Genomic DNA, 60,948 nt, shown 5'->3' with positions numbered 1-60,948 from the left:
ACACAACGCCTTGTGTTGGTGCTTAAAAATCAGCTGGAACAACTCTGTGTAGTAAAGCCATGCTTAGAAACGAATTAATTTTCCCTTTATGTACACCAGGACTGCAGTACCGCTAAGCGCATACCGTATTGATGTCCCTGCTCGGCAGGAGGCTCGGCGCTCCTCTGCATTTGCTAATGCTGCTCCTCAGCATCTTTTACCTGGATTTTTAAGGAGACGCCTTCAACTTTACAGAGCAGCCTGCTCGGCGCTGGGCGATGAGGAATGGCACACGGTACGGGGGGGGTTGCGGATGTGCCGAGCGCCGCCCGCGGCCGCGGGGCGGGCACGGGGGAGGCGCGGCCGCCCCGCCGGGAAGCGCCCACGGCCCCGGGGCCGGCGGGAGCCGCTGGGCCGGAGCGTGCGCGCGCCCCCGGGAGGCGGAGCCGCGGCGCGGGCGGGGCTCTGCGGCGGCGGCGGGCGGGACGGGGCGTGCTGCCGGCGGGCGGGCAGGGACGGACGGAGGGAAGCGGGGGAGGCGCTGGCTCGCCCGCCTGCTCCTCGGTCCGCCGGTTTCGCGGCGCTGCCCGGGCAGCAGAGCTGCCGCCGAAGCGAATGGGGAGGCGGCGCTGAGCGGGCTGCCCTCCGCGGGAGTCGGCAGCCGAGGGCAGCGGCGCGGAGGGCGAGCAATGCCCCTCACTTCTCTGCTTGCGCTGCCTTTCCTCCTTCTCCTCCCGCTCCCGGCTCTGAAGCTTTTGTTTTCTCCGGCCGCTGTGATGGCAGGAAACTTCCCGGAGGGATGGGCTCAGGCCGGGCTTGTGCTGCGCCGGGCTCCGCAGGGCTCCGGCCACACCGTGAGGTGAGGCGAGGCGAGCGGCGGCGTCGCGCCGCGGCCGCGGCAGTTCCGCGGGACCGGCTGCTGCTCCGCCCGGCCGAGGGCGGCGGGACGGGCGGCGGGAGCGCGGAGAGAGTTGCGCCGGGGACCGCGGGGAGCGCCCGCGGCTGAGCCGCTTCCCCTGGCCGCGGTCCCACCACCGGGACGGCGTCCTAGCCCCGGGGGTCCATGCCCGTGGGCCAGGACTGCTCGGGGGTCCGCGCCCCGAGGAGGCTGCGTGGGCACCGGGCGTCTCTTCTTCCGCCGGAGCCGTCGGCGGGCAGCGGGAGCAGGAGCGCTGCCGGAGCCGGGTGGGCGCGCTCGGCCGCGTCCGGGGCCCGTGGTGCCGCCTGTGGGGGGCTGCTCCTCCCCCGGCGGCGGCGGGGGCCGCGCTTCCGGCCGGGCTCCGTCCCGGGAGGTGGCCGGGCTCCCTCCGCTCCCGGGACACTGCCCAGAGGCACGGAGAGCTGGCTGCTGCCTGTCACCTGCTCGTCTGGCTGCTGCTTCTGCCCAACTCCTGAGCCCGCCGCTGTCGGTACGGTGTGTGTGCGTGTCGCTCCTGCAGAAAAGAAATAGAAACGCCTCGCTTGGTTTTGATTGTTTTTCATCTACTTAAAAGTATATGTAGTTTTTCTTTGGGTGTGCCACATGATGTTCCAAACTTGTTTTGTAAAAGTCAAATGATACAGTACAGCCTAGTATAGATATGTATAGATATGTATATATTCATATATATGTATATAACAAAGCGTACAATAAACTTGTTCTTGTAAATTAACAAAAACACTTTTTGAAGGATACAGTTCATTTACAGGAAGATACAGATAACATAGGAATTTTCAATGGTCAGAGTTAGGCATGCCTGGAAAGTTAGATCCATGCCCAAGAAGCTTGCTAAACAAAATTGTCCTTACTGAAATGGATAATGAATGCTTAAGCAGTGGCAAATGGGTTTTACATAATGCATTTTCTGTGGGACATATTGCACATTCTAACATTAGAGCAAAGGTGTCAGAGGCATCAGATTATGAGAAGGGCAGTTTTAAATAGACCATCTCAAGTTAACTGAAAATGTAAAGAAATGTCAAAGAGATCTGTTTCAAGATTGGTAACATAGAATACGTGCGTATTGTCAGGTGTCAAAAATGGTTTTTTTTGTTATCTGTTATGAAAATGTATTTACCAATGTTGCTGTAGCTCCAGCATAACAGTATAGACCCACAAGTAATTACATTCTTAGTCTACAGAAGCAAATTTAGTAATGACTAGTAATTAGAACTAGAGTAATTTCTAAATAATTTCCCTTTGAAATATCTACTTACAAATGATTAGCACTCTAAAGTACATTCTCTTGGCTGTTCTACTTTACTCCTTTATTAGAAGCAGCCTTACTGTAAGAACATATTCTAAATGTACAAAACTTTTTTTTTTTAAGTGAGAAAATAAATGAGACTGGAAATTAGTAGTTCACGTGCAGTGTGTGCCTACTCAGAGGAAACAGGAAGAAGCCAAGATGAGCTCTCCAAGTTTCTAATTTTCTTCTTGTGCGCTACAATGCGTAGGTGACTTTTGTCAGGTACTGCTGATCAGGCATTGCTTGTGTGCTTCATCATTGCATCTGCCACTTCTAAAATATTCCTCTAGGAACAGTAGCACATAAAGCTTGGAGAGGCTGTGATTGCTTCTCTGCAGTTAATGAAATGCACCCAAGACCATTTTCTGGTTCTGAAGCTAAGTGCTGTGGGTTAGCCCTTGTCAATGCTGTTTAACTCTCTTGCCTTCCAGAACAGGAAATTTGCATGAGAGACCTGTAGCAGCCCTGTGTTAGAAGGATGCTGTGCTGGTGTGTGGCAGCTCAGCAGTCAGTGTGACAGTGAATTCCATTTCCAGGGAGTGATTCCTGGCATTGCTTGGTTTACTGGTGTGGCCATAGTCCATCTATAACGTTGTCTATCTGCAGGTAGCCTCCCTTAGCTCTGTACTCAATGGTGGAGATTTCATTTCCCTGCGTTGAGGATCTCTGGCACTATAAAATGCTGCTTTTCATAGTCAGCTGCTGAGAAGTGCCAGGACTGCTTTCTTCCTGTTTTCTCTGCTTGTGCATGTGGTTGAAGACGGAGTAGGTGAAGGCTTGGTGGTTTTCTCACTTGTTCATAAGAGGCTTTTGTGACTTGTTCTGGTTGTCTGGGAATGTTCTCCTAGGGCAATGCATGTCCATAACAGTCCTGATGGTGGATGTGAAGCTCCCTGGCCTGCAGTCACATGGAACTTCCATAATTATTTTGCTACAAGTAGCAAGTTGGGCAGAGCAAGTTGGGTTTGTTCTTTTTTGTTTTTTTTTTTTTTAATGCTTCAGAGAATGTCAGACTTAGTTGTTAAAGATGAGGTGAGGCAAGAGAAAGTGTATCATCTAAGAAATCCTACTTGTAGTATCCAGAATTCAGGTCAAAAATTGTCAGATCATTCCACCTCTCATAGAATACTTTAATAGAATGGTGAACTTTTTATCTCTGTAATGTGTTGTTAATCTTTATTTTGCTAACCTAGACAGTAGCACAGTTTGAACTTGAGTAGTGAAATTGTTTAACCATCTCATTTCCAGCTGAGGGTAATACTTAGATACTTATGTAAGCCTGAAGTATGTGATGGGACTGGGTTAATGCTCTAAAGTACTTTCCCAAACAGGCAGCTTGGCACAGTCAAATTCCTGTTGATTTCATTAGAATGAAACCTCATAAAATACAATTCTTAATATTGAGCTATTTCTGTGTGTAGTTTAGGAGAAAGGTGAGCTATCTTTTTTTTTTTCTCCTTGCCTGTGTAAAAACACTGTTTCAGTAAGGTGTATTACACTTAGATAATGTTGGAGGTATCTGAGGAGTCCCACTGGCTTGAATGGCACTTTGAGAAATCTCTTGCATAACTGTAACCTAATTTACCTCAATCTAGATGTTTATTATACACAAGCTGTGTTTACAAGAATATTACCAAGACCACATAAGCACAGAAGAGTTTGGAAATTTAAAGCTTTGAAGTAGTGAAGATGTGGCCTGTGGGAACTGTGCCTTATACTATCTAGGACCCAGCTTTTTTCGGAATGCTTTGCATCTCGAATAAGGCAACCGAAATTAGTGAGTGGTTATCACTTTTGCATCTCTCCTGGATTTTCTCCTCCTTGTAGTTACTAAAGCAAGGCTTGAATCATGTTGATTAAATGTAATATGGTGACATACAATAATTGTGGAGAAAGCAAGGGTTTGAACTCTTGTTTGTCTTGGTGACCTTCCAAAAGAAGATGGATTCTGTGTGGATAAGCAGAATTTAGTCACATAGTTAAAGCCTATGTCACAGGGTTTAATTGAAGTCACAGGGTTTGACTGCTACTTCTCAAGTCTTCAGAGCTTGACTTTTGAAGACTAATTTTTTAACATAATTTTTGGATGTAGTTTTGGGTGTAATTTTCTCAGTGCCTTTTTTTTTTTTAATCCCTAAAAGAAATAGAAGCAAAAGATGTATTTTTTCCTGGGGTATCTTTGATAATTTCTGATATCATTAGCAAAGTGAGAACCTCTAAATGCCAGCTCAGGCTGTAACTGTGTAAAATGTAGTAGTAGGTCATGATCCATAGGTGGATTGACAATTAAGAGAGATAGAAGCCTTTATACATTTGTTATGAAATAACCCTCCTACTCTTTATGTGATATAATATAACTGACTGGAAGCTTTGATGCCCAGTTCCAATTCTGTTGGCCATCCATTCTGTGGGCAGGTCTGTCTGGTGACTTTACTGCTGTTTTCCCTGCAATATTCTACTTACCTTTTTCTTCCTGGGTTATCTTATTGCCCTGCTGCTTTCTACATTTTTCTGCCACATCCTTTTCTTTGTTGGTTTAATAAACTGTAGTTGCTAGTCACTTCATTTGTGCAGTGTTTTGTCCTAATCTAGCTTGCAGCCCTCTAGTTGCATGGGTCAGGTCAGCTGGCCAAGCAGATCAGGTCTAGAAAGCAAAGAGGAAACTGGCTTTCAGACCCAGTGCTTGGCTTTTGCAGGCTGTAGTGAGGAAATAATCACTTTATAACCTAGGTGAACTGAGGCTGGGGCACAGAACTACAGAATAACTGAGATTGGAAGAGACCTCTGGAGGTCGTGTAGGCCACCTCTCTGCTGAGAGATGAGTCTGGTTGAAAGTTAGATGAGGTTGCTCAGGGTCTTGTCCACTTGAGTGTTGAAAATCACAAAGGATGGGAATTGTACAGCCTGTGTGAGTAACCTGTTCCAGTGTTTGACCACTGTCACTGTGAAGTTTTTTCCCTAAGGCCTAATTGAAGTTACCCTACTGTAGCTTGTGTCAGTTGTCCTGGTCCTTTGCTATGAGCCTCCAAGAATAATGAGGTTCTTGTGCTCTTAAAGGCAACAGATACTTTTCTAATGCTTAATAGCTCACTTTCTGTTTGGAATATAGATAACTTTTGCCAAGTACATAAAAAACAATTCTGTTCCAGCCATGATTGCACACCTTATTCAGTAACAGGGTGATCAAATCAGTTGGATTACTTTTTTGTTAATGGGGGCAAAATAAAAGTCTTTTGCCAGCCTTGCTCTTTGAATCAGATGAGATGTTTGAAATTTCTCCTTTCTCACACGTGACCATGCATTGTATTTTCCATCAGGTGACTACATCATTGTGTGTAGTGAATAGATGCCAGTGGTTTAGGAGGTAAATTTAAGTCTTCAAGCTGGGCTTCTGAAAGACATCTTTGTCATCCTGTGATTTTTTTTTTTCACCTTATTGGGTGTATGGACCCCCTGCATAGCAAATTTAAACCCACTGACTACTTTTGGGGGCTCTGTTAGAAATGATCTACAGAGTGCTACATTGATACTGAAGTAGTCTCAACTAGCCTTTCAGGCACAATCAGTGGGGAGAAAATGAGCCTGTTCAGAAAGTAGTTTATTCTCCCTATTTGCTCAGTGTCTCTCTGCTTTGTATCATTAGAGTCTCAATGGCTCTTAGCCTTTCTATCCAGCTACGTTAAGGCAAGGTTAATCCTTAGTGAGCACCTTTCCAGTCCTTTATTTTCTTGTCATTGCTCAGTATATGATCACATGTCTTACTTGCAGCCAATTCTGAATGCTTAATAATTACATTCAATGTGTATTTCTTTTGTGGTGATGTTCATCTCTGTATCTCAGTTCTTCAGGAAAAGTTAAATTATCTTCATTACCCTACTGTCTTGTTCAAGTTATCCTGCCTCTTAAAAAGGCGAGAAGGGATGGGACGAGGGCAGAAAGTTTCACAAACAAGAGGTTTTGATTGCTTTGAGCACAAGGGGAAAACTGTACAACAAAGCAGAAGAAAAAGCATGTGTTTTTAATGCAAATTGTGAAATAATAATCCTGTCTTTCTAAAGCTGTCTTAGAACTTCAAAACCCACTACTACTTAGAAGTGGGTATTGCTACTCGTTTTCCATATCAGTAGTGTAGTTCATAAAATTATCCCTTTCAAAGGATTATTCAAGGTTCATTTTGTATAATGATAGAAAGAGACTGATACCTTGTGAAAAATAGAGCTTACTTTCTTTTTGTCAAAGACTTGAAATGTAATTTGGAAACACATTATATATCTTGATTAAGTTCTTATTTTCAGTAGATGTTCCAACAAGCCTTTTATTACGTGATCATTTTGATTTTGACTCTTTTGTCAGTTGTCACTTCTAAATTTTCTCTAGACCATTTTCTTGAGTCTTATGTGACACTTGTGGGTGTGTTTAAAAGCACTGTACATCATATACACATGATATTTTGATATTGCTAACTATATGTTCATATGCTTTTGCATATATAAACTTCAAATAATGATTTAAAATTCATACCCAGATTTCCCGCGCTTCATCCTATTACCAAAATGACTTTAAGAACCAAAGAAAATCTCCAAACAAAAATCCAAACTTCCCACATCTAGCCCAAGACATGTTATGAAATGTAGAAGAAATGAGCGTGCTGTATTTGTGGTTCCATTCTCTCAACAGTGCACACATGCCCACTAGTACCCCAGACCTTCATATGCTTGAGTACTCTGGGAAAATCATGTGGCCTGCAAAGGAACTACCTCTTTATTTTTGAAGCAAAATCAACTGAATTGCAGTAGGGCCTCCCACCACATGCCTTATTTCTGGTTTGAAGGGTTTGTGAGTTGGTAGAGCTGAGAAAAGCTAATTCTGTCCTTTACACAACTGAATTCATTCAGCATGTCTGCTCAACCTCCAAGTGTGTCAGTTGTGATAAGGAGGTGACATTTAAAAGAAATTTGGCAATATTTAATAATGACTCATAAGGCATGTTGAGAGTATTTATAACAGGGAGAAGTTGTACTATGCATTACTGATATTGGGACATCTGCATCTGCTGTCAGAAATTTCTATTGCATTTATTATGGCAATAGGGATGGGGTGAGTGCATTTGCTGACTGAAGTTAGAAGTGTTTTCCCTCTCCATTCCATTCATTTTGATAAGAAGGCAATTTCCGACTGCATTCATCTTTTCTGGAGATATCAAATCAAAGCATGAAATCTCAGGTAATAGCACTTATGCTGTTAAACTGTTAGATCCAAATGAACTGAATTAAATGTGTTTTCAAGGCTGCCACAAATGATAGACTTGAAAAAGCATCTTCATGGTACACTGCCAATATGGTGATACGCTTCAAGCTATTTTCAGCAAGGCTGAAAATAAAATAGCCCTGGAATATTCTCTCTGTTTTTTCTGCACTGTTTGCAAAGTCTATCTCTGTTCTTGGATATGTAGCTATTTGAATAAACAATCAGATTCTTTGTTTATTGATGCCAGTATAAATGAGTGTGAATTAGGCATTGGTCCAGAGACTTACCTGTCTCTTTGGTGGTCTTCCAAGACTTCACACATGTGAAATGATGGGAAAGATGGGTTATCTTGATTCAGTTACAGTGTTTGTGGGATTCTGGCAAGCTCCAGAGCACACTGAGGATCTCAGCATCTTAACTCCAGGGAGCAGGGCCTGGTGAATCACTCCTTGGGGAGGCTGGTGTCAGCTGTTGACAGGGCAATTTCTGCAGTTTGCTGAAACTACAGAATTGCAGAATGTACCTATTAAGTATTATGTTACTCTTATATGGAATCCTGAGTCAGATTTTCAGGCAGATGTGTGCAGACCATTATAGGCACCAGAGGTGTTCATATACAGTACTGTTACAAAACAAGAGAAGTAAAGTAGGTATGTGAAATTATTTAGGTGAATTCACTTTCCAGAAATACATGTTCTGTCTGACTGCTGAGTAAGCTTATGTGGTTACCTGAAAGCTGTGTTGAATTAGGTGGGATCAGTCTCAGCCCTAGTAGGAAGAAAAGGAGGAGGGAGATGGTGTGTATAAAACCAGATGCTGGTAAGGAGCTGGAATTTCCTAAGGTCTGAGGTTGGGGATTCATATTGATAAACACTTTCCAATTTTGTCACACATTCCCTAAAGGGCTCCCCAGTTCAATCCTCAGCCTGCTCTAATCTCTCTTCATTGCTGTCAGCAGGTCCGGCAGTGAGGACCTGTGTGCCACCACTGTACAGCTGAGTCACACAAAGTTGTGCAGAACTGAAATGGCTCACTGCATGCCAGAGGTATTCTGTGGATTAAAGACTGGCTTGCTGTTAATGAGTCTTTGAGATAGGGGCAGTGGTGGTTCTATTCTACGTAACTTTGCAAGGTTGAAGTTGCCAAATTCAGGCAAAACAGTGTATGTTTAAGATGCATTCTGTGATTTTAAGTTGTATCCATTCATCTGTGATAGAAGGTCTGATGTTATCCAGTTTCACTGGGAAATTGCTAGTTACCGTCCAGTTCTTCGCCTGGATATCCTGAATAGTTTGACCCTGTTATTTTTACCCCATTACTGTTGTGGACTGGATTTTTAGTTTAGTTTGTATAGATGATGCTTATAGTTTTAGATGCAAAAAGTTAAAGAGTAAGTACTTCTAAGACAAGCGGCTCTACTTTGTAATGTGATCAGTTTTCATCAGGGTTTTTCTGGCTGTCTTTCATGGCATTGCATTCTAGGTCTTGCAAATTACTTCTCTTTGAAAAGTCTTAAGAGAACTGATTGACCAAGTGCAGTTCTAAAGGCCTCTTCAGCTGGACATGGTGAAACAAAGAGGAAGTATTTCATTTCTGAAACTCTTGGTGGAAGATATTCTCTATATAGGAACCAGCTTTTCAAACTAGAGCAGTGAGAATTTGTGTGTGTGTTTTAAGGACATTACTGCCTTTTCAGATTCATTTACATGCTCAGTAATCACGATGACTGTTTAAAATATAAATGGTTTTGAGCCTATTTCCGGTGTACGGGAGGATATGGTTTGAGAATTTAGCTTTCTGCAGCCAGATGGATTATAGTGTTGCTAAGGAAACAGACTATAAATGAAGTGGCAACTGGGTGTCCCTAGAATATCAGACTGCTTGAAGCTGGTATTTTAAACTCATTTGGGTGGGTAGCTAGATGATGTGATGAGAAGTTAATTTCCTGTATTTTATGGTTCATTTATTTTCATTGCTTTATTAGTACTTAGAAAAGGTACCTTAACTTCCCACTGCCACTACCTGGCATGTGGGTCACTGAACCAAAAATTGCTATGGGAATTAGGAAATGGACAGAAGCTGTACAGGGACGCAGGTTCTAAAATAATCATTCAAACTACTGTGTAGTGGATAGGTAACAGTGTATAAAGACCTGGCAGCAGTATGGTCTGACTGAAAAACTGATATAAGGAAGTGAGCTGAGTTGCTTCAGAGTACTTGGAAAGAACAGAGCTTCTACAGACCTGGTGAAGTTACAGGTTTTGAACTTCATGTATAAACGTATATATTATAGTTGTTTGATACACATACATGAAGTTGCTCAGAGTAAGGGAATTGGGTTGTGGTTTTGATACTTGCTGTTCCCAAGAAAATACCTGGCTCTTTTTTTCCTAGTGCTTTTAATGAAAATGTATCAGATTTCCAGACCAGGGTTAATGACTGATACATCACAGGTGGTGTTTTTGGTTTTTCTTTCCTTACCAGTGAAAAGGGCAAGCATACCTGAGCCATTCTAGCTAAGCATGCAGCTAATAGATCAAGACTTAAGTAAGCTGAGCCTGCAGGACAGACAGCAACCTCTCCTGTTGATAAGATGGACTGGGAGGAGGACAGGCAATGGTTCAGTCTGTGGAGCTTCAGAAACTTGCCTTTTCTACTTCTGTAACAAAAAGGTCTGGAGAGCTCTTGGTAAGAGTGAAAGTGGTAAGAACTTGCCAAGCAAAGATAGTTTGTAAGCTAAATATGAAGTGGAAGGCTAAGGAAGGTTTTCAAGTATGTACAGGTGGTTGGTAAAATTTCCATTCTAGGTGTTGTGAATTGAAATTCAACTGTTTCCAATGAAACACATTCTTGAAAATGTGTCTTTGTTCCAGCACTGTTAAACCTTCTGAACATGCAGCATTTGAACTTTTATTTAGAGTACATTTGAGAGAACTGTTTCTGGTCTTTTCTGCCAGGTAGGCAGCAGAAACCTTTGTGGAGATGGCATTAAAGCACTATAACTTTTCCCTCTGTCATTGTCAAATGACTGGATTTATTGGATTTATATGAGTGCTGTCAGTTTGCACACAGATCAGGATCTGCCACTGTCTTTTCACTGAAACAGTAGCTAGGCACAGGCTAGAGCTTCATTGCATGTAAAAGATGACCTTTCCTCTAAAATCACTCCTTTGCTGAGGGGCTTTGGAACTGAGCAGGTTCAATTGTCCTGGTGGCTGGTTGCTCCTGATGCCTTGAATCTTCCTGTGTCACTCTCTGTGCTCATTGTGTGGTGGAAGGAGCAGTAAGACCCCTGAGGAAGGTGTCAATAAAGAGGTCTTTTTCTTTTTTTCTCCTGAGCTGGAAATACAAGAGACTCATCACTTCTGATTTTATGTGAGTTGGTTTTTGATGTCTTAGGCTGAATGATGTTAATTTCAGCAGTATCATTATGGTCTGTAAAGAGGTTTACAGAAAGCAGAGAGACAAGGGTTTAGTTTTCTGGTCTCATGGCAGATGTCATTGCACTTGTTTTCCTATAAATCATGCCTGTAACTTTGAGTTATTTCTAACTTTTGTGTGTTTTAAAAGGTTGGTACAACTCCCTTGGTCTGAATTTTTCAGCTGTTACTGAATAACTGTAATTGAATTAGAAATTATATGTTATAATTATATGTTACATTTAGTCTATTCAGAGTCATTCTGGTTGCAGGATGATAAATTCCATACAGTATTTTCTCAGGTTCAATTTCATGTCTAAAGACAGACTGAATAAACTTCTCTATAACAGAAGAAACATTGTTATTATTTGCAAAATTCATTAGTTGAGCATATTTAAACAGCCTTTGGTTGAGTAGGGAAATAGGACCTTTAGCTACCAAAGTGGAAGACAACAGGAATTAATGGATTACACCTTTCTGGTAAGGTAATACTTTGTAGGTTGGAGGGATTTGGGATGTTTTAATTTTTCAGTGTTTTTTTGTTGGGTTATTTTTTGTTGTTGTTGTTGGGGTTTTTTTGGTTTTTTTGTTTTGTTGGTTTGTTGTTCTTTTTGGAGGTATGTGTTTTTTCAGATTTTTGGTTTTTTATTTCTCTACGTTTTAAAAGTAGTGTGAAAATCCCTAATTTACTGCTGAAGGAGCTTTTCCATGGAAAGAAACCTTTCTTAAATATGAAGTTTGTGAACTCAGAACTGCTGTAACTATCTATGGAAGGCATTTGATTTGGTCTTCTGTTTGCTTAAAAGGTCCCAGGTAGCACAGAACTAATTAGTAGTACAGAGTCCATTCAATTAACTGTTAATTTATTTGTAACAAGGAATTATAAGGTACTTTAAAAAATCATTCCTAGAAAGGATTTGAATTATTCAGTTGATATTTGTTTATATTGCATATTTATGATTAAAAAAACTGGAAAAAATTGAAGTACTGATCTATTGTATTGCTTGAAAAAAAATGTGCTTTAAAAATCATTAGACTAGCTCATTTAAATGTTTTTGGCTCGCAAATGTAATCAATTTTTTTATGTCTTTGGGATGTATGTTACAAGCCCTGCTTGTTGGGTCTGAACAGAAATTGTTAGTGTCTGTATTGCATAGGGTCTGAATGTCTGCAATATGTCATCTCACCCTGAGAGTGTCCAGATGGGAACTCTTAATTTAACTGTCTTTTAATTCCTAGTGTGAATAGAATTCTGACTAGGATTGAATCTCCAAAATAGCTGCTGTCTTAAAGTTTTATTCCAGTTGGCTGACATGACCCAAAAAAAATTCTGAAGCTATCATATGAGATGACACAGATAACTATCAAAAATTTGATTGTTTATTTATTCTCCATTTCTGTATTAGGAAAAATAAGTTAATATTGTAACATGCAGCTGATTTTTAATAGACTAATTTAGACTAAAAGCAAAGTATAGGGAAAATCTGGGGAAAGAATCAAAGGAACCTTATGACTTAGATGATTTTTTTGTATGAAACATTTTATGTTTGTCTTTGGTTGAATAGAGGTGATAATAACTATTGGAAATATATGCACATATGTCTGTATGTATGAGAAGAAAGGTTATAATATAAATAGGCATATAAAGTAAATCTTTGCTTAGTTCTCAGCTGAATCTTGCCATTGCAGCCTTTGAGCACTCTCAGAGCAGAATGCTGGGAGTGGGAGTCGCCTCATTTAACTCGCTACCAGCATCTCTTCCATGGGAGCCAAGAAGTGAGGTCCACAACACCTGTATTGCAGCAGCAGCACTCCTGGGCGGGCACAGAGCTTGGCTCCAGCACGGCCTGAATCCCTGAGGGAAAAGCAGGAGCAGGGCTGATGGCATTGCTCTGGGAGCTAAATCAAATCCCAGGAATCTGTGAGCTGCACACTGTGTGAAGAGTGTACACATCTGGCCATTCTAATCGCTTTCTCATTAGCATCCCTGCATCTTTTCATAAAGAGATGAATTTTTGTTAAAATAAATTTCGTTTCAAGAAGCAGATATGTTTCTGTGGGAGATACAGCTTAAATTCCACCAGTGTAGAGTGCTGCTGCTGGCATTACCATTTTTATAGGCTGAGTTTTGTAAGCCCTTGCTTACAAGAGAAGACAGTGTGCTAACAGCTGTTGTCCAAACTATGAACAGAAAAATTCATCTTCCCCTGATTTTAGCAGAAGGCAATGCAATAGTGTATGTTGGGTATGCTGGGGCACTACAGAGGAAGTAAGAATGATGTAATGCAAGGAGCCTTAAGGTCTTTACCTTAAGGTATGTGAAGGTGGAACATTTTCACAGAGCTCAGAGAATATAGTTTCCGTAGTTGAAAAGCCAAAATAGCCTTAGGACAACTCTCTGAAGGCTTTCTGACTTGAAGCAGGCTTTTTTTCCTTGCTTATTGTCTTCTGATGGACTGACTCTTTTGTGAAGGAAGTAAGCTTTCAGTATTTCATTTCATTGTTGCCTGTGGTTTGACTTAGTATCCTAAGAAAATGTTAGAAAAACTTGATAAAATATGGCTATAGACTAGGCATGAAGAGACATAGAGAATTGTCAGTAAAGTGTGTAACAAAATTACAACTCACTTGAAAAGCAATTTCATAATATTTCTGATCTTCTGTAGGCTCTTGCTAAGTCTTTAATGTAATCTGGGTATTTGTGGGTAACACCTTAAAGTTTAATTATGTGTAAGATCTTTGTGATTTTAGTTCGACTATTTCAGTTTTTTGTAAATGACAGCTCCTGATTTGGGGAATCAAAGGTGCAGATTTTTCTGTGATCATCTGTAAGTACAGGTTTTGCACCGTTCTTGCTTGTGGCACAGGACTGACTGTTAAATTAAAATATCTCTTAGTATGTAGAATCTAAATCTACATCTTAAGCCTTGATCTGTGTTCCCCAGCATCTCACAGCTTCAGGCCAGAAATGTGAAACTTCTAAATTTGCTTGCCAGGGTCAGTTTTAGTTCAGTTTATTCCTTCTGCTTTGGGACTGGGGAGCTGGGTTCAGGAATGAGTGAATGAAGAAGGAAAAGGTCAGGACTACCCTTTCAGAAGCTCTGCCAGGTCTCAATGCTGATATCATCAAGGTTGTAATTCCACAGGTAGAGCTCCTTGCAGGGTCAGGAATCCTTGCACTCAAATTTCACGAAGGGTTACGAAGCTTTTCCCCTCTGTTCTTAGAAAAAAAGCCTGACTAATAATTTATAATGGAGTGGGGGAAAAAGGAATTTCATTATGAAACACTTTTAACCCCTAACTGTCAACAGAAAACTACCCAAAGCAATCTTGCCTAGCAAGCTCTTCAATGTACTCCAATTTATTAAAATTTTCCAGATTTACTTTGCAAAAGTACTTGTGTTTTTTTTCTTCTTGGAGGTTAGAAGTTAAAGAATTTCCAAGTTCATAACGGTGTTTCAGATGCTTGTCTAAATTGATTTTAAAGATACTTTTATTTTAGTGAGAGTTAGGAATATTTTTAATGATCATGTAAGTAGAGATTGGAAATGGCTCTTGTGTCAGAGGATGTGCTTGTCTGGTGGGAAGGTCTTACAGGTTATTGAGGTATTTAATCTTGTAGTTAAGATGTATGTAATCAGTAGTTTTCTGCCTCCTTGCAGACCTATTCACTTCTTTGACACTTCAAAAAGCAGGAGAGGGAAGATTACCAGTTTATATCCCTTATCTCACTAAAGAGGGAACAAACCAAATGGAGAAAGTCTATAATAATCCAATGGCTACATTTTATTTTTTTTATACAGAGGTATATCTGAGAATTCTTTTCCTTCCCCCTTTGTTTTTTGGAATAAATGCAAAGACCAAATTTTGTGCTCATGGAAAACAACTTGTATTAATAGATTATCAGAAAAATCTTTCAGACACCAGCTTCTCTTGTGACTAGATAATGTGTTCTGCAGAAGGCAGATGTCTCAGCAGACTCCAGTCTGGCAAATCAACCCTTATGTTTTGGGTCTTTGAAGTCCATGTTGGGTTGGCTGCAGATACAGAAACTCAGCACTGAGTGATTGCAGGGGTCAGTACATTATGGGAGGTCTTAGACTGCAGCTTGTTCCTGCTTCCCTTGCTGAAGGCCATGGAAACTCATTGGCTGGCTTGTCCTTCAGCCCCTGTGTGCATCATTTATTTAGAAACCTGTTCCTGAAGGATCCTGATATCTTTTGTTCCAGTGTGGAGGTGACTTGGAGATGTTCCTAAAGCTTATTCTTGCAGAAATTAAAAGTTGGATAGCCTTTTAAAAGCAAGCCTACAAAGTGTCTCATATATTTGTCCTTTTTGTATATAAAAAGATGTAGATAGATATAGATTTCAATATATAGATATATAGATATTTATAAATTAATTAGGTCACTTAAAGCTATTAGTGTGACATAAACTCAGTTTTCAAGGCTCACTGAATTTTTATGGCTTCCTTCTAAGAGTATAAGGAAAAGCTACCTCGAAAATTGACATTCTGAGATAAGAACTGATGATATCTGATAATAACCGATTCTGTCATGAACTCGTGATAGAATATGCAGCTTTTTAGCTATGTTAGGTCCAGTTTGCAGAAATAATTTAGCTATCTGAGGTATATTAGCAGTGTGATGATGATTGATTGGTACAATCATGCATAAAGGAAGTGCTGAGATCCTGCATTGAAACTTTAATGATTTATTCTTCTCTCTAGACCTGTTTTCTTGTCTTTTGTCCAATGCTGTTATCTTTACTGTTTGGGGAAAATTTATTTGTCTTCTTTATGATGCTCAGTAGTAGATTTAAATGTTGCTGTTTTGAGCTCCTTTAGGGATTTAAGGATCAGCATCCTGATGCTTAAGGGTAAGAATTTATTTTGATAGCTGCAGTAAGACTTAGAACAGCTGGCGGCTGTGTGCTTGGCTACAAGTGAAATAAACATAGCTGAATGAGGCCTGAAACAATGTGTTACTCCAGCCCTGACAGATCCTAGTATGAAATGGTGAGGTTGTTACCATCCATAGATGACATAGCTGAGGATTTCTTTGGTTTGATGAAACTTTGATGCCTTAGTCCTTTCTATACCTTCTGCCAGAAAGCAGGCATGCAGTCTGCCTTCTGTCAAGAGACACAGAATATTCTACTTCTCCCAATAAAAATAAAGTTTTGTTAAAGGAAAAATTTTGCTATTTTTCTCTTGTCCTGCCTTGAATGTGAATGTCACTTTTTTTTCTTTTTCTTTTTCTTTTTTTTCCTAGGTTATTTGGGAAGAGAATAGTTAGCTGAACAGAACAGCACGAGATGACTTATGATTCCTGTTCTTCATGGGAGCCTGTCTGGATTGGTATGCTTTGAGTTTTTTGTGTGGAGTTGTTTTGGGGTTGTGGTTTTTTTTGCTACACTGACATACAGTTACATGTATAATTCAAAGATTCACTTAAAATTTAGGAATTTAGGAAGCTTTCAACTTGTTAGTTGCATGTTAATAACTAGATGGAGACTATGAATGTTTTCAAAAATGTTCAATGTTTACTGAAGGTACTACAGTACTTGCTCAGCTCTTCATCATGATGATGGTTAATGTGACCATTGAACTGGTGGAAAAGTTAAGAGTCAGGGGAAATATGACAGAACTAGAAATGAACCTAGAACTGCCCAAGTCCTTTCACGTGATCTGCAGATTGAGAACATGATTTTTCCCAAGAGCTAAGAAAATAGAATTATTTTTTATGCTTTGAATATTTGTGGTTTACAGTAGTGATAATGATTAGCATGATTAACATTTCTTGACAGTTAATGGCTCTCTGAATGAAGGTCATAAGGAAATATCATCGAGAGACCAATTAGTTGTACTAAATGACCCAAGGCAGAGGTGACTGTTTCCCACAGTACTTTCCTATGAAAATTGCCACAGCAGTGTTTATAGAGTGGAAAAAAGAACAATTTCCTAAATTAAAGTAATGCCTCTTCTGAATAGTTTTATGGGTCATCTGCTCATGCAGTGTAGTTGATTAGTTTCAATTTAGGTTATATGTAAATAGGTATTAGAACTGAAAACTGCTGCTTTCTTTTAGGTGAGTAAGAACATTGTCCCTGCTGCTTTGTGCTCTGACTCATTCTTTTCACTGGTGTTAGCAGAAAGGATTCCATTGTGACATGTTCCTGCCTCTGCTTAATTGCAAGGGAAGCAATGCTTGATTCGTATTTAGAGGGGTGTGTCCTGGGTATATTTGTACAATAATGTGGTGTCAGAGAGCACATACTTGAGTATTTTCTCATGACACATAAATTCTTTTGAAAATAAAATAAGCCCATGTCCTTCATGCTTCTTTTTATTGTTTTCCCCCTAAGAATATTTTGCTTTTTAAATGTTTTTTATGTTGTGAAAAATATTTTTTTGCCGAAGTTTGCCTGTAAAATAAAACCATTGATAGTAGCTATAAAGCATGCAAAAACTTCTGGGACCACTTAAAATATCCCAAAGAAATGAGATCACTGTACCAGGCAGTGCTGCCTTCAGGTTTCTGAATTATCTTTGTGTGCTGGATGAAATCGTGGTGATGGTCAGTATTGCCAAAATATGCTTGATTTTAGCAGACAAATTTATGAAGTCATTGAACATTTTGGCAGCTATTCATAGTGTGTTCTGATGTGTGTTAAACTTAACTGTTATTGTGACACTGTTATGTTCCCTCTTTTGTCTTTTTTTGGAGTTCCTGGCTTTGACTGATGTCAGTTTTGCATATAACATATAATCTTTTATTTCCAGTTGAGTATGCTATCCAGATTTTGAACAGGAACCTTTTAGCTTCTGAAGCTATTATAAATAGACGCCATAGTTCTAGCAATAATTATATTTGATGAATGGAATTTGTGTGTTATTTAGCTTTAAGTATGTACTTCATTGAAATAATTGTGTCTATTATGTTCCATAAAAAGAAAGTAGTATATGAGTGAGAACCTTGCTTGAGAGAAAATGTGCATACACAGTAAATTTCAGCACTGAAATTGAAAAAAGTGATTGTATGAAGCTTTTTTGCATCTGAAAAGAATCTGTGAGAGTACATGTTCCAAAAGTGAGAATGCTGGGACAGAAAGGTACCTATCTGCCTCTTGCTTGAGTACCTGACCATCAGTAGACTTGCCATTTAAACTATCAAAGCATGGTTGTCTTTTGCAAGCTGTGTGATTACCATTCAGCAAGGACTGGGCCTTGAAATTACAGGATCTGCCTTTCTCAAAGAGTGAGTGAGGACTGAAATGCTGTTGCTTGAAATTGTCTTATTGGTTTCTTTCATCTTATATTTCTATCTTTACATCATTTTGGAAAATTTGGAAGGGTAGGAAGAAGGGTGGAGGCACATGTTTAATAATCATGTACATGCTCATGGAAGAAGGCCTTTAAGTAGGAAGAAAAAAAAAAGGAGAAAAATTTATGTGTGCTGGCAATAGAAGGGAACCTCTTGAGTTTATTGGCTGAATTGGTCAGTCACTTCCATGAAGGATAATAGCCAAGAAAGAGCATTGCCTGCAGGTTAAATAAGTGTAAATCCAAACCAAAATCTGAGCATGCTGATTCTGTGTGCACTGCACAGAGATATTTCACACTCAGAGTGATAAACAGAGCCTGGAGAATGGTGCTGCTGGAAACCATCAGGAAGTAAGGAACACAGGAGCAACACAGGATCCAAGGCCTGCAGTTTTCTTACTAGGTTAGTGTCTTCTTTGCAACAGCTGATCACTGCTCACTCTCTCATCCTTCTTGAAAAGATAGGGCTGATGACTTATGCAGCAGCCAAATGGCTTGTGCTCTTTCCACTGTGAGCACTAGGCTGGGTCCAGGCAGCAGCTTGGCTGAGGTCATTCTCCTCCTCTTCTCTTAATGCTGCATGGAGAAACATGCAGACATCACACAGAGGGGACAAAGCACAAAAGGGAATGTGGCTATTTGCATAGAGAGCTGGGATGGTGAGAGAACATATGTGGGATTATTTTTCTTTATTTTTCTGTGTTTGTTAGGAATAAACTATAGACACTTGCGGGTCCTTTGTCCTTTGCTTTATGTTGTGTGCTACTGACTTGAGAAATGCAGGGTAGCACAATCTTTTCAGCTGAATTAAGGATGCAGAACACTTTTACTCCTTCTCCCCTTGTCTGGTTCCTTCTGTTAAGAAGGAAAATTTAGGATGTAGCAGTATTTTCTGAAGATTGATTGTTTACTATAAAACATTATCAGTTGTTTCTCTAGTTTTTGTTTGATTTGTTTTCCTCTTTAAAGCTTTTATGATACAGGTTATCATCTAAGCCTCTGCTGAACTTCTTACTTCAGAGTGTGGGGTTGTGTGGCATAATGATGTAAACTTAACCTGAGTGAGCAAATTCTGTTATGGGTATTTAAAGCTAGTCAAGTAACTCCATGTATGTGCTCAGATGTCTGTATTCAAATCAGTCAGCAGAGAGAGATGGGTGATTCACCTCTTTCTACATGGATATCTGTATAATGATATGAAATATGTCCCAAATGCTGTCTGAATTCACAGAACCTGTATGATATCCACAATATCCTGAAACAAGTGTTTTCATAATTACTTGTGAAATAATAATTTCCAAATGTGGGCTTCTCAGTTTGAGAGAGACATGGATATACTGAAGAGAGTAAAGGGTTACAAAGATGAGGAAGAGGCTGGAGCATCCCTTCTGTGAGGAAGGACTGAGAGAAGTGGGGCTATTCAGCCTGAAGTAGAGAAGGCTCAAGGGGATCTTATCAATGTTTATAAATACTTGAAGAGAGGGTACAAAGAGGACAGAGCCAGGCTCTTTTCAGTGGTGCTGGGTGATAGAGGCAGTGGGCAGAAACTGAAACAGGAAATTCCCCTGAACATCAGGAGACAATTTTTCTCTACTGTGGCCCTTTAGTAGGTGGCCCTGCTTGAGCAGAGAGGTTGGAGAAGATGATCTCCAGAGGTGTTTTGTGATTTCTTTGACTTTTCCTGTTCTTATGCTTTGAGAGACAGCAATCATTCACTTTCCCTAAAGTGTCACTAAAAACTTGGTAGACCTCTATGATAGCTTTTTTCAGTTGCTTTTTAATAGAGATCAAGTGGTACAGAACTGAACATAGTACTGAAGAGATGCCATAGATGTGTATGGCAGGTGGTATATCTAAATATACAGTGTATATAGCTAGCTCATGGTTTTCTTCTCAGTTCCTTTGCTAACAATTCTGAGCACACAGCTGATGTTTTCATGAGCAGACTATGAAAATTTGAAGATCTGTTTTTCTTCTGGATGGTAATTATTGGTTTAGCATCTGTTATTGTGTAGATAAGTGTTTTCAGTACAGGCATAGCTTTATCTCTAGCAATGAATTTTGTGGGGTAGACTGTTGGCTTGCCACTAGCTCTTGAGAGATCCCTCTGTACCTTTTTATAGTTGACCTTTTTTTTTTATTAAATTGACCTAAAAAACAGTTCATGTTCATCATCAGCAAATGTCATGGTTTTGCATTTCCCTCTTCTCCTCCATAGATTAAAGAGCTTGAACCCCAGTAAAGGTTTTATTTTTTAGCATCATTCTGGTGACCAAACTAAACACTCCTTTTTTTTGTTTCCTATTTGAAACTTATTATTGTCTGTAGAAGGGTTTTACATTTATCTCAGGGCAGATTAGTTTCTTTTAGAGCCTTGGTAGAAAGACCTATACAAAGCCAATCAGAAATACAGAAGTTACTTTTGCTGACTTATTGCTTACACAGCTCTAAAAGATACTACCCTGGGGATCTAATTTTCTTGCTCCAAGATTTTAAATCCAGAATTATGTGTTGAATTTATGTTCTTTTGCAGTTCCTGCAGAATGCTACAGCTTCCTTTCCTTCATAGTGTTCTCAGCTTGTGGAGTCATAAACCTCAGTGGATCTTTGGGTGAGATTTTCTTGTTCATTGCTAAACTATTTCTTGCTTATTCTGGAAAGTTCTGTTAACCTTTTTCCTGTTGGTTACATACTTTATTCTAAAAAGTTAAAGAAGACTAGTAGAGGAAAAATTTATATAGATCAAAGAAAGAAGAGCTTTGGCTAGTATATATGCTTTAGCCTGTAATTAACATTGAGGTTTTGTCTAAAGGAGTTAGTGTAAAAATAAAATATAAAGAGAGAGAATGGAGGGAAAGAAAAAGGATTAAGTTAATGGAATTGGTAATTTTTGCAAAATGTCAATGTACATAGCTTTATATACCTCTGATGAGTTATACAATCTTTGAAATTTAATAGGACAGAATAGAAAATTATAACTTTCATTCAAGCAGTAAGACCTCTAGAAAGTGGAACTTGTGTGACCCTATTGGGTTTATGTAACGAGGTTTTGGTAGCAGGGGTGGCCTCTGTGAGAAGCTGCCAGAAGCTTCTCTATGACCCATAGAGCCAATGTCAGTGGAAGGGACCCAAATGTGAGTGTTCAAGAAAAACTGCAGCCTGTGGGAAGGAGTGTATTGGAGAAGTTCATGGGGGGCTGTCCCCCATGGGAGGAATCCACACTGGAGGAGAGCAAGAGTTTGAGTCTTGCCCCGGTGAGCAAAGGGCAGCAGAGACAACGTGTGATGAACTGGCTGCAGTCCCTGTTCCCTGTCCCACTGCGTTGCTGGTGGGGAGGAGATAATTAGGCAGAAGCTTAAACTCAGGAAGAAGGGAAGGGAGGGATGAGGTGAAGGTGTTTTTATGATTTAGCTCTATTTTCTCATTACCCTACTGTGATTTAATTGGTAATAATTTAATCTAATTTCCCCAAGTTGAGGTTTTGCCTGTCATAGTAACAGGTGAGTGATCTCTCCCTGTTCTTACTTCAACGTACAAGCCTTTTGCAATACTTCTTCTCCCCTGGCCAGCTGAAGAGGGAGTGAAAGAGCAGCTCTTTCATGTGGTGTCCAGCCAGGATCAGCCCACTACAAGAGTAAATTAAATTAGGATGTTTATAACAACATCTTTTGTGATACCGTTGAAAGTTAAAGGACACAGAGAGGTTAATCATTTATCTGAAATAAAAATGCTGATGGTAGTCTGGTCCTGGAAATCATCTAGTGATAGGGCTTGCATAGTCAGGGGATGAAAGGAACAGGTCATACTGCTGATTTTATTTGATAAATTCCTGACAGCAGCCTGAGCAGGCTTGCTTTCAGACTGCTAGAAGTCCAAACTGGGGGTGTAGACCAGATTTTGTTGTCTTACAGTTAATTTGTTTGCTGGTGAAGAATTATCCAGCAAAAGGTAAACTTTTTATCCTACACAAAATATGTGGTTCTTGTGTAAATTCATAAAAAATATTCCTTTCTCCCTTTATTTTTACTGATATTGATACTAAACAGAACCTGCATAAATACTGTGGGCAGAGTTTGTGTTACCCTAAGCTGCTTGTGTTAGTAGAACAAGCTTGTCATCATGTGCAGAAATGGAGGAGAGAGATTGCCCTCTGAAGATGCCTTTATCCCTTTTCTAATGATAAACACGAAAACAGCCAGAAGGGACTATTGCAGTCATCCAGAATGAATGAGGTGAAGCCCACTTTGTTTCTGTGTGTAGTGATTGTTTTTGAAAAGGGCATTGAATCCTCCTGGTTTCCAGCTTGATCAAATGTCAGTGTGCTCTGAGAGTGTTTAATTTAGTAGTCCAAGACAAAGGGGAGAAGCTAGCACTGAAAAGGTGAGTGAGCTCTCAACTCCTTTGCATTTTATTTGTTAAGAATATGTACATACAAATACATGTAACAATACAATACTAGTAGTAATAGTGCAACAAGACAGTGCTTGGAGCTAAGGAAATGTTGGATTGTGTCAGTACCTATAGGGGCCTGCAGGAGGGCTGGAGAGGGGCTTTCCACCAGGTCATGGCCATGGTCTTAAGCTGAAGGATGAGATTCACACTAGATATTAGGAAGAAATTCTCTACTGTGAGACTGGTGAGGCACTGGTACAGGTTGCCTATGGATGTTGGGGGTGTCCTATCCCTGGAAGTGTTCAAGGCCAGGTTGGATGGGGCTCTGAGCAACATGGTCTGGTGGAAAGTGTTGCTGCTAGAGCAGAGGGTCAAAACTAGAAAATCTTTACAGACCCTTCCAGTCCAAACCATTCTATGGCTATAATCACAAGGGAGGGAATTCAGCAGGATGTGTGTGCATTAGATTTACAAGGAAAAAGAGAGTGCACATGGTTAACTTATATGGGATACCAAGATGAATTAACAAAAACATGCCCAGAGCAGTGGAAGCAAGAAAGTTTACTGCTAGTGGAAGAGTTGTGGTAACCAAAGAAGTGATGGTTTCTTGTACATGAATGTGAGTCAGTCCCTAAGTGAAACAAATTGAAAAATTCTTTTATCCTGTGGACAAGTTATTTCATAATTACAGGTTAGGATATTTTGCATGTTTTTCCTGAGGTGTCTGATGTGGATGACTGACATGGAACTAAGAATTCTGTATTATGTGCAATAACTTGGATAAATAGGGTTTGAGCGCTTACCAAGCAGGTAAATAGGCAATATACTGATACCATTTAAGCTATTTAGAAATGTTATTAAAGTTTCTATCTGTAGGCAATTTCAAAACAAAATAAAGTTAGTTCAAAAATTACAAGATTCAAATAAAAATACTTTTTTGATTTATTAATTCTTAATCAGTAAAGTTTCAAGCACAAAAGTTCTTAAGCCTTGGTTATGGTAGAAAAAAGCATGATGAGTTGAGAGTATTGTGCAGTATCAGCAGGACTGCAGGAGTAGGACCTATGAGAGAAAGGCCAACTATTACAAGACTCCTATATTTGGTGCTTAAGTAAACTGTGTCTGCCTGAATTGTAAACATATATTAAGGATACTATTCTTATTAAGGAAAGCTGAGCAATCATTAGGTTACCACTGGTTTCAGAGAGTTTTATATTGTGTATTTACATTTATTTCTTCTTTTTCAGATGGAAATACTGACATGAACTTAAGAACTTTGATGCTTTCAAACCTTGAATTTTGATTGTTAAATGTCCAGTTCAAAATACTGCCTGAACAAGATGAAATGCCTTGAAGACTTTTGGTTCTGCTTTCATTTTTCTTGAAGCAATGGTTTTCTCAGCAATGTTGACGCTGGCCCACTCTGGGACCTCAAATGCTACTTTCATTGTTTATGAAAATGCCTATACGAATTTTACCACTCCCCAGTTCTTGCTTCGTAGTGGCACAACGCAGCCATTGAGATATGGTTCAGGTGCTGTGCTCACCACTGACAGAAGTACTTTCCTAGTAAACACCACAGCTACCCTGCCGTCACAAGAAGTTTTCAGGAGCTTGAGTTTGCCACTCCAGATCATTCTTTCTGCTGCTATGATATTTATCCTATTGGTTTCTTTCCTTGGAAACTTTGTTGTCTGCCTGATGGTCTACCAGAAGGCAGCTATGAGATCTGCAATTAATATCCTCTTAGCAAGCCTGGCTTTTGCAGACCTGCTGCTGGCAGTGCTGAACATGCCATTTGCTCTGATAACAATCATTACCACTCAGTGGATTTTTGGGGATATATTTTGCAGAGTTTCTGCCATGTTCTTCTGGCTTTTTGTCGTAGAGGGGGTAGCCATTCTTCTTATTATTAGTATTGACCGATTTCTTATCATAGTTCAGAGGCAAGATAAACTGAACCCCTACCGGGCAAAGATTCTTATTGTGATTTCCTGGGCAGCATCCTTTGTTGTTGCTTTTCCGTTATCAGTAGGGAATCCTAATCTGCAGATACCCTCGAGAGCACCTCAGTGTGTTTTTGGCTACTCTACAAGCCCAGGTTACCGAGCCTATGTGATAGTTATCTTGCTAATTGCATTTTTTATTCCATTCCTGGTAATGCTGTATTCTTTTATGGGCATACTCAACACTGTCCGCCACAACGCAGTTCGTATCCATAGCCACCCTGATAGCATATGTCTCAGCCAGGCCAGCAAACTTGGTCTCATGAGCTTACAGAGACCTTTCCAGATGAATATTGATATGAGCTTTAAAACTCGTGCCTTCACGACCATCCTGATTTTGTTCCTTGTCTTCATAGTCTGTTGGGCACCATTCACCACTTACAGCCTTATTGCCACGTTCAACAGCCACTTCTACTACAAGCACAACTTTTTTGAGATAAGCACTTGGCTCCTTTGGCTCTGCTACCTCAAGTCTGCACTGAACCCACTGATTTACTACTGGAGGATTAAGAAGTTTCATGATGCATGCTTAGACTTGATGCCCAGGTTCTTCAAGTTCTTGCCACAGCTCCCTGGCCACACGCGGCGGCGCATCCGGCCCAGCGCCATCTACGTGTGTGGGGAGCATCGCTCAGTGGTTTGAAACTGCGGTTGTTTGACAATGATTGTTGTTTGCTGGGGTAATTTGCTTTTAGGCTTTGGGTTGAGTTTTGTTTTGTTTCATATGGCTTTTTCAGTGTGGCCATATCTTATAACTTGATTAAATTTTCAGTACTTTGTGCAATTTTGGGAAGATAGAGGGAGGGAATGTGATTGGTTATAGTTGGGTTTACTACCAGAATACAATGTAAGCAGAATAACAAATGTTACCTCTAGGATTCCATGGAAATCCATTCTTCTAATGAAAACTATATTTGGAACATCTTGTCAGGTTTATGCTTACTAGGCCTGCAATTTTACCTAATTGTAGGAACTTTTTTTATGCTGCTAAGATACGGTGTATTTAGTTGGTGTAAATTTCTGGAAAACTGTTGCTGCTGTCTGCCAGTATATTAGAGCCAAAAAGTCTCATTAGATTATTTCTATCTAATTTAATGATATTTCAGAAGTTTTCACGGTAACATTAAAAACCTGGTTTTTTAATATTTCCATTAATATTTTTGTGCACTTTACAAAATTTACTATGTAGTTTGTTCATTTGAATATTTTTTTCTGTATTGAAGATGTATTATTATTGGTTATTATTATTTGTTAAGTTGGTGAATTTCAATGAATGACCCATGTAAGCTCTAGGATGGTGATTTATGTTGGTACAGCTATGTGTACAGTCGTAGATTTTCTCGTTTTCTAGCAATTGATCAAAATTACCTGCTCAGTTATCAGGAGACTTAGAAGGAGAAAACAGAGGAATGAAAGAGAAAGAAAGAAAAATACTATAACCTGAGATTTAGGCTCACACATGGTTTAGAAGAATAGTGTTCATGTTAAAATGATTACAGGGTAAAGGGTGACTGCAGCTGTTACTTGAGGCTATTACAAGTCATCCAAACCTCGTGATGTGCCTGAAAACCTATCTGAAATAGTGATTTTTGGGCCTGCAATTTATACTATGTTGGTGTAATGTTGTTTCTGCTTGGAGCTCATATAAGGCTAGGTGTGCTCTACACAGCTGAAATCATGCTGTTAGGCATTTGTTGGGATAGGAGTAGAAATAGTAGGGTAAACCAGCACACAGATAGCAAATGAACCATAGTTGAGGTTAGCATTTAGTCTACATAGTAATTGCAGGGAGAAAAAGAGTTCTTGATGTGTTTTGCAATTTAAGTATTGGATCAAAACCATAAACAGTCACAGAATCATAAAATGGCTTGGTTTGGAAGGAACCATAAATATCATCCTGCTCCAATACCCCTGCCATGGGCAGGGACACCTTTCACTAGACCAGGCTACTCAGAGCCCCATTCAATTTGCCCTTGAACTCTTCCAGGGATGGAACATCCACAGCTTCTTTGGGAAACCTGTTCCAGTGCTTCACCACCCTCACATGGAAGAATTTCTTCCTATATCTTTTCTAAATCTACACTCTTTCAGCCATTACCCTTTATAACAGTTAGCCAGCAGAGTTTGCTGGGGATGTAAGTTAAATTCCCCTTTTCCCTCTGATACTACTTCACATTGATTTTTTTATTACCTCTTTGTCTCTGTAGTGGCTGCTGCCTCAAGGATTTACTCACTGTTCTCATCTATTAGGCATCAGCTTCTCTCCCTAAAATGCCAAACTGCCTTTCTGATTAATATCAGACTGTGTTGGTATCCTCCTGGAAAGCAGAAAAACAAGGATTTTCCTTGATGATAGCAAACCAAACTCAGATACTTTTTTTTTTCAATCAGCTGAATAAATATTTATTGTGAGACAAGTAGAGTTAAGACGTTAAGACTTAGGTTTGGGCTTTGGAGCCAGATCCCCAGTTGCTCTGGGGCTGGGAAGAATACCTGCAGAATCAGCTTTCTGGGGCTGTGACTGAGAGCAGAGGGATTGATGTAGAACCAGAGCTAGGGTTTGGGCTTCTTTTGCTTCCATCTGTCTTTCAGTGCCCCAAAGCATGGGGAGCTCTCTGTTGTTCTTGTGCCAGAGGAGCAAAAATAATAGCAGTTTTATCTGCTTCTGTGTGTCTGCACAGTACATGTGTGTATGAAGGAAATGTCCTATGTGGGTGTCCAGGGACTCCTTGCTTCCTGACAGCAGCAAAGTGTTCAATCCCAGATTTTTTTTTAAAGGTCTTCAATAAAGAACTAATTTAAGCTAAGTTAGCTCTGTTCTTCTCATTGACAGCTATTGGTAAAGCTGTTGTTGTTAAATTTTAGGAGTATAAAAGGAACAATTTTGAATTCTGTAATTTCATTTTAAAAAAACTAACAAACTGCCAGCTGAGACTGTGAATTGCGTGTAAAGGCATCTGGAAGTGGTGGTGTTATTGATGGCCATGCTTTCCCTTTCTTGTCAGTTTTACTGATGATGGTATAGATTTTTCTGATCTAAAGGAGTTCCACTATAAAGCAGAATGCTTTAGTATGTCTTTGCAGTAAAGCTTTTATTTTTCAATTACATTTACATTGATAGCACAAGTTTATGACCTGGTTAGTATGAATTTTCTGTTTCAAAGCTGTCATACCTGTTTATCTCTGAAAGCAGCAAAATTCTGCTTAACGTAACAGAGTGAGAGTGTACATTTTCTAAATGGCAGGAACAGGTATTTTTGCTGTCTTCCAGCTCTATGAGGCAAGAGATTTGAATGTTGTAAAACACAGTAATTCAAGAAGGAAAGAAGATGAGCAATACAGGAAAATTAATGAAATTACATTCCTGAAGGAAGAGGGGAAAACATTTTTTGGATTTTTGTGATCTCTGATATGTACTGGCTGTGAAGTATAAATTGCAAACATCAGACAGTTAATTTGTCTTGGTAATGAAGCACTTGTTTACACTGACTGTAACAAGGTTTCTGATCAAAGCTGCATCTACTTATCCTTGGAGAAAAGAAACCCAAATTGTGTGGCCCAAATTGAGAAATGATTTCCATAGTGATACAGTATTCACACTTGCCAGGTTTTTTGAGGCGATCAAAGCATATAGTGAACAAAAGTGTGTTCAAAAAAAGAAACAAGGTGTGGTTTGGAAGTATCCCCAGGGTAATTATGTGTTTACAGAATCATTTGAGCTATTGTGTCTATGTACTGTCTCGAGAGCAGTGCCTTGATAATTACAGCTGAAGTCCTAGGACCAAGTTGAAGACCTCTGAACTGCTCAGTCTTGCTGTCTGTGATCCTGCCAAGAATCCTGCATAACCTCACTGAGATTTGTAATGTTAAAACACATCCATATTGGCAGAAGTGGGTCTCCTGAGGCAATTTAATGGTCTTGACCAAGACCAAGCAGTTTAAAAACTCAGACTGATCCTTCTTGACTTTAAAGGGAAATTATAATTTTCTTCTTCTCCAGAGATGATAGTCATTACTAATCTGTATTCCCTCATGTTCTATTTTCAGACATCTTTAGTATGGAGGATTTAAATGAATGTATTTTGAAGTATGTTGCAGTTTATTTCATTCAGTCTAAGCATGCTGCTTACACAGGTCTCAATTGTACAAATCTATTGCTGAAATGATTCTTTTGTACTCAAAATTGTGTATTTTTGACAATTCTTGTTACTTATGTAAAAATATTTCTGTATATAGAGAAGAAAACTGTTTTGCCTCTTACTGCTTTCTGCCCCTATTTTTTTCACCTGTATGCTTAATGCTTTTATATTTTATTTTGGGCATATGCATAAATAACTGTGAGATTTCAGTGATCTTTCTGAACCCATTTGAGATTTTTAATTCCTAAATCATTCAACAATGCCTTCCTTGAAAGAGATTTTAATTTATTTTAGTGTGAAAACAAAAAATTCAGAGCACAAGTTTGTTGTGGTTGGAATGGTGAAAAATATCTTAAGTCTGGTTTTCCAGGAGCCACTGCTTTGCCACTACTTTGGTTTCATTTATTTATTTTTTTTTTGGCTAGTCATTTTCTGATGTGGAGAAACCTTGAATTATTGTTTTAAAAAAGTTGTTAAGTAGAATTGCATTGTCTTTTCTGTATATAATACACCCATGAAAATACCTGAGAAACAACAGAAAAGAGAAAATAAACATAAACATTCTCAAAAATGTGGCAAAAGACTTTAGAATTGACTGTCTTGTTAGTACATCATCTTGTTTCTTGTATTTTATGCCTACCTGCATAATTTCAAACACTTCTTTTGTCTGCCTTTGAAATAACCAGGATTGCCTGACACACGGGGTTTTGTTTAAGTCAAAATGTTTCTTGTATTAAGCATTTGCAAAATGCTCTTTTGTGAGACACTGTCAAGGTATCTGGAACAATTGGAATAGTGTCCAGCCAGCAGAGAGGGAGCCTAATAAGGAAATAACTTTCCTAAAATACTACCTGAACTGGGTGTCCCACCTTTTAGCTTGCACTAAGTAATTAAGATCATCTTACTGTGCAATAAATAAAGCAGACAGTAGTACTGCAGGGCATGATTCATATCAACACAAGGCAGTGACCTTTATGATTCAAGTGCTGCATGTCTGTATGTGATGGATTATTCCTCACATTAATAGAGCAAAAAAAGCTCTCAGCTGTTTTGGGGAAAACTTTCAGCTTGACGATGACTTTGCAGAAATGCTGCTGGAGTAATTTCTCTAAATGAAAAAAGACATGTCCCCAAAGAGTGCCTGAGAGGGGATAGATACTTCTGGTTGTTTGAAAATGGCTGTGCTCAGCTGCTGAAGTGCCTCATTCTGAGACTCCATACCTCTGCAACAGCCATTTTTTCCTCCCTCATCCTCTCCTGGTGTCCCCCTATCCCCCCAAGGTCTGCACCACTCTGTTGCAGCAGGTGAGTACAGTGGTGGCAGGAGGAAGGGGAGGTCCCTGGGCAAGCTGTGGAGGCAGCAAAACTCTCACCCTGTGCCACTCTTTCCTATCTCTGAGTTCAGGTTGGACCATCAATGACAGGCTGAGGATGAGTTTTACCCCCTCTGGTTTTAACATCATGCCAGGATAGGAGAGGTGTTACAGGAGCACATAGGCTTGCCTGTAGTGCTAGTGCAGGATCCTTGTTTTATCCCCAGTAGTGTTAGAAATTTTATTCTACCTCATCTTTCAGCAACTGAGCTTCATCCATCTTCAGCCAGTTCACGACTGAGTAAGAATCCCTGAGCTGACGTGTGTCTCTGTGAGTGTTCTGGGCACAGGATCTGCCAGTGAGCTTCCAGCTTAACAAAAGTTCCTGCAGCTTGCTCCCAAAACAAAATGGCATACATGGAGACAGCCTCAACTCTGCTCAGATGTAAGTGGTAAAACAGTCCTAAGTCACTGGCTGCACTGTATGGTGGAGGAAAATGTGAGTTGTGATGGGACTTCTTAAGTGCCCCTTACAGAGATGGTGTTTGTTTTTAAAGTTGATGCATGGATATTTATGCACAGACTCTTGGGTTGTGTTGTTCTGCCTCATTGTGTGACAGTGAATGCAGCTTGATACCAAATCATTATAGTACTGCTGGTAGGTAACATAGTGTTCATAAATACCAAAGTAGAACTTGTTCCTGGCTTGTATTATTATCCTGACTGTATGACCAGCTTTGGCAATGTGCAGGCACAGAACACAGCAGTAATGAGATATTCTCCTCATTTAATCGGTGCTCTGCCTTCAATAGGTTACTGCACTCCAAACCTCTGTGGTTGACCTGAAATAAAATTAAGCCTTTTTGCCATCATGAGTAGAAATTTCACTAACATTTCCCTGTCTTTTGAAAGAGAATGTCTTGTGAAATAAATGACAGTTCCTCCAGGAGTCAGTCTGAACTCCAGAGGGGATGTAATCACAGCTGTAATAAATTTAACAATATCTTCCTTTGATTTATTTGGCTTAGGCTCTGTGTCAAAGACAGAGGGAAGTTTTTGGTGGCTGAGGGTATTGCCTGAACATCCAGGATAGCAAGAGGGAGCCACTGCAGCCTATGTTAAAATCTCACTGTTACAGTTTGAGCCCTGCTGTTCTTTTGGGTGTCAGTGCTGCTTTTTTTCTGTAAAAGTAATTCCTTTCAAAGGAAGAGAAATGAAATGGCATCTCACATAATTTCTTGCTTCTTTATTGACACTTTAACTGTGAGAATAGTAATTTTGAATTTGGTTTCCTGGACATGGGCTTCTTTCCCTTCCTCACTGAAGGGGAATTAAAGCTGTCATTTATCAGGCTGTGTTCTGCATCTCATCTATGGTACCATCAGCCCCTCCTGTGAACTCCTTCACACTTAACACTCCTTGGGCTGGAGAGAAAGGGTGAGTGTGGGAGGAAAGTGGGAAGATGTGCTACAGCCACTCTTTGGTACCAGATGATGCAGAGTTTCACAGTTTGGCTGTTGGGAGAGCAGCAGTGGAAGCCAGGCTCTCTCCATCAGTGCAGGAACTACCCCAGCCCAGGTGTCTCCCTTCTGCTGAATGTTTAAGCAATCTTTAAAACTGAAACAGCTTTTACAGAGGTGAGGGAGGGTGCCCATTCTGTTCCTAACTGAGATTAGGTAATAGGATTATCACTGATTCGAGAGGTGAGGAGAGACTGTTGAAAGTCCCCTGTGATCCTGAGAACAACTGAAACCACATCCTCTTCCTAATATTTTCACTGCTGAATTATTAGGTTAAGGGAGTGGTCTACCAAGACTTATTGTTTAATTTATGGGCTTTTTTTTGCAGCCTAAGCTGTTGGTTGAGCTCTGAAAATGCCTATGGCTGGATCTTCTCTGTGGCATAGATAATGTAAAGCCTGTTTTGTAAATTCCAGTTTGGGATGGGCATGGCTTACTGCCGTCAGTGCTGCAGCACTTCAGGACATAGGCAGAAGCAGGTGTACATGATAAGATACATCTCTGATATTTCAGCTATCTATAGCATAGATAGCTCCACCAATCACTTGAGGCTCTTTTGCAGCCAGTGGAGATGAGTGGATGCTGTGAAGTTTTAAGCAGCTCCTCTTTAAGGCTGCCTTCCAAAAGGAGTGAGAGAAAGAGCATGAAAAAGCCCTAAACAATTTTTTTATTTCTGGTGATAACTCCACTGGAAAAAAAATTGGGCACTTCCTCTACTGCTTCTTTGTAGATGAGATGCAAATTCCTTTACTTCTAACCACGATGAGGTTTTTCATCTCAAAAATTAAATTTGGCTCTCTTTGGTCCAATTTTTCAGAAGGAATTAGAGCCTTTTTATGTGAGAACCCCTACAAAGAGAGTTAGTATTGTTAAACTAGGAATTCATTGCCCCTGTACCTTTAATTACTTGGTCTTTGATTTCTTGTGTTTCAGTGTAGACAAGATTTTATAAAATCACTTCTAAAATTACCCAGCCTTCTAGCATGAGTTTTAAAATTATACCATTTCTGTTATGTCAAATTTAGAAATCCAGAAGACATCACTGCATAGGCTGAGTTGCTCTCATAACTATTTTCTTAGACTAGATAGAGGGAGCAATGGAAGATTTGTAAAACTAAATTTAAGTAAGAATGAAGCCAAGGGACTCTCTTGAGGGGACTTGACTTTGCAGCCTACTAATTTGGGCAAGTCAGAATCCTTGAAGACAGTCTTAACAGCCCGTTTGATGTCAGATTTTGTTTGGGTATTACCTGATGTGAACTGCAGGAGCAATCCTGTAAATGTCAGTGGGAGCTGAAGCTTTCCGTGTCCTGATCTCCAGGCACCAGCATCTCATTTATTCCTGCTCCCCTCATTCTATCCCCATGAAGTTTTGTGGCCTCCTGCACTGTGCTGTGCCTCCCAGGTAAGTGGTGGGAGAGGCGCTTGGATCTCTCTTTGCCTCCTCAGCAGCACGTGCTGAACCACCCTGCTGAGAGATGAGTCCTTTTCCATGTGTCTGTTTTTTGAAGGAGATGAGGTTTTTATCATTGGATCCCTGCTTCCTCCACATGAGCTGGAAATGTATTGTTTCAGGTAGGTGCTGTGGGTGATGGAAACCAGGACTTCAGCAGGAAGGTGTCAGTCCTGCCAAGTATTTCTGCTGGACAGCTGCTGTTCTGTCTCCTGGAGGACCTGAGAGAGCCTGCAGGGGTGGCTGACTTCCCTCACAGGGCGGCAGGTGAGGGTCCCTACCTCTGACCCTCTCAACAGGAGACTGCAGCAATTCTGGTGCCCTTCTGCTCCTTAAGGCCTCATCTTTATCACACAACAAGAGACTTTTTAAATACTAAAGCAGGTCGTCAAGAAAAAAGAAAATTTCTAAAAGTGTTTTATATTGAGATAATTTGAGAGGTGCTATCGTTAGCACAATAATTAATTCATGTGATTCATATTACACAGGAGGCCAGACTACATGGCTGTAGTAACTTTTTCTTGCTGTATTCTATATGAGAGCCTGATTCCACTTACAGGAAACTTCGTTTTATTAGAGCCATTGTCAAGGTAAGCCTGACTATTGATAGAAAGAATTTCAAACATAATTTAAAGAGGACAAAGAAATTGCACTTTTGAGAGGCTAATTCAGCCTAGGTCAACATTGGTGGCACTTGATTCTGGAAAGTTTGCTTTTCTAATCAACTTTCTCAGAGGAATTCATTAACTGAAAACCTGTGACTAATGAAAGATGTTTTGTTCTTTTGAAGTTCAAGTTAATTTCCATGAAGGTTACTATTACTAAGCAACAGATTCTGCAGAATGTCTCCTGGGGGGCTGAAACTGTAATATGTACAAAGAGTAAAGCAAAACACAGCGCAAAAAATGATGAAATACTATCCCCAGACACAGAGGCCACATACAGCACCATAGCCAGAGCCTGTTTTGGAGTATCCTTCCTTGAAAGCTGTTTTTTGACCAATAGGAAAGCTCCTGCAATAGCAAAAGATCAGCATAAACCATATCACCATCTGAGGTGAATGTAATGCAAGGTTCAGCCTGTACTCAAATGTAGAGGTACACCAGAGCATGACCTAGGGGAAAAAAGAACGTGTCTCAAATATATTTCAGCACCCATTATTCTTTGGAGAAAAGCAATCACCTGTAATATGCTTTAGTGATATTAAAAGAAGAATGATTATTCCAGCTGTGAGAGCAGAGGGAAATGAAATACAGGAGTGATTTCTTGAGTCACAAAAGATGGTGTCATCTGCTATGCAGCTTTGTGTCAGAGTAGAAATATGTATTTGCACCTTGCTTAAGTAAAAAACTCACCTGGATATTAAGCTTTTTGAGGATAGAAATTTCATTCTGTCCTTTTAATTTGCCTTTATCCACCAGCTTAGCTAAATACAAGGTACAAATCATAAAGAGGGGAAAACCCCAAACCCCTCGATTACTTCCAATAACCTTTTAAATATTTGAGTGAACTCATTTGGTCTTGTTCTTTTCTTTCTTGTGTTCAGTTTGGGTGACTCTGTAAGTGGTGTAGTTTTCTGGCATAGAATTTGCATGAGGTGAATTTCAATATTTGATCAATAGAGTTAATGAACTTAACAATATCATGCAACTTGAGCCACTAATCATGGTACATGTACAATTTGAAAATAAGTAAAATATTCTAAATATTTGAGTTAAAAATGTCTCCCCAAAGGTAGGAACAGAATATACAAAGCAGTTGTTAGCAGAGAAATCCAAATATTTTCTAACTGCTCTGATTATTACATTCACAGTTTTTTTTCAAAATATGTCTTCTGACACCATGAAAGAAAGGTTTATTATTATCCAAAGTTTTATGAAGTGAGCAGTGCAGCACAAGAGACACTAATTTTTAGAGAAATGAACTGAACATAACCTCTAGCTAGATGCTTCCTTATCCCTGGAGGTACTGAGGGTCAGCAGGTGTCTACACTTCCAAGCTGTGTGAAGCAGGTTCTTTGGACATTTCTAGGAGCAGCTGTGTCCTCATCTGGCTGTGATGGAGGTGCTTAAGTCACACCAAAGCCCTGCCAGTGTCCAGGCCTTTAATACATCTCCTGCCTACAGAGGCAGTACAGTTATCTCATGCCCACTCTTTTCCTCAAGAACCCAGGACTTTAATAAAACACGTGTATTCATTACACAAGGACTTAAATCCAGGTCTCTCTCCTTCCACAGAAAGACCCTGCAGCCATCACACCTTGTGGCAATAACTGGTTTTGGGCTTAATGAGCATCTCAGCACAGTTTGGTGCTGTCCCAGGAATTCTCTGCAGCTCATGTTTGGCTGGCTGTTCTGGGAGATGCCCTGTTACATGAGAATGGCAGTACCACCATGAAGCACTATCTCAGTACACCAACAGGCAAATAAATTGAAAATAGAATGGGACTGAACTGAAGCTGCAGATAAGGGCTGTGCTCAACGTCAGGTCTGTTCTCATTTCAGACCTGAAATGCCTCACACCTTTTCCAGTGCGTTCTATATCTTGAACATAACTTTTGCATGATGGATTTTTTCCAGATGACTGATTCTGAATGTTAAACCTTACTCGGTTTAAAGGGATTGAGATTTTAGGAAGGGCAATCTGTTTCCCCGTGACTTCTCTGTGAGAGTACATGAAGTAAAAATAATCAGGGACAGAATGCCTGGGAATCTGAACCCATTATATCCCTCCCACCCCAATCTATGCCGAAATTTTGCAGCTCAGTTTAAAGATCACCACTTCCTCTGCTTCTATTATGTGTATCAAGTGACTAGAAGGCTTTTAAAAATGAATGTGCAGTTAGAAATAGGTCCTCTTTTTTAATTTTATGTTCATTTTATGTTGTTGGCTGTAAATCATTTAAGCAAGGGTTTGGAATAAGTAAGTTGTGAGAAGTCTGATTAATTGATTACAGTAAGTATAGCTTTCAGTCTTACAGCAGTAAAGATTTTGCGGTGCTCCCACAGGTCAATTGCATATCTGGAATGATGCTTATATTTTATAAAAATGTTGAGAAAATTAATGGTTTTCAAAATTTTGATACTAGCACTACTTTAAAATTGGCGTTCGAGTGACATAGAGCAGTTATTGTTTTTACTGGCTTCAGTACATTTTGTTATATCCAAAATTATAAGGAACAAAGAGAAAAATGTAGTCAGTGTAGGGGGAAGTGCATAAGCATGCATAATCTGTAAGAATTCCTTAGTTCTGCTGCTGGTGGAGTAATTGTTCTCAAAAATAACTTGGCATGGAGGATTTTGGGTTATGTTCCTGCAGTAGGTCCTAGTTTTCTGAACATAGGCACATGCCAGTATAAAAGGTATGACACTCTCCAGAGCTAAATAATTTTTTGTATGATTCTACACAGAGCATGGTGCTAATAACAACAAGACTGTGGGCTCAATCCTCATATCAGCCATTCACTTAAGAGTTGGATTTGATGATCCTTCTGGGTCCCTTTCAAATCAGAATATTCTGTGGCCTGTGATTGAGTGTGTGTGTACTGACATATTGTTGTTGTCAATGTCATCATTGTCATTTATGTTTACAGATTTATCTACACTAAGCTTCATAAAATGAATCCTATAGTTTAGAATTGGTCTTCAAAGATAGATGCAGCCACAGTGGAAAAGGGAAGGCTCTACTGCTGCACATTTCTTACTGCATCTTGAATATGTAAAAATAATGAGATTACTATAGTCCTTTGTACTGGCCTTCTTCCCAGCTGGAGTGGAAAATGACAAAGCCATCACTCGTGGTGATGCAAAATGCATGTCTTGCCCAAGGAAGGTGGTACCATTTTCAAATGACCTGATTTGCAAAACTCATGCTATTTTGGGGTGGAAGGTAAAGAGCCTGAATCATCATATCAGATCAATCGCTATCACCTAGTATCATGATGTCATGATATGTCATGATATATCATCATATCATGATGACTGTACTCTGACGCCCTAGAACCAATCTTCTGATTGAGGCCTGCCCTAGACAGAGTGACTAAAAGAAAGCATGCTGAAGAAAATATAAACCTGACTGAATATTTCTGACATGGAGGTATAATGGCTCTTGTAGAGCAAAAAAACCCTGGTATTTGTAATGCATTCATGACCTATATATCACTTTTCATATCCAGACTTCATAAACATTTCTTAGTGAACAAGTCTCAAGAAATCAAATTTTGACTTTTTTTTCCAATGAACTTATCTAGCCAGTGCTATTTTAATTTAACTCATTTCCAGTCAGGAATATTTAATAATAGGTTTCTATATGAACTGTGCTTCAAAGAGTAAGATACTCTGCTGAGCTCTGAGTGCAATAGAAAGCTTTGGTTTACAAGTGTGTAAAATAGTAAAATATGGATAGTAAAATCTGTGCTTTTATTGCTTTTTTGAACCTTTAATTCAATACTAAGAATGCAACCATTCCTGACAAACGGAGAGTAAGTGCAATTATGGCTTAGGTAGTAATGTGCTTGAACTTCTGGAAAAATAAACTTTTTTCTAAATATGCCTGTCAGAACATGCTTTTGCCCAGAGTTTCCTGCTGTTCCCTGATATTCCCCTGCATCTGAGAAGTTAGTTTAAACACGTTTGTCAGAAATTGGGATTATAGTCTTTCAAGGGAATATTAAAAACAACAAATACATGACTTTTTAATGTCTCTGCTCTTTCCTTGCCACCAGGAGGGCCAGTACAACACAAGGACTGTGGCAGCCTCTTGGTGCCAGCTCACTCCTCTCCCATGAAAAGAGTTGCATGTGGAGTGAAACCTCTTTGTGCTGAAGAAATAGTTCAAGACACACACTGCTATGAAATATCCTTGTGTGAACCTAATACAGAGGATGCTTCATTTTGGGAATAAGGGCCTATTACTTCCAGTTTCTCTCTATTATATCCTGAAATATTTTGCTTAACAAAAAGGCCCTCTAGCTCCGGTAGGGATTAGGAGCTGGGAAACATCCACCACTGTTAAAGCTGCAGGGTGTGTATATTCAGTTTGACACTTTCATTTGACAAGGCAGTGAATTGAACTTGGACTTTTTTTTCTTGAGTCAATGTCGGCTGGTGGGTTTTACAGACAGGCTGGATATTTGCTTGAAGTTCTGGTGCCAGTGTCTTGGACCAGCATGATTTTGTGCTGTTTTTTTATGTCTTACAGAGAAATGCACATTGCATTGAGAGGTTTGTATTTGGAAATTAATAATAGGACTCATTATGGTTTCCTGAACTGTGTGCCTCCTTTCCATAATAGCAATGTGAGAAATAAAAGAAACAGTAAAATCTTACTTTGTTACTACATTTATCTGCCCAGTACATGTCTTTTAACAGCATTTGCTTTGAATTTTGTCTAGAATGAACTATTTGCCAGCTCTGAAAGGCAATGTAGGTCTAGGAGAGTGAGGCAAATTAATGAATCTTTTGTGTTGGTGGTTTTTTTTTTTTTAATTTTTATTTTTTATTTCTGGATTCTGGGAAATATCAGATAGTTACTGTACTACGGTTTCATTTTGCCTAACATTCAGCACTAAAAGATTAGGCATCTAATCTAAACTACTCCCATGTGCTCTCTAGGTGTCTTCAGGTGGTGAATCATCTCTTCTATCCAAGAAACTTGTTTTAGGAGGATGAGTGATTATTCAGAAATGTCCACCTGCTTCCAGTGACCCTTGGGCAGGGTAAACTTAAACTGGGGGGGGAGGGGGGGGTTAACTTTTGTATCTCCAAAGTGTGGTAGGATGAAGTTAAGAGTTTGGTTCTCTTCATCTGTGATTTATTTTATCACGGTGTTTGTTTCAAAAAGAGAGAAGCACAGAATTACACTGTGATTATCCCATGGTACTTAATTGATAGTTTTACTGAATCAAGTCCTATGTGAGGAGGCAAATGAGATACCTGATATGGCATTCCCATTGTCTTTTGGATATATACAATGGTCTCCTCTACTCAGAGGTGTAAAGAGGCAGTAGATTGCTTTAGTTCAAATTTTGACTGGCCAGTTTTTCTCATCATTGTTTTTTCGTGCTTCTGTGTCAGCAGCAGAAGTAATGAGCACCTTGTTTTCCTCCTGTATGACATCACTTAAAGCTTGCAAATGACCCCTCAAATTTTTAGGTGAGAGTTCTCAGACTCTTCAGTGTGGTTCTTATGATAGGCCTTGCACTCATCCTCACCCTTTTTTTCAGGACTCATCATATTTTACTTTCTTACAGTAACTCAATCCATTAATTTTACCTGTAGCTAACTTACTGTATCTTTGCATCATTACCTTAAGATTTTGACTTTCAGTTGCTAAAAATATAAGTCAAAACTTCTGTTATGGCAGATATTTCAGCATTATAATAATAACAAAAATATTGTTACTGTCATGTTCTGTATCTAATAACTGTATTGTTAGTGACATTTAGTTAGGTTGTTTTACACTTTTCCCTGTTATGGCACAGTTATGTGATAATTTTTTAAACTTTTTTAAAAAAATATTGATATAAAATACAGCACGAGGAAAACTTGTCTAAAAGTTTCTCTCTCAGCTCCAAGCTGTGTCCAGCAGCATTTCTCTCTTTCATCCACCCTCTCCGATGATATTTTTGATTATCTTCAGCAAATCAGTCTTTCAATTCCACCTACAGAGAATTGTCCTCACAATGCAGGACCTAAATATAGCTACAACACAGCTTGTGATGTGCTGTGGTACAAGAGCACCATAATAGTTGCTGCAATGTTCTCTGGGCCCGTGGTGCTCAGCCCAGGTTGCTGTAACCCAGAGCTGTGTTAAACAGGAAGGACAGAGACTGTGCAGTGGCACAGCAGAGAGTTATTCCCTGCAGTGTGTGGGGTGAGCAGGATGAGTATCCGAGAGCTCCTTCTAAACTTTAACCAGCTGCTATCAGCACGTTTGCCGACACATCAGAAGGGTTTCCTGCCAGGTCTGTCCAGGGCGCTGAGCAGGTCTTCATCTGTTGATTAGAGGTCAAAATGGAGGTCAGTGACTCGGCAGGAGCTTCTTCCTTGCTACACATGCTGAAGGACTAACTGGTGTTAGGTCTTGCAAGAACTCATGCAAGAACTGGTACATTTATTTGAAAAGTGTGGAAGCTGCAAAAAGTCAATTTTTTTGAAAGCTACTTGTGCACAAGGGGGCAGTTTCTGATCTGTCAGTGTAGCTTTACTGTCTGAGCAAAGGTAAGTGTGAAAATGAAAATTATTTATCCAGAAATGGAGGTTATATTGTGATTACCCTGCTATATGGGAGAATCATAATAAAATAAGACAATCAGTGTTTCTGTGGGCACAATCCTATTAGTGAGTGTCAGCCACGGGAATGTGCAGACAAACCCACATGCCAGATATTGCACTGGCAGGCAACAAAGTCACCCTGCAGGAATGCAGTGAGGAAAGTTTCTTAATTCCAGACATTGCCATTCTAACCTCACTTATTACATTGTGTCACGGCAAACATTTCCATTGGTCATAGTCTCATCAGGAAATGGTGACTGTGTTTCTAGTACTCAGGCTGAACAGAGTTTAATAAATTTTTAATGAATTGTATCAGATACATTTCATGGTTTCAAAGTAAATTTCTGAAGTTATCAAATAACAGGTAGGCCTTCCAAACTTAACATCAATTTATTTTTAATACTCATTTCATATATAGATTCAGTAGTCAAGTAGAAAGTACAGCAGTGAACTTGAGATGCACTCATTTACCACAAACACATTTATTTCTTAACACTTAGAAATGCCATTGCCTTTGAGAGAGCTTGAAAGTTGCAGAAGTGAAACAAAATTCTAATTAGGATTATAGATTTGAACCTATATGAATAGTTTAGATCAGAGACATCAAAGACCAAGATAAGGAGGGCTTTCAGCAACCACTAATGTTCTCAGAAACTGATAGTGAGTTCCAACTATTCTAACCAGAAAAATCCTAAAATGGAATTTTCATACAGTTTTTCCCAGACCTTGATATGGGCAACAGAATCAACTCATCTTGTTTCCACCCTTTAATATGTTTCTACTCACAAACAGACTCCAGCTTTTGCTGGAGACTGAGAATGATCACAGATTCTTTAGCTGCACTCTAAGGTCTCTCAACTTTATTTCACTTGTGATCTCCATTGAATATAAGAGTGCAGAGTCTCATGTGAGATTTCATAAGCTTATGAATCCATTTGAGACACAGAGTGGATTGATTTGAAGATTGTTGTGACCTGAACCCTCTGTAGCTTTGCTCCATGCAGGGTGAAATTGGATGTTTGAAAAAGAACATTCAAAACTTCTTATAATATCCCACAGATATCTTATTGTCTAATTAGAGTACCTGATACTGGAGAAAATGTTGTTTGGAGTTTTTTCCCTACATATTTAATAAACTGTGGGATCATTATATGATGCTTTTCTAAAATATGATGCCTTAAAGCAGATTGCCCAGCAGTTAAACAATGGTAAGAGTGTTTACACTGATCTGCCAAACAATGACTTAAACACTATTGCAGATAAGCATTATTATTCCCAGAAGTATTAGGTAGGTCTCTAGGGAGATTTTTTCAGAAGAAATATTAGATAGGGCTCCAAGGAGATTTTCTAGTCTTTCGAGAGCTGCCAAACAGGAAACAAATTTTATTCTATATTAAACCTGAATACATTACTGTCAAAGTGGTTATTACTGGTTTACCTCAGTGTACTTCTGAGTAGAAATTGGCACTATAGATTCTGTCTGGGTGGGTGCTAAAGATGAACAGATGGATGCTTTTGGCCACATTTTATCTTAAGCAGTGAATGAAATGGTAATGACGTATTTAAGTACGGCAATCTCTGTAACTGAAAGTCTCAGAAGCAGAAAATGTTAAATCAGTGCATATGTCTTCCTAATTTATAAGCTATTCTGGTCTGCCTCAGGATGACTGAACTTTTCTGCTTTACATGCTAGTCTAAATTTACTTGTTTTAATATCCCCTTCTAGGTTAGACTTGGAAAGCAATAATTATTCCTCTGCCTGAAACCACAGGCACTGTTTGTCATTATGCTGGAGTGATTTATCTCCCTTAGATTAAATGGAATATTTTGAGTGAACACTGGATTGTCCAAATCAAATAAGAAGCAATCACATTGTCCTGAAATTTGGTGGGGGGTGGTTGTATTGTTTTTGTTTGTTTATTTGGTTGGTTGACTTCATTTTTTCATTTGTTGGGTTTTTTAAAACAGCAAGTGAGAGTACAGGACTTTCCAAAGGAGGAATAAGAAATACAAATGCTGCTTTGGTAGGGAAACGCTAAGCAAAATTTGCAGAATAGCTGTGTGACTTTAAAGTGAAAGGAACTTTTCTCTGTTAAGATTAAGATTAGGTTAAGCCTCAAAGATTTTCAATGCCTCATTGTTTTATTTAATTTTAGAGTTGTATTTTAATAAAGCAAATTAATGATTAAACAAAACTGCAAATTTACAGTTTGTTATACTTTTCCTTAAAATTGAGTTAATTATCAAGTATGGCTGCAAACAGCTTCTCAAGATGTTTATTAATGTATTTTTTTCAGTAATATTCATGGAATAACCTTTAGTGGTTGGTGTCCTAGATTGCAAGTAAAGGCTCTGTGTTTAACTGTTTGTCAAAGTGTCAGACAGATGATATAGATGATGCAAATTGTGCAGAAAATGTGTGAGGGACTAATTTGACTAATCTCTGCTTTTGATATTTTTATCTCCCGTCTGTTTCAATTTTTAAAGAGTTTATTAGTTTTGTTGGAATTGGCAATGACGGAGGGTGACACCATCACCGAAGTAGTGGTGATGAAAAATATCTCCTTATTTTAGCTATCTGACTGTGTGGGTTTTTTTCTTGAGGTCCATCTGCTAGCACTGGCTCAGGAATCTTATTTAGATGCATCACAATGCCCTTCCATTCCAGAAACTGCATAAATGCAGTACTGAATCACAGTCTTAAATCTAAGTGGGTGGAAAGCGCATTTCATTATACTACAGCTTGAATTCTTCAATTTCCTTTCTCTATCTTCTGGGAAGCCTGGGTGCTTTGCTATTCTAGCAGTGAAATTAGACATAAACCTTAAAAAGCCTTTTTTTCTCAAAGAGAGCACTACAGGTTGCCTGGCTTTTGCTCTGGTCTCCACTTGCTTTAATCACAGCCATTTATCTCCAGCTTGCTTCAGTTGCACGCAAAGCCTGGCAGAAATAAATCCTATTTCTCTGTTTCATGGACTTCTCATGTCTCCCCAACACTGGTTTCTCTACCCACACCTCTCCCTCAGCTTGTCTGCATCACCCCTCCAGCATCACTTGTATCAGCTCTGCCTACTCTTAACGGCAAGGATTCAAGGGTTGCAAAATTCTCTCTTCTTTGACTCACTGCTCGAGGGGTGGGCAACCATCTGCAGTGGAAAAGGGCTATGCCTAAACTTGGGACACCCGTTCAAACCTGGAGCAGCCTGCCCTCGTTCAGCCTGTCCTCCTTGTCTGGAGCTCAGTGTTGATCCCCTCAGTGCAAGGGGAAGAGTTGTTCAGGGTCTCAGTTGAGGACCAAGAGTCACAAACCTGTCGCCTCTGGTAGACGGATGCCTCAATTAGGCAAGCAGAAACAGCAGGATCAGCTTGCTTATGAGCACTAACATCTTTTGGCCAAATATGAACACCATCTTTTTCAGTGCCAGACCCACAATCTCTTCCTTCTAGTGCAGTGACGCCAATAAAGCCAGGCTATCAGCTTGTGATGTGACACATACTGCTCTGTCCTTTTCCCCTGGTTCCCTGCTGTAAAAATAGGGGGTCTCCATATTCTCTGTCTGGATAGAAAATGCATTTGGATGCTTATCTGACATTTGATTGACTTTCCTTTTGGATTCCTGGATGGCCTGAACATTACATGGAACACCACAGAGCCAGCATCAGTGGGGCCACTATCCCATGAGTGTCCATTGTCTGCATCACCCAAGGGCAAGGTGAAGGCAAGAATCTTGTCCTTGCCTCCAGAATCAATAGTGACTGTTATCACTGCCAATGATATCCTGGGGCAGAGCCAGCCTCTTCACTTCTTTGCTCCCTGACTGCCACATATAGCCACAGAAATGTCCTTTCAGGACTTATAGTTGGGTCACAGCAGAAGTCTGTCTGTGCTGGTGGAAACAAGCACCTAAAATATCTCTTGCTGTTGCCTTATATCAGTTTCAGGTCTGGCTAGGAGAGGGAACTTTGGTGGTGTCCAGAAGCACTACAGTGACCAAAACTTGGCTCTATAGTTAAAATTTTACAGGGATCTTTAAAAAAAACCCTTGACATAAGCCAGCATTGTAAGCTTGCAGCCCAGAAAGTCAACTGAATCCTGGGCTGCATCCAAAGAAACGCACAGCAACACGAGGGAGATGATTCTCCCCATTCACTCTGCTCTCACGAGATCCCACCTGGAATTCTGTGTACAGTTCTGGTGTCCTCAGGATGAGAAAGACATGGAAGAATTGGAGCAAGTCCAGAGGAGGCCACAAAATCTCTAAGAGGACTGGAGTGCCTTCCCTACAAAGACAGGCTGAGAAAGTTGGGGCTGTTCAGCCTGGAGAAGAGAAGGTTGTGTGGAGACCTCATGGCAACCTTGCAGTATCTGACGGGGCCAACAGGGAAGCTGGAGAGGGACTCTGCACTGGAAACTGTAGGGATAGGACAAGGAGTAATGGGTACAAACAGAAAGAGGGGAAATTTAGGTTAGATATTAGGAATAAATTTTTGAGGGTGGAACAGGTTGCCTGAGGAGGGTGTGAATGTTCCATAGCTGGCAGTGTTCAAGGCCAAGTTGGATAAGACCTGGAGCAGCCTGTTCTAAAGGGGGTTTGAACAAGGTGACCATTAATGTCCCTTACAATCTTTAACATTTTATGCTCTTGTATCTTAGACAAGCAGATTTCCTGTCAGACTCTTTGAGTGGTTTCAGTGGGAGAGTAGTGTCCAAACTCAGAACAGGAAATGTAATCCTAGCCCTCAAGATGGGAGCTATTATTTTTTTTACTACTTAAATCTCCTTTGTCACTCTGTCTTAGTGTGCCCCGGTTCAATTTATCCAAGATGTACCTTCATGCTCCTTTTCAGACACTTTCTGAGCAGGAAAAAAAAAGTGTTCTTGATGGGTTTCTTCTTGGCAACTGGTATAGTACTGGAGAAGAAATGGCTCTCCCCCAGTAGCAGGTAGCTGAAACCAAGCATGTGTGGAACTATGAAGCTTGCTGGAGCCAGCTCAAGCTATTTGGGTGCTGAAGCCTCCTTTTAGGATCTAAATGACAGCCAGAACCGAGCTTGAGTAACCTAGAGGTGTGCATGTGCTGTTTGGGCAGGTGGCTACTACCAGCCCATATAACACATCACATCTGACCTCTTCTCATTCTCTTTTCAGTGGGGTCTTATTTTTTTCCCCTGGGTCTTTCTCTAGCACATCTCATTGCTTTGCAATGTTTCCAAGTCTAATTTGAGTGCTTCTTCCTAAAAAATCTCAAACAGTGAATATAATCTGACAGAGCATGTAACAGAATTTCTGAAATAAAATGTTGATGCTGACTAAGGCAGCCTAATACTTCCCACTGCAAGTATTATTAACAAGGTTTACCCCCAAAAAAGGGTACTTGCTCTTTCAGTCCACACAGTTAACTGGTTTCATTAGAAACTAAAGGATCACAGATCTTCCCAAAACCATTTAGAAACACTGAATTAAGACCTTTGTGATTGAAAAGAAAAACTAACATTGCTTCTTCATGGAAGAAGTCTGATAGATGGATGACCTGTCTAAAGGGTTAGTCAAAGTTTGAAGGCAATTGGGAAAATCTCTTAAATATGTGCCTTGGTTCATCCAACTTCTCAGAGAAGCAGAAGACAGTGACTGTGACAAAAGGCCACTGAAGTAGCTATATAAATTTCTCCTGGGTGCTCCTGAAAGTCAGAGACTTGTGCCCATGGCCTCCTTCAACTTATTTCCAGCCCTGTCTTTTTTTTCCTCTTGTCTTCCTGCAAAATGAGAACAGGTGAAATTACAGATGCTGTACAGTAAGTCCAAAGATAAAATGGGAATTGCCTTCTGTTCTAAGTCTAATTCTGGCTGCTTCATCTTCATCCAACCAACAAATGATTACCGCTTTTCTTGTTTTTTTTTAAAAAGTATTTTCTGTCTAAAATTGCTAGGTAGAGTGAAGCTGTGGCCAGAGGTACATTTTTTTCTGGGAAAGTTTCAACATAATTAGACAATGCCTATGTTGCAGAGAAGGGCCTATAAAAATGCGGGTGCTTCATTTTTTGAATTGCCTCATGGTATATTCTATAAAAATCTTATCTCAGAACTGGCTTGACCTAGAAATGCCAGCATACTGGAGACCCTAACTAGTGTGGATTTTGGCAGTCCAGAGTGTCTCAGCAGGCTATAACAACATTGCCAAAAGTCCTGCAGAGAAAATTAATCTCTAGCAGAGCCAAGTTGCTTTGGGAGATAACCCAGGGGCTCAGTTGATTTGCCATTGTGAAGTAACTTCAATATGAATATTCTGCCATGCTCCCCTCTCGTGCCTTTCTGAGTGTGCTCTTGACCCAAAACCATTTCCTATGTCTGGGAGCCCATGGCACCATCACCTCCCTTGTATGGCTGAGAGAGGGTCAGGGAGTAAAATCGTGATGATTTTTGGTAAAGGCAAGACAAATGTCACTAGAGAACGGTTACAAAATTGGGCAGACAGCTTTTGTCATTTTGTTACCTTGCTACATCAAAAGTGAAAAGAAGAAATCTAGGTGCCATGTGACATGTCAGTAGTAAATAAATGGAGAATGTGGCAAGACAACAGGTGACTCTATCAGCAAGAATGTGCATGGCCTTCTGTGTTCCTCCAAGTCTCAGTTTCACAGAAAGCCCTAATCATTTTGGATAAATAGAGCTGTGAGCTATAGATAGACAAAAAGGCATAAGAAGGAAATAATTCAGCGTGCAGAGAAAGCAAGCCTGCTCTCTTCAGCTTTTTTCCATCTGTTGGTGTCCATTAAGAAACCAAAAATGCAGCTGCTGGGGAGCCCTGATCTTCTGGCAATCCAAAGTGATTATTTGATTTGCTTTCTCACTGTTGCAGTGCTGAATCTGTGTTCCAGCAGGAGCTGGGTTTATTATTTTAAGGCTTTTTTAACCTTCACAGTAATTTGTTTTATCCTAAGGCTTTAGTTTCCAAAATATGCTGTAATCGAACTTAATGTAAATCTAAAAATTATCAAAATTTAGATAACTTTAAACTCTGATGGGGGAGGAGAATGATATAGCCATTTTCAGTTTGTGCTAGATTTTTTTACCTTTGAGTTGCAGAAATAATAACAGTGTTTAAAGGAGTCAGCAAGGAGCTATATTAAGAAAAATGCCTTTCCTGGCTATGAACACACTATGTACAGTTGTGTGTGATTCATTCAAACTCACCATGTGACTCATTTTTTTTTTCTCATTACATTTGTTACAGTTTGCAACTGTTCTTTCTGCCAGAGAAATCCACATATTTACTTTCCTGAGGCACTCGTTTCTGTGGACCTCTAATACTAAATTGAAATAGATCAAGCTGGTCTGACTGATGTTCATTTTCTCTGCTCATTTAATGAACTTTCTCTTCTCATTTCTTACTGTGTAGTGGTTACAGCACAACCCCATCCCACACACCAAACAAAGACACATTTAAAGAGAACTACTTGGAAGAAAAATGTTGCCTTTCTCTCTAAAAAGCATCTTATTTCCCAGATTCATACTTTTAAAAATAAAGAGGATAAGCATACAGTGGCCTCATTTTCCCCTCTAATATGAGTAGACTTTGGCCTCTTCAGGGATGTGCTTGATAGAGAAACCCTGGAAGAAGAAGAGTCCAAGAAATCTGATAAATAAGGGTCACCTCCTCCAAGCTCAGGATTGATACATCCTGAAGATGCCTCCCAAAGAGAAGAACAAGATGCTTCTGGACAAACGCAAACACTAAAAGGAAGCCCACAGAGGATGGAAGCAAGGAAAGGCAGCTTGGGAGGAATATAGAGAAACTCTCTGAGCAGACAAGGATCAGGTCAGGAAAGCTAAAACTGTAATAGAAATAATCCTGGCCAGGGCCATCAAGGCCAACAAGAAAAAGCTTCTATAGGTATGTCAATGATAAAAGGAAGACAAGGGAAAATTTAAGCCCTCTGTGTAAGGAAAGAGAACTGGTTACCTGGGATGCAGAGAAGGCTAAGGTACTCAACAATGTTTTTGCCTCAGTCTTCACCAAAAAGTGCTTCAGCTACACCACCTGAGTCACAGAAGGCAAAGTCAGGGACTGGGAGAATGAAGAACTGCCTGATTTAGGGGAAAGTCAGATTTGAGATCATCTAAGGAACCTGGAGGTGCAAAAGCCCATGGGACTTATGAGATGCATCCATCAGGTCTTGGGGGAAGTAGCAGATGACAAAAATTAACCATTAAGAAGGATATGAAAATGCGGGAGCAAGTCTAGAGGAGGGCCCCAAAGGTGATCAGAGGTCTGCAGCACCTCTCCTATGAGGACAGGCTCAGAGAGTTGGGATTGTTCAGCCTGGAGAAGAGCAGGCTCTGGGGAGATCTTATAGCATATTCCAGTACCTAAGGGGGTTACAGAAAGGCTGGAGAGAGATATTTACAAGGGCATGTAGTGATAGGACAAGGCATAATGGCTTCAGAATGAAGGAGGGTGAGTTTAGATTAGAAATATGAATAAGTTCCTTACTGTGAGAGTGGTGAGGCACTGGAACAGGTTGCTCAGGCAAGCTGTGGATACCTCATACCTGGAAGTGTTCAAGGCTGGATTGTATGGAGCTCTGGGCAAGCTGGTCCAGTGGAATGTATCCCTGCCCAGGGCAGCAGGGTTTCTTCCACCAAGAAGGGATTTCATGGGAGTCCACCATGATGGTGATGATAGGGTTGTGCTCTCATGGGTAAGAATCAGGGAGAGGGCCAGCAGGGCAGATATCATGGTGGGAGTCTGTTAGGGACCACACAAACAGGACATAAAATAGACAAAATATTCTGTATGCAGCTGGCAGAAGTCTCACAATCACTAGCCTTTTTCTTGTGGGGAATTTCAACTTACCCAATGTCTGTTGGAAACACAGCATAGCAGAGAGGAAGCAGTCTGGGACATTCCTCAAATGTGTGAAAGATTATCTCTCAATACAAGTGGTGAGGGAGTCAGCTAGGGAAGGCTCCTTGCTGTTCATGATCAGAGAAGGACTGGTACGTGATGCTGGGCACAGAGATCACAAAATGGTCATTTTCAACCCTCAGAGAAGGACCTGAACTGGTTCAGTTCAGGGTGCCAGCTGAGCTGTGGGGCAGGCATGGCCTCAGGAACCTGGCTGACAGGGTCAGAAGATAGTCCTGAGAGGCAAAGGAGTTCTGGAAGACTGGATGTTCCTCAGGAAGGATATCTTAAAAGCACAGGGGCAGGCCCTTCACATGTGCTGAAAGATGAGCCAGGAGGGGTGAACAGAGCTTCATCTGGAGCTTAGGGGAAAAAACCAAGAGTTTATGGCCTCTGAAAGATGGGGCAGGAACTCAGGAGGACTACAAGCATGATGTGAGGTTATGCAGGGAGAAAAGCCAAACTAGAATTTAATCTGGCCACTGCTGTTCAACACAATAAGAAATGTTTCTATAAATAAATCCGCAAGACATTGAGGCTTAAGGAGACCCTCTACCCTTTATTGGGTGTGGGGGGAAGTGTAGTGTCAAAGGATGATGAAAATGTTGGGATACTTAATGTTTTCTTTGCCTCAGTCTTTAACAACAAGACCACTTGTTCTTTGGGTATCCAGCCCCTCTGGGCTGGGAGAAAGGAAACAAAGCTGGTGAAGGGTCTGAAGCAGAAATCTTTTGAGGAGCAGCCAAGGGGAAAAAGGCTCAGAAGAGACCTTATTGTTCAGGCAACAAGCAATAGGACATGAGGAAACCATCTCAAGTTGCTCCAGGGGAGGTGTAGATTGGATATCAGGTAAAATTTCTTCATAAAAGGGGTTGTCAAGCACTTGGAACAGGCTGCTCAGAGAAATGGTCGAGTCACCACTCCTGGAGATATTAGAAGGACATTGACTTAGGGACATTGTTTACTGGTGAATATGGCAGTGCTGGGTTAATGTTAGATTCAATAATCTAAGAAGTTTTTTCAAACCTAAAACATTAGGTGATACTATCAATGGATGGTTAAGAATCAAGGGGCCAGAAATGTTTTTGTTTTCATGTTTGAAATAGAGAAATATTTAAAATTCTCCATCCCTGTCTAAATTATAAAGTTCTGTGATTTTTGACAATCATCTAAGAAATTCAGGATGAAAATACATGACAAATCTCAGTTATGAAGAATAAAACTGAGAAAAATGATGGATGAATCTTATGGCTAGATCTGGGATAAAAAGAGGGAACAGGAACAGAAACCAGCTCCTGGCAGCACTAACAGTGGCGTCCTCTTGACTCATAATGCCTGAACGGGAGCTCCACATTGCATGGTGGCCTTTGCACATGTTCACTCTTCACAGGTGCAGTCTTCATCAGCTGAGCTCAAGTTGTGAGTTGGAAATGCTGATCTGGAACTTAGAAAATCATAGGCAGCTGGCTTGAGATATCCATTTGAAATGGCCAAAGTCTTCTCCTGAAGGCAGGCACTGTTGAATTTTGCTGTTCCCATGGCTAAGGACTTAATAAATTGTCACTGTCTGTGCAGTGAAGATTTTTTGTAAGAAGGGAAGTGCTTTTCCTAATGATGCCAGATATGCAGGTGATGTGGCCAGGACCCTTGAGAACATTCTGTGCCTAAACCCAGCATCGAGAAGCCTGAATTAGAAGCTTAATCACACAGCCTGCCAATTTAATCAGTGTAGAGAGACGGACGCCTCCAGAGAATGGTATAAATCTTAGTGCAAGGGCATCCTAAAAATAGTTGTGAAGAATCACACCTGAGCCTGCTGTATCTAAGAGTGGCTTTTCTGAACTGGACAAAAGGAAATGTAGTGAGGAATTTAAAAACATAAGAAATTAAAATGACAAAAAGTTACTGCATGTGCTGGGAACAAAGTAATAGCATATTCAGAACATCCCCTCCCATTTTTACCTCTTAAGTAAATCCACACATGCATAATATTTGGGGAATTTAAATTTAAAATTAAATGATAACTGCAGAGTGTTATAATACATTCACATAAAATAAATTCAAACAAATAAATATGCAGACCGGAACAAAAGAATAATAATTTACTTCATTTTGAATTTAAGTAATGAATTATGACAGCTGTACGAAATATGGACAAACATCAGAGAATAACTAGGATATATACACATCAATGTATATACTGTGTGGGGTTTTTGTGTGAGTATGATTGCACAATCCTTCCTTACTTCCTCACAAGATAACAAAGCAATGAGATAACTAAGAATACCAAATGCACCTAGAGGAAGGCACCTGTTCATGGGGCTGCAGAACCTTGTAATCTTATGGCCATGTTTCAGATACCTTATCCAGATGAAGTTATTATAGGCTTTTGAGTTTCAAGAGGAAGTTTGGATGGATTTTTTGACACAAAGCCCTCAGAATTTAGCACATTTTTCTTCTATTAAGTGTACAAGAATATTTTTGTGTGCAAGTAGTGATGTTTGCAGACAAGCTAAGGCACTTAAAAGCGAATGACAGCAAGGTGCAATGAGCCTCAGGAAATCAGTGGTTTCATGAACACAGTTTTTGTGTTCTTGCAACCGTTCTGTTTGATTTCCAGTCCTGGATTTCTTTTGTTTATGCCAGTTAATAAGCTGTTCTCGATCCATTACCTCTGTGCAGACTTGAAAAGTAATGTTTTAAATTAGGATAGGGAAGAAGGGAAGATATAAATGGCATCTGGTAGTGCAAATCTCCTGCTAATAAAGAGACTCTTTTCAACTAAAAGAAGCACACTGCCTTGATATTTTTATTCTGAGTGAGGTGTCAAGTCTGTGGCTGACAACCATACAGGAAGTTTCTTAAGGCTTATGTGGGCTTCACAGTATTCAGGGAGTTAGGAATCAGGAAGAAAAAATGCCGTGCCATTAATGATGCATCTGACATTTGTTTATGCATTCCTATGTCCAGTTTGCATGCAGCAAAGTTCAATATTCATTAAATAGCTTTTCATCTCACTGTCACTATTTTGTCAGAGGCAATTTTAATGACATAGACATACATATTTCTTTTTATTGTACATAAGGAAATTATATAAACTTCTCTGACATGTTTTATAAATTCTTGACATTTTAACACCTGAAGAAATTGAATAAAGTTGGCTGAATCTGTATTATTTATCCTGTGTGGTTGTGTTTTGCACTTGAAATTCAGCAGGGTTGCAAAATCTCTTGAGGTCCCGAGATAAGCAAAGAAACTTTAGGGAGTTATAAAGGAAAGTGCCACCTTGTTTTCTTCCAAAACTAAGATTTTACATCTTTTTCTTGTAATAATTGTCTTCAAATGGAAAATTATACTAACTAGGAGCTAATGAATTGCACCTGGACTGTATTTCTTTTTGGGAAGACGAGGGTGAGGCAGAACAAATACCATTGCCCTGGAAAAGCACTTTCAGGGCTTATAAAATGAGCACAGTCTAAAGCCAGGTGGCAGTGTAGTGAGAGCACAGAGGAGGAAATCCAGCTATAATCTGGGGGATGTGCTGAGTCTGGCCAAGCCCCAGTAAAGCTTTGCCCTCTGGTACACAGCCTGGAACCTTGGCTTTGTTCAATGTCCCTCCTGTTAAAGGTTCATCCTGCTGTCAAAGGCATTGGCTGTTGCTGTAAGCCCCTCATAGGAAGATCCCACTGAGTGGATTCCTTGCCCAGGCACCTGTGACCCCCAAGGACACAGGAAAGCTTTCCTCCAATGCAAAAATGGCACAAGAAAAGGAGGGAGCAAAGGTGGGGCCAAGCTTCCATGATCCTGAATAATGTTTCCCTTTTCTATTGGTGCTGTGTTGGGTACAACTGTTTGTGTCCTCTCTCAGCTGTGTCCTTTCAACAAAACTATCCTAATTTAGTCAGTATTTCCTTGTCAGGAATCTATTCCAAAGCTCTTAGGAAACTATTTCCTATCTTCCATTGTTTCAGTCATCCTTTCATCTACCCTTGCCTGTTATCTTCAAGATGAAGTGACAAAAAGTATATGCAATGTTCAAGAGAAATTTAGCAGATTTTCCTCCTTTACTTCTCAATTATTTCTACAATAATTCCTCATCTTCTATTTCCAGAATGATACACTGTTTGAGGAACATATTTTGTGGAGAGTTTAGTTCAAGCATGGCTTAAAGAAAAAGGCCATGAAGGCATACAATTGAGAGAAAAGTAAAAGGTAGTTGTAAAGCAGTTCCTAAAGCCGTTCCCAGGCTTAATTTTATAAACAATAAGGTTCTCAGAGAGTCTTCCCATAACAAGCAAAGCACTCTGTCTGAGAAAAGCTGGCTCCCTGGGAACAGATATGGAAGTTTTGGGAAACTCTCATATCACAGTGGGAATGTTGGTTCTGTTTTTAATAAACAATTGTAGGTATTGTAAAACAAAAGGAGTGGTTAGAGTTTTGTCTGTTAACCTATCATGAGCTCAGATTTTGCAATATGCATGAAGTTAATCAACACTGTTATATAAAGTGGCTGATTGATCAATAAATCGGAGTTCGATGCATCATCGGATGGTCCTTCTCCCTCACTTCGATAACATTTCAAATGATTTATAGATTTCCCTGATTACCAATAGTAATATATTAGAGTTCATTAAGGTATGTTTATAATTACAGCTGCAGAGAAACCATTCCAGTCTGTCTGAATTTTTATAAACTTCTCTAATATTCTTGGTCATCCCTCCCAGACATGGCCTTCTTTGCTGTTTAAACCAACCTTCTTTATATGGTTTAAGACATGGATTTAAATAGCTGATGTACATTATCTTTGAACAGATACATTTATTCTACATTATGTAACCTAGTAAGGTTATAAGATGGGATTAATAGAAAGCCAATATTCTCTTGGTACCCTGAGGTAATTCCACAGAAAAAGGAAAATGAATTTTCCAGTCCTCTTAAAAACAGTCTAGAGCATCTTAATAAACAGAACCAATGTCTAATTTGTCAGACTCCCATTTGCTAATGCAGAAAAAAAAGGGACACAGTTATTAGACAGGATTTTGCAATAGGCATCCATGTGAGCTAAGCTGGAGACTTAGATTTGTGTGCCAAATACAGATCCTGCAATTTAACAGCTCAACACATTAAAAGGTATTTTAAGCTGCCTTGGTAACTGTCTAGATGTCTAGATGTAATTCATTGAATGTCTCTTTATATTTAGAGAGTTTCAGTCTGGATAAGCATATCTCAGTGTTCTATAATTTGCAAGTCATGAACACAATGATATGTGCTGCCTTTTTGTTGGTTTTTTATTGGTTTGTTTGTTTGTTTGTTTGTTTTATTTGTTTTGTGGGGTTTTTGTTTGTTTTTGGTAGGTTTTTTGAGGAATGAGTTGGTTTTCTCTTTATAGACCTTACCTGGGGTTTACTTTAGCTTTATGCAGAGCTCCTATTAGTGTAGTGGTACCACGTCTAAAACTAGAACTGACCATTGCTTTGAACACTGGCTTGTGTCTTGCCTTAGATTTTATGATGACATCAACATTTTTTTAAGTGAAGTGAGTTCCAGGCTATCAAATTCAATCAAATGATGGAATTTTTACAGTGATGTCATGAGTCATGCTTGGAGGGTTTCCTTGATGCAACCTCCTGTGGAACTGTCATTACTGGAGGTGTATCAGTGAGCAGATACTAACTCTGCAGTTCTGCCCCCCTCCAGATGGGAAGAAGAGCACAACATCACTCAGGCACCTCAGGACAAGTTTTACAGGCATTTATGTGGCAAAAGGTGCAGACAGACATCTGCCATTATGCTCAGGAGGAGTCAGGCACTTGACACCTGAATTGTCAGTCACAATTCAATCTTAGGCATGTCTGGAAAGATCAGCAGGTGCCTATCTTCAAACCTGTAAAATCCAGCCCTTGTTTGCTGCGTTTCACCCATATCTGTGCAATGGGGTGGTAACATCTCCCTGCCTCAGAAGAGGGGCTTGAGAGGCCTTTTCAGTCTTTAAACTGGATAGACAGCGGAGCATGGCATTGCAATACAAGATCAGCTCTCACATGTGTGAGCAGGTTTTTATCAATGTCTTCTTCCTTTACTAAGAGCTGTGAGCAATCACTGACACTTAAACTGAAATTATGGATTATGTAAAGGTTTTTGCATAATATATAGCATTTTCCTTTGTATTTTATGCAAATGTATCTACACCTCTTCTGGCAGCTAAGCAGAATTCCCCTCATGAAAATGTTTTAACATAAAAACATGCACTATTCTTCTTCTCACTAGATGGAGGTCCAGTGCCATTTAAACCTTAGCGTTCTTGATTTTTCCTGCTCTTGCTGAGATTGAAATAATTGCCACTGTGATCTAGACAAAGCCTTACAGTGGAACTGTGCTCTCAATAGAGGACACAAAAAAAGGAATGCATATTTATAAATATCTTAAAGCACAGAATATGCTCTGGTAATAAAACATATAGAAAAAGAATGCAAAAAATGTCATAAAGTTGTGAAGATTTAGATGCAGATGTTTAGATGCAAAGAAGATTTTCTAAAATCCAGTTGTTGTACTGAATTAATTCCTTTTGGCAAAAGCAGAACTAATTAATAGATCACATCTGCCTGGCTGCTGCTGCATTAATCATGACAGTAAATTGCTGTAACTAAACTGTTTTAACTACAGAAAGTAAGGGCTGCCATTTCTTTTGCTTTTCAATTCTTTTACCAATCATTCTGCAGTGCCAGTGCATTTAGCACTCATCAGCTCTGGTACAATAACTAAAGGAAGCAAGACCTTTCTTGAGCAGTACTTCCCAATTGCACAAATGACTCCCATTTAACCTCCTCCAATCTTCTTTTCAAGCTTTGTCTTTCACTACCCAGAAAAATCTGTATCCCTTTTGTTCTCTTTAAACCTCTATAATATAGTTAGACTTCTCTGAGAATCAATTCCAATACAGGAAATATAAAATCAAAATAAAGAGTCAAACAAGTAGGGATTGGGTTGGTATTGCTAGGATACTGTTTTCCAGGCTAGTGAGCTGTAAGGTTGGATGGGCCAGTGCTTTAGGTGGCTGAAGAGAGAGGTCCAATTTCTTCCTTTCCTCCAGATGTTCTTTATGACAAATCAAATCATTTTGTCTCAAGTATACAGATCTTCCTTAGTTTGTCACTGATAAAGCAAAGTCTTATAAAATTCTTCATGTCTACAGTTCTCAGTGTGGGCAGTATCTTCCTGGTGAACACTGGGTGAAACATGCCCACTTCATGCCCAAACTCTATAAAATTTTATAAATTTTGAGTCCCTCAGTACTCCTGCCTATTCTGGATTTCATTTTTTAAAAAGATGTTTTAATCTTGTTCTCACCTATGCAGAAATTCTTGGTTCTTGTGAATTCCCCCATCTATGGTGGGACACAGACACATAAACGTAGGTTCCAAGTGCCAGTGGAGATGGCCTTGGTTACCAAGATGTCCATGTGGAGCAGACAGAGACAGCACAGTGGGTCTGGAGGTGTATTTCTTCCTGGAGTGGCACATGGAGACAAGGTGGGGTACCTAACACATTTAAATGCACACTGTCTGCCCCAGTGTGGGCGCTTAAATTACTCAGCTTTGCAGAACAAAGAAATCAAGGACCTGCTGAAGAATCATGTCTCTTTAGGCACCTGACATCTGACAATTTACTGCAAAAGTGCTGAAAGATTGTTCAGCCATCTCCCTTGGTGGAGGTAACTTTAACAAGTATCTTATGTGTAAACTAGGAGCCTCTGTGCTTCACAGAGATGAAAATACAGAACTTGCAGTTTATGAGGTGCTGAGCTACCAAAGAAATATTGGCTGAGTAAATATTGTCATTAAAACAACCTAGGTAGGCAGCTCCACATTTCTTTTCAATCCCACTGAGTCCCGTGGGGCTGGCAACAGACTCAGAGCTCACTGCAAGCCAGGGCTCAAGGTATGAGCTGTGAAAGACTTGTTTACTTTAGAAATTAATCAACATCTCATTTTTCTGCATTTGGGATGGGTAAAGAATGACTAATAATGAAACAGGGCATGAATGCTTCAACTTGTAATCCTTTTAAACCTGAATTTCTACAAAAAAAAAAAAATTAAAAAAGGCTTTTCTATAACTTTCACATGGATCCCTTTGCCAAGTCCCTTCCCCCATTATTTTTGATGTTGAATAGTTTTAACTGGCTTTGAAAAATGGTGGAGTACTCAAAGACGCTTTCCTACTAGTCTAATGGAAAAAAAATCAGGATAAAGGAGAAATTTATGACTCCTCCAAGGAAGGCACAGCTCAGTCATTGTATTCTTCTTTCATAGCAACCTCCTGGGTAATCAGGCATGCACGTACCAGGCTGGCCTGTCCACATGGACCCTGCTCCAGGTGAGTCATATTAACTGATCTCTGTTGCCCAGAGCATGTGGATGAGCTGGGGTGAGCAGCAGGGCAGGGGGAAGAGAAACTGTAGATTGATATTTCCAGGCCTCTCAGTCTCTGTTCATGTGGCATTTTCTTTTGTTATTGCTTCGGCAATTACTCTCATAAATTTTTCTCTCTCCCTGATTATAGTGTATTTACTTATAAACGGTGAATGTTTTCAGTGATTTGAAATGTAAATTTACTCTCAAAAATGCAGATGATGAAGCAACTACTTGATTATGAAGGCAGGCTCAGAGTTCTTCCAAGTAATACCTCAGTTATCCTTATTGCTATATGAATTAGTTTTACCTGACACATACCACACACATGCCTTTAAAACAGAAAAATTCAGAAGTTTTTTACAAATAGTCAAGGTATATTAGTTTTTATGACCCATTTCCAGTTGTGAAGATTTTTTCAAAATTTTCCTGAACCCATTATATCGTTTCCCCAGATTTATATTGCAGCCAATGAATATGAATTATAGCATTGTTTTTATTAAATAAATTAGTCATATCTTGCCAGTCATTTATTAAAAATAATAAAAATTTATGCACATCAAAGCCTTCATTGTGTTTGACTCATCTTAACAAATCGATTACTCAGATATGAGAACTCTTAAGTGGGGTAGGACATTATTAGGATTAATATTAAAAGGACCACCATAAACAAAAGTGAAAAGAAAAATCTGTGCAGTGGAGCAAATTCTGATTACTCCAAATATGAGAGTACAAGAATATGAATTTTAAATATTAATTTTCAAAATATCTCTAGAATATGCATTTAATCTGAGGTGTCTGAAGATTATTAGAACCCTCCCAAATCTCAGATAAAATGCTTGATAAAAAGGGAGTTATTTCATCAAAGGCCATCTGAGATAAATACACCCACCTCCATGAAACATTCTCTATATATGGAGTTAATAATAACAACCTTAAAAGGGTTTTTTTACATAAGAAGTCATTGCAGGGCACACATGTGGAATTTACATCACCATCTTCTACTGAGATCTGAAGGCCGACAGAAAAAATAAAGGATGTAACTCATATTTTTGGAAAGCAAATGAATTTTCTTTCTGGCTTTTTTATGGCAAAGTTCAGCAGAGTGTTATGAAGCTAGAGGGAATTGCCAGAACAGTGAGTGGAAGCCAGACCTAAAACCCACACAGTAATAATGGAGAAAAGGGAGATGTTTTTCTTCAGACAGGTAGTGCTATGTTTTTGGCATAATCTTTGTCACATAAAGGGGAAATTTAGAGTCTGGTCCCTAGTCCCAGGCAGTTTTGGAATCCAGGTATTGGAGTACCCTTTACGCACTCTTTGACAGACTAAATTCTCTTCATTGAACATTGTACATTTAAATGGATAAAAGAATGAAAGAAGAAAAAATTATTGGGGCTTTAACATGCAAAAATTATCATGCTGTCAAGTGAAACTCCATATCCTGTACTCCTTCAAACACCTACCAGGGAAATACTAAAGCTGGAAAACCAGAAAAACCCAGCATTTAGATCTCCCTCATGGCTCTTACAATGTGATGAGAGTTACAGTAAAAACTATAAAACACTTCATTTTAAAAAAGAAGCTATATGATTTACACTGAAATAATGTTTTCATCATAAACTCTGTCATGCTGCTTCCTACTCTTCTTCAGTTCACTTTAGGCCAGAAAAGTTTAATTTTCTCTGTTGACATAGAAAGGGAGCTAGCCTGTCAATGAATGTGCAAGGGGAATCTCCAGGGGAGGAAATGCAATCATGCCAAGTAACACTGGTTTACTTTCTTTGTAATAAATAGGCAGGTTTATAATGCCAAAGGACCGTGCTACAGTTGTCTAAAGATTGAGTATGAATGATAAAAGAGGAAGAAAATGTAGCTGAGTTATATTCTGAGTCTCTGTTTTTCCCCAGTTGCTATAGTAATGTTTAGCACCTCAGTTAGTTATTCCAGCGTGCTCCGTCCCTGGGAGATTTGTCAGCTTGGGAAGACTGAGAATGATGAGCCTGCCTTGGATCTGGAGACAGACCTCATTAGTTCTGAGGATTAGACACAATGCCTACTGCTGGCACAGGTTGCCAGCACACAAACATGGAGAGGAATCCCTGGATGCTTTTAATGAGGCCACATGGCCGGGACATTGGATTGCTCTCGGCATTCCAAGGGCCGGTGGTTGTGAGGCTGCTGGGTGACTCTGCTCAGGCTGACACCCTGACAATGGCTGTTCCTCTAAAAGCCCAGACAAACCAGCTCAAAGCCTCCTACACCTCAAGGGAGGTTGCCTTGCTACTCAGAGGAGTGCCATAAAAAAAACATAAGTGCTAAAAGCTTGCACTTTGGTACCAAATCAAGTCTTTGGGACATTTTTGCTCTGGCAAGTGCAACTTGCAGAGGAATTAAAAATGAGCAACTCTTTGCAGCTTTTGGTTCTTTCCTTTTGTCTTTTCACTGTCAGTGTTTCTGTGTCTTTCTGGGAAGGATGGGAGAAATGGCATCAGTACTGCCACAATTCCCATTGTCTGAACTGGTTTGTGGTGTATATGTTTTCTTTCTTAACCAATTTTTGTTGATTTTTTCCTTATTAACCAATTTTGTTGATTCAGTGAGAATATCAGATATTTTTAAAAAGATACGACACATTTCAGCTTCTCTGTCCTATAGACAAGTGTCCTCCCAACTGGAATAAAACTGCTGGAGACCTTGAAAGCTGAATACTAACAAAAGCTACATTAGTAACAAAAAGATCTTTTAGTTCGTCCTGTTGCTTTTAACTATTTTTAATCTCATGACTGAGGCCTTAAAATTTTGGACTCTCTGACATTGACCATACTTCATAAATTTATATATTTTTTAAGTTCCTTGGCAAACTGAAAGGAAGATCAGTGAGGGAAAAGGCATTTTGAAACCTCTGCTGTCAGAACTGGCTGCAGTTTCACTCCTTTCCCCAAAAAAAGTCATCTGCTTTTAAAATTGCTTGTATGTAAACAAACCTGCCTGGAGTCCTGGTAAATTTCTTGAGAAAAGCTGAAGTGGGGAAGTAGAACTCCATAATCAGACACAGTTGTTAAGCCTTCAGTCACTCACAACACTGAACTTGAAAATCAACGCACCTTTACAAACCAACTTCCAAAATGGGATTTCTTGCTGCACAGCCTGTTTAACTGAGAAAATGATTTGGGAACTGAATGCTTCACATGTGTTGGATTCAGCTAACTCTGAAGATTCTTAACAACCATTTGGCAGCTGGGTTCCACATGGCTTGGAGAGCATTGCAAGAGGATGCAGGAGAACTGAGGGATGGTTAGACATGGAAAGATACAGGGAGCTTAAGAACACCTGGGAG

The 60,948-nt window shown here is 39.8% G+C and overlaps 1 protein-coding gene across 2 annotated transcripts; it reads left to right on the top strand.

Annotated features, from left to right (window-relative positions):
- The first annotated feature begins 553 nt into the window (after positions 1 to 553).
- GPR63 (G protein-coupled receptor 63) lies at positions 554 to 28,855 on the top strand. Of its 2 annotated transcripts, none has more exons than XM_054279993.1 (4): positions 554 to 838; positions 16,147 to 16,232; positions 20,731 to 20,808; positions 23,837 to 28,855. In XM_054279993.1, the coding sequence occupies exon 4, from the start codon at positions 23,979 to 23,981 to the stop codon at positions 25,236 to 25,238; it is 1,260 nt and encodes a 419-aa protein (XP_054135968.1). In that variant the 5' UTR covers positions 554 to 838; positions 16,147 to 16,232; positions 20,731 to 20,808; positions 23,837 to 23,978; the 3' UTR covers positions 25,239 to 28,855. The 2 variants fall into 2 exon arrangements, with proteins under 2 accessions (XP_054135968.1, XP_054135969.1); XM_054279994.1 differs by lacking the exon at positions 554 to 838 and adding an exon at positions 1,342 to 1,388.
- Positions 28,856 to 60,948: the final 32,093 nt, after the last annotated feature.

This window comes from Melozone crissalis, unplaced genomic scaffold, assembly GCF_028551555.1.
Source record: "Melozone crissalis strain CALT ecotype California unplaced genomic scaffold, PUWL_Pcris_2 ptg000027l_1, whole genome shotgun sequence".
NCBI classification, from domain to species: domain Eukaryota; kingdom Metazoa; phylum Chordata; class Aves; order Passeriformes; family Passerellidae; genus Melozone; species Melozone crissalis.
Note: the sequence above shows the minus strand (reverse complement) of the source record. Positions and strands in the feature narration are given on the sequence as shown.

Bases quoted from the DNA above. Each gene is read 5' to 3' on its own strand.
- GPR63 (XM_054279993.1), top strand. From the start codon at position 23,979: ATGGTTTTCTCAGCAATGTTGACGCTGGCCCACTCTGGGACCTCAAAT.